At 39.2% G+C, this 60948-nt stretch overlaps 7 protein-coding genes across 23 annotated transcripts in view; 3 read left to right on the top strand and 4 right to left on the bottom strand.

Moving 5' to 3' along the window:
* Positions 1-711: 711 nt before the first annotated feature.
* On the bottom strand, positions 712-1533 carry LOC121773757 (ethylene-responsive transcription factor 12-like). Its single transcript, XM_042170677.1, has one exon. The coding sequence runs from the start codon at positions 1323-1325 to the stop codon at positions 891-893; it is 435 nt and encodes a 144-aa protein (XP_042026611.1). The 5' UTR covers positions 1326-1533; the 3' UTR covers positions 712-890.
* Positions 1534-18479: 16946 nt separating this feature from the next.
* LOC121774133 (dormancy-associated protein 1-like) lies at positions 18480-19153 on the top strand. The gene is made up of 3 exons (XM_042171050.1): positions 18480-18576; positions 18664-18880; positions 18943-19153. The coding sequence occupies exons 1-3, from the start codon at positions 18480-18482 to the stop codon at positions 18977-18979; spliced, it is 351 nt and encodes a 116-aa protein (XP_042026984.1). The 3' UTR covers positions 18980-19153.
* A 1358-nt stretch (positions 19154-20511) lies between these two features.
* On the top strand, positions 20512-25254 carry LOC121775182 (mitochondrial arginine transporter BAC1-like). Of its 10 annotated transcripts, none has more exons than XM_042172203.1 (10): positions 20512-20802; positions 21597-21686; positions 22015-22116; positions 22288-22392; positions 22465-22563; positions 22633-22821; positions 22968-23066; positions 23137-23834; positions 23949-24071; positions 25118-25254. In XM_042172203.1, the coding sequence occupies exons 3-8, from the start codon at positions 22057-22059 to the stop codon at positions 23269-23271; spliced, it is 687 nt and encodes a 228-aa protein (XP_042028137.1). In that variant the 5' UTR covers positions 20512-20802; positions 21597-21686; positions 22015-22056; the 3' UTR covers positions 23272-23834; positions 23949-24071; positions 25118-25254. The 10 variants fall into 10 exon arrangements, with proteins under 10 accessions (XP_042028137.1, XP_042028134.1, XP_042028135.1 ...); XM_042172200.1 differs by having other exon boundaries at positions 23137-23349; positions 23560-24071; positions 24934-25128; XM_042172201.1 differs by having other exon boundaries at positions 23137-23349; positions 23552-24071; positions 24934-25128.
* LOC121775183 (squamosa promoter-binding protein 1-like) lies at positions 24219-26126 on the bottom strand. Of its 7 annotated transcripts, none has more exons than XM_042172209.1 (4): positions 25928-25942; positions 25543-25597; positions 25127-25460; positions 24219-24686 (listed from the first exon to the last, which is right to left on the bottom strand). In XM_042172209.1, exons 3-4 carry the CDS (start codon positions 25426-25428, stop codon positions 24584-24586), a joined length of 405 nt encoding a protein of 134 aa, XP_042028143.1. In that variant the 5' UTR covers positions 25429-25460; positions 25543-25597; positions 25928-25942; the 3' UTR covers positions 24219-24583. The 7 variants fall into 7 exon arrangements, with proteins under 7 accessions (XP_042028143.1, XP_042028144.1, XP_042028139.1 ...); XM_042172210.1 differs by lacking the exon at positions 25928-25942 and adding an exon at positions 25701-25718; XM_042172205.1 differs by having other exon boundaries at positions 25127-25597; positions 25928-26126.
* Positions 26127-38258: 12132 nt separating this feature from the next.
* On the top strand, positions 38259-39924 carry LOC121775287 (dof zinc finger protein DOF1.4-like). Its single transcript, XM_042172343.1, has 2 exons — positions 38259-38436; positions 38587-39924. Exons 1-2 carry the CDS (start codon positions 38371-38373, stop codon positions 39364-39366), a joined length of 846 nt encoding a protein of 281 aa, XP_042028277.1. The 5' UTR covers positions 38259-38370; the 3' UTR covers positions 39367-39924.
* A 10989-nt stretch (positions 39925-50913) lies between these two features.
* LOC121773462 (dof zinc finger protein DOF1.4-like) lies at positions 50914-52186 on the bottom strand. 2 transcript variants are annotated; one of them, XM_042170329.1, is made up of 2 exons: positions 51949-52186; positions 50914-51823 (listed from the first exon to the last, which is right to left on the bottom strand). In XM_042170329.1, the coding sequence occupies exon 2, from the start codon at positions 51654-51656 to the stop codon at positions 51099-51101; it is 558 nt and encodes a 185-aa protein (XP_042026263.1). In that variant the 5' UTR covers positions 51657-51823; positions 51949-52186; the 3' UTR covers positions 50914-51098. The 2 variants fall into 2 exon arrangements, with proteins under 2 accessions (XP_042026263.1, XP_042026262.1); XM_042170328.1 differs by having other exon boundaries at positions 50914-51680; positions 51949-52185.
* Positions 52187-54891: 2705 nt separating this feature from the next.
* Positions 54892-60948, bottom strand: part of LOC121775353 (transcriptional corepressor LEUNIG_HOMOLOG-like) — a 10993-nt gene continuing 4936 nt past the window's right edge. Inside the window, exons 8-16 of the mRNA XM_042172430.1 lie at positions 58604-58650; positions 58311-58508; positions 57493-57622; positions 56838-56947; positions 56612-56758; positions 56147-56302; positions 55590-55706; positions 55311-55511; positions 54892-55241 (exon numbers count right to left, since the gene is read on the bottom strand). Of these exons, the coding sequence (XP_042028364.1) occupies positions 55095-55241; positions 55311-55511; positions 55590-55706; positions 56147-56302; positions 56612-56758; positions 56838-56947; positions 57493-57622; positions 58311-58508; positions 58604-58650 (1253 nt within the window). The 3' untranslated portion in view covers positions 54892-55094. The remainder of the gene's footprint in view (positions 55242-55310; positions 55512-55589; positions 55707-56146; positions 56303-56611; positions 56759-56837; positions 56948-57492; positions 57623-58310; positions 58509-58603; positions 58651-60948) is intronic.

The raw sequence follows: 60948 nt of genomic DNA, 5'->3' as shown, positions 1-60948 counted from the left end.
ATTGTGTACTTTTATTTTTTTAGGATTTTAATTGTGTGCTTTTTATTTTTTTAGGATTTTAATTGTGTGCTTTTTATTTTTCTAAAAGTTTAAATTTTTTTTAATGTTGTGTGTTTTTTAATAAAGTGTGTTTGTTTTTTAATAAAGTGTGTTTATTTAAATTGAATTGGGTTGGAAATAAAAAAATGAAATTGAATGAATAGTAATTTAAGGAACGGTTAAGGAACGGAGGGTTGCAGGTTTCGTTCCTTAGTTAAGGAATGGAGTAAAAAAGTACAGTGGGGCCCTCAAATAGTGGTTTAAGGAACGGTATAGGAACGATATAGGAACAGCGTGGTGGATGGCCTAATAGATAACATGAAAAAACAGAAAAGAATACGAGAAATTGAAAATTAGAAAAAAGAAAGCCCACGTGACTATAACCCTAATCTGTCCAAAGAAATCCAACCGCAAATTCGCAATGAATATACTGTTTTTTTCACATAAATCGTATGCCTCTCAATCTTGTACTACTACTTATCCTCTGAAAAGAAATTTCCCCTTATTACATACAACTCCATTATTAATTCATTTTATTTTATGCCCACACGGCTTGCTTGCCTCGTCACAGTGAATATTATTCCCACATTTGTCGGCGCGTGCGGTGCCCACCAATTACTGTAATCCACTTAATTAAATTAATTGTCCATCTTTAACTAAAACAACATGCAAGGATTCAAAAAGATTCAAATTAAGGGTGGAGAATATACACAGGCGAATGAGATAATTCATCCGAATCCGAACATAATCATGATTCTACGACCAAGCTCAGAAAAATCTCAGTTGTCGGAGGAAAAAAAACACGAGGAAAACGCTAACTAGCGCCGCCAAAATAGGAACCATGTCTGTGTCTACAGCCACAGCGGCGGCGGCTCGTTCAGGTCAATGGGCAGGCCGCGTCTCACGATGCCGAAATACTTGGCCGGAGCATCACCAACGGGAGGCGGGGCGGCGGCGGCATTGGCGTTGGCGGAGGAAACGGCGGCGGTGTGGAGGAGGTCGTTGATGATGAGGCGGCCGGTGGGCGCGATCCAGCGGTGGTGATCAGAGGGGAGATTGAGATCCAGAGAGAGGCGGGAAGAGGGCGGCGAGGGGAAGTTGGTCTTGGCCTTGGCGCCGCGGAGGGACCTAGCGGCGCCGTCATAGGCGAGGGCGGCCTCCTCGGGGGTGTCGAAGGTGCCTAGCCAGACACGTGTCTTCTTCCACGGGTCGCGGATTTCGGCGGCGTAGCGGCCCCACGGGCGCTTCCGGACGCCTCTGTAGTGTCCCTCGCGCGTGGAAGCCATGGCGAAGAAGAGAGGAGAGGTAGAGAGAGAAAGTGAGTGACGCAACTGCTGGGTTTATGAGGTGTGGGAAGCAAGAGAGGAGAGGAGAGGAGAGGAGAGGAGAGTTATTTTATGTGGTGCGTGTTTGTGTGTGTAAATGTGTTTTGGGGGTCCCACTCAGTCTCCCGTAATCGTCGGCTGGACGGCACGAACCGCTTAAATAAACAATTGCGAGTTATCGTGTGCGGCGCGGGACCATTTCTTGCCGTGCGACTTTTTTACTATCATTACTGATGTGGCGCTCCACCATTTCACTTCTATCAAATCATCAAACTAACTAACAACCCATTTTAACAGCGCAAGTCAAAATTAACAATTACTACGTCCAAATAATGGGAATAGATCCCTGTTGTGTGTCGTGGAGGGATGCAGCTCCACACACTTCTAATATTTTATTAATTTAATTAAATTTAAAAGAAATATATTTTTAATATAAAATATTAGGGGTGTGAGGAGCAGTACCCTGTTGTGCACCCCTCCACAGCAGGGGCCAGGGGATCCATTCCCCCAAATAATAGTCTATTTTTTCATTTAGTTTATCCATCGATAGGAGTCCCGACTCATTTTTACTATAAATGGTAATAATGTCACATATTACACTAACTCATTATACTTATATTTCATTTAAAATTAATACTCCCTCCGTTCCAAATTAATAGAGTCATTTTTCTATTTTGGGAAGTTCCAAGTTAATTGAGTCATTTCTATTTTTAGCAAAAAGTCATTCTTCTTTTTACTTTATTCTCTCTTCATCTCTCTTACTTTACTCTCTCTTACTTTTTTCACCATCCATTTAACACACTATTCTTAAACTCCGTGCCGAAAAGAAATGCCTCTATTAACAAGGAATGGAGAGAGTACTCATTATGTACAACCATAAGTGATCAACTTTCAAATTTGAGTTTCCACTGCAAGTTATTGATTTCCTATTTTAGCAAAAAATAGTAAAACATTTTTCCTCTCTTGCTTAGTCCATCTTTCTTACTTTATTCTCTCTTTAGCGCATCTACTATTTCTGCTCTCATACCTTATTCAATCTACTTTAACTCAATAAATATCATTTACTTAAATCTCGTGCATAAAAGAAAAATTTTCCATTCATACAAGTGAGACTCATATCTCATTGAGTTTTTTTTCCATTCATTTTTCATAACATTTTTAAAACTTGTGTCGTCAAGAAATCGGACTCCTAATGGCGGCGTAGGGAGAAAATTTCACGTAAAAGAATGACAGTTAACCATATTTATAGATATGAGAAAAAATAGAAGATTTGAGATCTATCATTAAAGTGAGTCTAATGAACATCATACTTCCACCCATAAAATAGACAAGAAAAGAGATAAGAGATTCATAATCGAAGTGAAGAGATCCAACGTTAAAGTGGACCAGAGTGAACATTAGACCTGCACGATCAAAATAGACCAGAATGAACGGTCCAGATCAACATTGGGTAATTAATCCCATGTTGCATTATTTGTCCTATTTTGTGCATTATGAGGGTACAATAGTAATCTAATAATGGCTGGAAACTGCTACGAATAATGCACCACATGGTCACGAGTAATGCATATAATTGCCTATATAATGCACAATATGTGAACTACAATGCATACGAACAAGATGTGCTGTGTTATGATGTTTGACACACGTTTCTTGTTTCCCCTGAGGGTTTAATAAGCTTAGGGGCTAGGGTATAGTACGTAGACATGTATGTAATCTTCATATGGTAACGAGTAATGCATATAATTGACTATATAATGCACAATTTGTGAACTGCAATGCATACGAACAAGATGTGCTGTGTTATTATGTTTGACACACGTTTCCTGATTCCCCTAAGGGTTTAATAAGCTTAGGGGCTAGGGTATAGTACGTACGCATTAATAACAAATTATAAAACGATACGAATAATTCACCAAATTGTCACGAGTAATGGATGTTATTAACTATATAATGCACAATATGTGAACTGCAATGCATACGAATAAGATGTACCATGTTATGATGTTTGACACACGTTTCTTGTTTCCCCTAAGGGTTTAATAAGCTTAGGGGCTAGGGTATAGTACATAGACATTACTAAATGCACGTATGTAATCTTCAATCCGTTGATTAACCCATATACACAATACCTCTAATAATGCATAATATACTGAGATAATGACAATTAACAGCTACATAATGCACTACCTAAACCAAATAATGCACATACGTATATTCCAATAACAACAATTTGTTAGTAATGTCTACGTACTATACCCTAGCCCATAAGCTTATTAAACCCTTAGGGAAACAAGAAACGTGTGTCAAACATCATAACATGGTACATCTTATTCGTATGCATTGCAGTTCACATATTGTGCATTATATAGTTAATAACATCCATTACTCGTGACAATTTGGTGAATTATTCGTATCGTTTTATAATTTGTTATTAATGCGTACGTACTATACCCTAGCCCCTAAGCTTATTAAACCCTTAGGGGAAACAAGAAACGTGTGTCAAACATCATAACACAGCACATCTTGTTCGTATGCATTGCAGTTCACAAATTGTGCATTATAAAAGGTAATTATATCCATTTCTCGTTACCATGTGAAGATTACATACGTGTCTACGTACTATACCCTAGCCCCTAAGCTTATTAAACCCTTAGAGGAAATAAGAAACATGTGTCCAAACATCATAACATGGTACATCTTATTCGTATGCATTGCAGTTCACATATTGTGCATTATATAGTCAATTATATGCTTTACTCGTGACCATGTGGTGCATTATTCGCAGATACCAAAATGTGGCAGTTACTTTTCCGTCAAATGTCAATAATAACCCTGTAATGCATACAACCACCTTCTATAATACAACACGGAACCAGTTTTATAGAATCAATCTGATCCGTTGATGCCTTAGATCTAACGCGTAATATTAAGAAGGAAAAAGGATCTAAGATGTGAAAAGGAGAATAACGCTCCCCTATATATATATATATATATATATATATTACACTTATTTAATAATTTTTTTTATATTTCTTAAAATTTATGCCCAAATTATAGTAAACTTGTATTGTTTAATGGAGGTAGTAATATATGAAAAATAATCTACATTGAACACATTATATGGCTTTAAATTTGTAGTGACGTATTATTTTAAAAACGAAATCCAATTTTCTGAATTTAATGCAAAAATCTAATCGGCAGAATTGGTCAATTATAAATGTTGGCCGTTTGTATTTATTTATTTATTTATTTATTTATTTATTTATTTATTTATTTATTTATTTATTTATTTTAGACTGAAACAAAACATCCATTCACTTTTATTTTTTTTTCCATCACCTACTTTACTCTCTTTTAAACTTTCTTATTTTTTTAATATATTCTACTTTTTCAAACTAATTGCTTAATCTCCAGTACCTAAAAATTTTGTAAGTATCGGCTTAGTTGGAAGGGAGTACTGTATAAATAAGTTTGGGAAAAGTATGAAATGATAGTAAGATATGGCAGCATCATTATGATTGCCCACATTAGTGGTACAGTAAAATAACAAAAAGACAACTACTTGTGTAAGTGTGGGTGCAATTATTACTGTGGGTGACCGGTCAAAACATTGCAACCATCCCGTGTGTAAAGATATTTGATGAAACCGCAGGGAATAAATTTGAAGAGAAAAAAATAGTGAATAACAGTGCGTGGGGTGGTGAAGGCAGAAGGAGCCGCCGCCTGATATGACGTGTCGTGGGCATTTGTCATGTGACTCAGACCAAACACATCTCTTGTCCCCATGCTGACGTATGCCCTACCCTACCACCCCCCTCGTACGGCGCTGCCCAGCACCGGCGCCTCCACCTTTTATCTTTTTTTTTTAAAGAAATTGGATTAATTGTATACTAATTCGCCCTTATTCCACGACTTTTTCGACTTAATTAAATATTCCATCCGTCCCAAACATTTTAGACCATACGAAAATTAATGTATAAATAGTAAAGTAATAGAGATAAAAAATAATAATAATTAAAATAGTGTTAATGGATACTTATACCTGTATTATTATTGTGTAAATTATAGATAAAGTGATGTATGGGTAATGAGTTTGAGATGAGTTTTCATAAATAGAAATGAGATAATTTTATGAGACTTGAAAAAAAGGAAAATGGCATTACTTTTATGGAACGGAGAAAGTATTTATGTATGACGTAGATTTGGGTTTACCTTTTGCAACGTACATTGAGTATATAATTATAATAATTATTGTTGTTTAAATTATGGGTTTTAAGTTTTTTTTGTTCAAACTACGAGAGATTTGATTCAAATTTATCCTAAACCCTATCAAAGGCCGAACCGAGATTGGATGTGTTGTATTCGTGTTGGGTTACAAACTTATCCCACATCGGATAAGTAAGGAAAGTTGGAAACTATAGATAAGTGTAGTCCAACTCCAATTAGTTCAACGTATCTTAGGTGATCTAAAAACAAATTCGTGCCACAAACTTGATTCAAAGTGAACCCATGTTCGAATTGGGCCAGTAATGTTTTAACATGTCTGACTATGTACCCGATATAGTCTTGGTGAGTTTAACCCAAAGCGGACAATATTAAATTAATATGCAGATTTTCGATCTTAACAATTCGATGATGACAATAGTTTATTTAACTGCAAATGTCGATAAAGAACTGAAATTATGAGAGCGGACAAAATTATTGACCCATTTGTTGGTGCCTTGGCAGCAGCATGGTCTGGTGCTAACAGAGCAGGGATGCCAACTACTCTTTGCCATTGGTTTAACGCCGAGAGTATTGACGAAAAAATGGACCGATTTGTAAAACTTATTCTATATTTAAAGAGTCATTTCATTAAAAAGTCATCGAGCTAGAGTTATTATTCAGTCATTAAAGTTACTGGCGGATGCAGTGTAGTACAAGGAGTATCAATCGTTTACTTAGTTTTTTTTTTATTTTAAAAAAGATTTACGTTGAAGGTGTTTTATTCATTATATAATTATTATATTTATATTTTTACATTCACAACTAACAAAATGAAAGGAAAATGAGCGATGAAATTTTCTCTATATCGAAGTAAATGTCGCACTCCGAATAAAAAATCTTGGATGAGCTGCTGATTGAAGTATACTACCTCCATCCCACAATAAGAATCATATTTGGTGTGAGTACGAGTTTTAAATAATAAGTAAAGAATAGTAGATTGGAAAAGTTAGTGGAATATGAGGTCCACTTTTTTATATTGATTTTATAATAAAATATGAGTGGAGCGTGTTAGTAGAATGTGAGACCTACTTAATATTTATGGTAAAAGTGAAATGTGACTCTTATTGTGGGACGAGGGAAGTATGAAACAAAAAAGTAATCAATATAAAAAATCTCATTTCACCATTTCAATAGTTCTATAATTAAAATTTTTATTTCTTTTTATTTTATATAAATATGGAGTACCTCACCCCCTAGTAAATCATTAAACTCATATTTTATTATAAAACTAAAAATATCGTATAATTATATAATTCAAATTTCACTGACTTTTCTCGTTCATTTTATTCTATCCTTAAATCGTCAAGCGATTGAATATAATATACTCAAGTCACAAAGGTTCTTCTACTTAATATACAAACTAGATCTAAGTTAGAAATTAAATATGAAGAATTTGAAATGTATATTTTGGCAAAAGAAAGAGATTTGTGGGTTTTGGGTCGTTGTTGTTGGGCTAGAGTGGTGGGTGACAGAGTTTTTGGTTTGTTGTGGTGGCCCCCAAACTGGAAGAGTGCAGTGTACGGGTTGGGCGGAATTGGAGTCTATTTTGGGACCATTAATTAATGCTTAAACCAGTAATACCATTACCTAGTTTTATGAGGTCAAATAATTTTGTTGTACGCCACTTAGGTAAAATATAACTTGACTAAATTCTATGTTGTGTAAAGTTGAGACAATGCAAATCTCTCTTAGAAGATGGAGTATTTTAGATGCAATCCCTCTTATATTTGGTGGAAAATATATATTCCATATTTCATTTATGTAAATGGTTCGATACAAATTATCTGGCAGAGAGAAAAAATACTCGCTTTTAAAAGTAAAGGGAAGCGAGTAGATAGGGGTGAGGTGGGCACGTGGGGTGGGGTGCAATATGTGGTGTCCCAGTTGAAGGAGACACGCTACCTATTTCTCACATCATCCATCTAAAATCAAAACCTACTTTTGCGTGCCCCTTTTTTTGACTCCACACTTTTTTTAATTTCCTCTTATTAAAATAAATCAGTGTAGCTCCAAAATGATAAAATCAGTGATAAATTTACTTCCACGACAAAGTAAAATCCAAAACAGCAGTCTGAAAATATGACGTGTGTTTGAGTGTTGTGTGGGAGTTGTGCAACTGCTACTGATGCTCTACACACTGACCGCTGCCACAACCTCGCTAGCTTATTCATTTCTATTACTAATATTTTTTCATTTTTCAGAATAATTCCGTATATATACACATTTCTGTTGAATATATTTATTATTTCCATTCTAATGATACTGTCAAAATCAGCTGTACTATAAATTTGAAAACATTTTCATTTGAATTTTACAGAGTTTTTAATTAAAGAATGAGTGGTTAATTTTAAAATATTTATATGATGAAAATAATAGAAATTGGAATCAAACGGCAGCCCTTGGTGTGGAGAGCATTTTGACTTCTTTCAAGTATTTGATTGATGGACGCGTCTGCCCTCATACGTCCCTTTCACTTATTATAATTTTACATATTAAAGTTTAAACATTTTTACCTTGTAGCGTCTCTAAGAGCATCAATAACCTCCTCCCCATTTCCGGCCCCAAGTCCCCTCCACGTCATCATTCCTCTACAGTTGCGGTCCAGGCCCTAACTGCTGTAACCCTGCAGGTTGCGGCCCGGGCCGCAACTAATAAAAGACACTATTCACAACTCCAACCTATTTAACTCGTAAACGCAATTCGTTGAACAATTGAAACCGGGAAATGCATTGTTCATTAGAAATTAACATTACATTACTAGACGAAGCAAATTTGAAATACCAGAAACCCGGGCCACGACTACTACTTCTTCATTTGGGCGCGAAGGTAAGCGATCATCTCACGGTGCAACTCGATCTCCTCGTCCGACATCTTCGATGTATCCCTCGATGTCAACTCCGTCAGCTGGCTCATCCGCCATGTAATATTCATCTCCGACAAAGTGTCGGCCATCTTATCCAGAGACGGATTGGTCGGCGGTGGCACCATAGCGGAGTTGCTCGCAGCTGCTTTCCCCTTTGCTTTCCTCTTGGCCGCCTTTGTTTCTATCGGGCGGCTCTGAATGCTAGGAGAGGATCAGAAGACATCGTCATCCGTCACGTTGAGGTCGATCGCCGGACCTCCTTCGCTCGAAGAGTAGTTTCCGGAGGCGGAAAACTTTGGTTCTCTTCGCCGCACCTGTTGCCGCCGGCTCGGCACCGCTGGTGTACTTCGGGCTCTTCTCGACGAGCTTCCAAACTTCGAAGTACTTGAAGGTCTTCTTCCCGTCAGTGAAGAACGCATCCTTCGCCTTCTCGACGAGGTCCGCCTCGATGTGCCCGCTCGGCCACATACGGACTACGTTGGCCCACTTTCCGTTCCACTTGCTCATATCCGCCTGGACCCGGCCCCAATGCTTGCGCAGCTTCACGTAGCTACGCTCGATCGACCCTTCCGGACGGCCAGCGTTATATTTCTGCGCAATCCGCTCCCAAAAAGCCTTGCCGGTCTGCTAGTTGCCGATGATAGGATCCTCGGCGACGTCGATGTAGTTCCTCGCAAGCCACAATGTCTCGTGCGGAGTGTACTTATTCGGCCCATCCTCTTCCCCAACCTTCTCCTTTCCCCGCTCTTGAGCGGGCTCCATCTCACTGAGCTCGAACTCTTCGGTGTTGACCGGCGATGTAATGTCGACGTTGCTACCCACTCCCGGACTAGGTTGTGTCTGCGATGGTTGCGACGACGGTATGTACCAATTGTTCGAGTTAACGAACTCCTCCATCTAACGTTGATCGCCGTTGAACCAATCCATTGGCGCCGAAACAAATGGTATAATAGAGTATTGAAATGGAACGCAGGATTGAAATGGATGGAACGCACGCTCGTGTTTATAGACATCGAATAAAAAAAATTTTGGATTTGCGGCCCGGCCCGAAGAGCGTGTAACGCTGGGCCGGGACGCGGGACATGCGGCCCGTCACCGTGTAACCCCGTCCCGGGCCGGGACTCGGGACGCTCCCCAGGCCGGGAACGCGGCCCCGGGACGGGCCTCAGCCGTGCCGCCCTTCCGTGTAATGCATGGGACGGGCCGGGACTCACGATTTGCGGCCCGGCCCATGGCGTTACAGATGCTCTAAGGCAACCCCCAACGCGTCTTACGGGTGACTCGTATCTCGTCCCGCCAGACGAGACGGCGGTGACTTCTACGCGGGGCACCTAGGGCTCGTCGACGCCGGGGGTACCAAACACTCCATTTTAATCTGGATGCATACGCTCATCCCTCCGCCCCGAGGTATTCGCAGGGATTATCCCAAATTCGGAAGGATTATCCGGATGAACCCAATCCAGAAGAAGGACGAGGCGGTGGAAGCTCCAGGGCATTCGACGCCGTGGAGGAAGATGCAGAGGCGGCCGAGGAAGATGAGAATGTAGGCCGACATCCAAACAGCCGCAAGGACACGATGGCGGTGTGCAACGCCTGGATCAGCGTCTCGTACGATCCCATCGTCGAGAATCAACAATACCGAAAGTGCTTCTGGGAAAAGGTCACCGAGGCCTACAACGAGATCAAGCCAAGAGTGTCCCGCCGCCGAACATTGAAGATGCTCTGCGCTCACTTTGACCGAGTCGACAAGGAGGTAAAAAAATTCTGCGGCATCTACAAGAACGAAGCGGCTCATTACTAAAGCGGAGCCACGAGAGCCGACATTCTAAGATCGGCTTTGCGAGTCTACTTCGACGACACCAACAAAGAATTCAGACATGTCGATGTCTAGGAGGCCGTCAAAGACGAGGAAAGGTGGGCCGAAGGTGTGCGGTCCAGCTCGAGCTCGACCTCGAAGCGCACGAAGCACACGGCGGGTGGCCAATACTCGTCTAGTGGGGGGGGTTCAGGCAGCGCCGCACAAGAGGCTGCCTCGAAGGAGGTTGAGGGCACGGCAGACGATGCCGGGGGTCCTCCCGTGTATGCTGTCGGCCGCAAAGGACCAAGGCGACGAAGGCGGTTAGAGGGAGGAAGTGCCGAGGCAAATCAAGCCAGGCGGGCTCGGGCTCGGGCTCTGGCTAGAACACCCTATTGTCCATGTACTTGACCGCCACGATGGCGGACACTTCCCGCATGGCGCCTCTACAATACCAAGCCCATCTTGCCTGAATTGATTATATGGCTAGACAAATTGGTATTCCGCCTCCAGGTAGCTTGAGTGCACCGCCACCGCCTTCGGGAGATGATTCGCCGGGGGTGTAGTTTTTTTAATTTCTATAAAATTATATTTTAAATTATGTTTTTTTATTTATTTTGCCACGAATTTAATTATGTATTTTTTTAAGAATTTTAATTTGTATATTTATTTTATTTAATGAAGTGTGTTTTTTATTAATTGAATTTGTTGGAAAAAAAATAAAAAATGAAATTGAATGAATAGTAAGTTAAGAGATGGTTAAGGGACGGATAAGAGATGGGGGGTTGCAGGTTCTGTCTCTTAGTTAAGAGATGGAGTGAAAAGTACAGTGGGGCCCATGAATAGTTAATGGATGAGACAGTTAAGAGACAGATATAAGACAACGTTGCAGATGGCCTAAGAGTATCCACATCCGTGCTCTTGCCAACGTTACAAATTACAAAAAAATTAAAAATTGCATAATTAAAATCCTAAAAATTAAAAATTAGATAATTAAATTCAGAAGATTAAAAAAACCCACTACTCGTGGCCGAATTTCGCCCAAATGTGTTTGATTAGGTCTTTTTGTAGCTCAATGTGGGCTCGGGTATCGCGCATTGTGTTCCTTGTTCCGATCCTCTCGCCCACCGTCGTATGCACACCTCGGCGTGGGGGAGACCTCGCGGTTGAGCTTCCGGCTTCATCCTCGTCGTAAAACCTAGCCGTCATCGGTCCTTCGTCAGGTATAATCATGTTGTGCATTATAATACACGTGTACTTGATGTCAGCGATATTTTTCATGTACCATAGCCGAGACGGGGCCTTCACAATTTTGAATCGGGCTTGAAGGACCCCATAAGCTCTTTTGTCGTCTTTCCGGGTAGACTCTTGACGCTGCACAAAAAGAACCCGTCTCGGGTCTTGCGGGTTGCTGAGCGTCTTCACGAAATTCGACCACCTTGGGTAGATACCATCGGCGAGATAGTAACCCATGTGGTATGCATTTCTGTTGACGGTAAAGTCGATCTCCGGTGCTACACCATTCAAAACTTCATTAAAGAGTGGTGAAGAATAGAGCACGTTCAAATCGTTGTTGGATCCGGCAATACCAAAATATGCATGCCAAATCCATAGCCGGTAGTCGGTGACCGCTTCAAGGATAAGTGTTGGGCCGCCGCCTTTGTGGCCGCTTAAGTGTTACCCCCTCGAAGCAGTCGGGCAATTCTTCCACCTCCAATACATGCAGTCAATGCTGCCAAGCATACCGGGAAAACCATGAACTGTTTCGTGAAGACGAAGCAACCGTTGGCAATCATCGGTGGTGGGTGCCCGAAGGAATTCCTCACCAAAACCTGAACGAACGTCGTCGCAAAAATTTTTAAGGTAAAAGATTCCAGTTGACTCACCGACATGCAAATACTCGTCGAAGAGGTCAGTCGTTTTCCCAGTAGCAAGTTGTCGGATGGCAGAAGTACACTTATGCAACGCCGAGAGACTTTGTCGACCGGTTGCGTATGTACTTGTTTGAAAGTATTCAACACGGGCGGATAATGGTTGACAATACGCATAAACAAGCGTTTTGAGATGCGAAAACGGTGCCGAAAGTAATCTTCCGGAAACCGCGGCTGGTCGGAAAAATAGTCGGCAACGAGCCTTTCGTTGGCTCCTTCCCGGTCACGATGGATGTAGCGGCGAGTTTATCTAGTTGGTCGAGGAGGAGGGGCGGGGGTATTTGCTGTGACATAGGCTTCCTAGGCGGCACGATATTATTCATAGTATTCTTTTTATTCGCGCTCTGCTTCCGCAATGAGATAGGTGAAATCCATTTGAGAGGGTTTGAGTGAGAGAGGAAGATGTAGATAAGTTGTATGAAAAAATATGAATGAGAGATGAATGTGAGATGATTTGATGTGAAAAATGGATGATAAATGTGTGTATTTATAGATGATTTTGGGAATAAAAAAATCAAAAATCAAAAAAATCCAGAAAACGTCCATATTTTTGGGAATCTAATTTTTTTTTAAAATTTTTGGTATTATTTTTTATTTAAAAAATGAATTTCCAACGGAAATGCCGTTGGCCAATCAGAACGCGCCACATCAGCTGCTCGCTGGCACGAACGTGATCGGTGCATCGAGCAGCGCCGCGCCAGCGGCAAGAGCGCAGCCGCGAGCAGGCGGTGTCCAATCACCGCTGCGGATTCTCTAAGGGCATCCACAATGGGGCGCCCTATAGTCCGCCCTATAGGGCGCCCTATGCTCCGCCACATCAACATTTCATCCTCCTACCTTCTATCTGCAGTGAGATGCCCTATAGTCCGCCCTAAGGATTTTATTTATTTGAATATTTAAAACACTACAAAAATAGAAAAAAACTTCATTTCATTAAAATTCAAACATTACACTACGAAATAAAAAACTACATATTTTCAACGGCGGTTACGGTCCCAAACTTCTTCAATCATGTCGTTCATGAGTTGAGCATGGTCTTGTTGGTTGCGCATTGAGGCCTGTCTAGATAGAACCTCATTGAAGCCAATAGGTAATACTCGAACGTGGGGCGGGGCCGCCGTGCTGGAGCTAGATCCACCTTCATCATCGCCCCAATCGGTGACTCTTCCACCTTCGTGTTCGACTATCATGTTATGCAAGATGATGCACACATACATGACATCGGCGAATAAAACTCTCTTCTCACCCATTAGGCAGCTGATCGTCTTCAAAAAAACATGCCACCTCGGGTATATTCCATCGGCCAAGTAGTACCATATATGATATTGGCGTGCGTTGGCAGTGAAGTCGATGGTCGGGCCGTTGCCATTGCATTGCTCGGTGAAGAGGTTGGATGAGTTGAGGACGTTGATGTCGTTGTTCGACCCCGCTACACCGAAGTAGGTATGCCAGATCTAGAGCCGATGGTCAGCGACGGCTTCGAGGATCATCATCGGGTGGCTGCCCTTGTATCCACTGGTAAATTGGTCTCTCCATGCCGTCGGGCAATTCTTCCACTCCCAGTGCATACAATCGATGCTCCCTAGTATTCCAGGAAAGCCGTGCGCCGTCTCGTGCATCTTCATCAGGGCCTGACAATCCTAAGCAGTCGGCTTTCACAAATAGGTGTTGCTATAAGCCTACACAACTCTCCTACAAAAATTCTTCAGGCACTCGCGGCCAGTTGTCTCTTCGACATGAAGGTACTCGTCGAACATGTCCGCCGTGGTGCCGTTGGCCAACTGCCGGAGCACAACCGTGCACTTCTACAACGGCGTAAGTCCATGTCTACAGATGTCATTTTCCCGATACTGGAAGTATTCATCATGTGCCTCCAACGTTTGGACAATGCTAAGAAAAAAATATTGCTGCATTCTAAAACGGCGGTGAAAGACCGTCGGGCCCCACAGTGGTTGCTCGTCAAAATAGTCTGCGAACAGACGTTGGTTAGCTACGTCGTGCTCGCGGCGGACAAACGTCCGACGTCGAATCGGACGTGAGATCTGCACAGCCTGGGCCTGCTCCGCCGCTTCGCGCTCCATTTCAGCCAAGCATTCCCTGCAGCCTCATGAACGCAATCCAATAAGGCCCTAGTCAAGGCCCGAGTAATGCCCTCCGAGGTACTCCAGTCGTCGTCGGGTCTCATTTTTTTCAGTGAGAAAGATTGAGAGTGAAATATTGGTGTGTGGGGGAAAGTGAGAGATGAGAGATAATTATTGGTGTGAGAAATGGAAGAGAAATGGGGGTTTAAATAGATAAAAAATGTAGAAAAAAAGGAAAACGCCTTGCATCGTCCGTGTGACCCGCAGTGGGACGGATGATACCGCGGACGATGCGTGTTCCGACGCCATCATCCGCGGACGATGTATAGGGCGGGGACGATGCACTGGGCATCGTCCGCATGGATACAGTGGCGGACTATAGCCCGCCCGATGCATCTGGCGGACTGTCGTCCGCCCCACTGTGGATGCTCTAAGGAAAAACTAAATTAAGAAGATACTCCCTCCATCCGCGAATAGTAGTCTCATTTCTTTTCGTCATGGGTTTTACGAAATGTTAAAAAAATGGGTGGAAAAAGTTAGTGGAATAAGATGCCCCTTGTATATATTAGTTTAAAATGATATGTGGGTGAAATGAGTTGATGAAATGTGAGGCCTTTTAACCATATATGGTAATTATGAACTGAGACTCTTATACAAGGACATACCAAAATGGAAAAACGGAACTCCTATTCGTGGATGGAGGGAGCATATATTTTTCATTTATCAACTCCACTAAAAAGGGTAAGTATCTTTATAAAAAGTAATGAACTCCCCCTTTAAGAGAAGAAGGTAAATTGAAAAGGAAATAAAAATAACTAATTTTATATCTTTTTTTTATCAAGAAAAAGTAAAGATACATTCTCAAAATTAAAGAATATATAATACATTCTCAAATACTTCTTGTCGTGAAAAACAAATTTTTATGAAGAAGAAGTAAGAGCATCCACGGTGGTGAGGAATTCCCGGTAGAATTCCCCGCAGAATTCCCAAAAACACCTCCTGCCACGTCATAAGAAATTCCCCCTGCACAATGGCGGAATTAAAAAAAATTCACAAATTCACAAATTAGACAATTTCCGGAAGTAAACAATTTACGGAATTAAAATTTCGACGCGAATACGGAGAAAATGCAACCACTTTATTTAAAAAAAACATACTTCATTAAAAAAAAGTACATAATTACTAAAAAAAAGTACATAAAAATAAAAACCGGATTCTCACTCCTCGGATTCCTCGTCGCCAGTCCTCTCGCCTTCCCCGCCGCCGCCGCCACCCCCATCGACGTCATCGTCCGATATCCCGTCGAGCCCCAAATCGCGACGCATACTATCGAGGAGGGGCTTAAGCTTCCGCTTGTAATGGGGGTCGGTCACTTGGCACCATTCAACCATCGCACGTAACAAGGTTTCATGTGCGGCGATGCGAGCGAATGAGGGGTTCTCGGGATCGTTTTGGGGGGTGCTGCCGATTGGGCCTCGGCGGATCCACTGGTGCTTACCCTCGACATCCGCGCCGAGGATTTTTGCCCAACTGGGCGACGGCGGCGCGCCTCCGATGTGGGTGTTGGGAACTCTGACCTAGGAGGGGGAAGTTCCGCGGAACCAGCACTGCTACTGTACTCTCCGGAGGCACTGATCTTCGTCCGCTTCGGCCAGCCGGATTCAACACATGCAGTGAACTCGGGCGAAGACTGCACCACAAGGTACACTGGCCAATACTTGAATTCCCTGAAGCCCTTCTCAGCGTCGGGGAACTGCTGATGAGACAGCAGCTTCACTTCCTCGGCAGACATGCCGCTGGTTGCCGAGTGGAGGTTATTTGTGTAAATGCCGACAAATCGGCTGAGCTGCCTCTTCAACCGCTCCCACTGTTTCCGGCATTGCTCCGAGTTGTGCGCCTTCTCCTCTTGCGGTTTGAACTGGAGGTAGCTTTGGCTAATGCGCCACCACATCCGGTCGATGTGTTGTTTCGCCCCGACGTATGGATCCTTCACTACACTAATCCACGCCTTCGCCAGCAAGACGCACTCGTCCATGTTCCAGACGGTCCTCTTGCTCCCGCTGGATCCCTCCCCCGCCTCACCTCCGTACACCGGGACTCCCCGTTCCTTGCCCTGTCCTCGCCTGGTCCTCCCTGCCCTCCCCGTCGCCGGTGGTGCGCTGGCGGGAGTATCCCGGACCGGAGAAAGCCCCAACTCCTCGAATGAGAACGTGTCGACGCCAGCGAACTGAGTCTCGAGATGAGAACTCGGCGTGTTGTCCGTCGCCAGTAAATCCATAAAGGGCCGATAGACTTTGTCGACCGGCGATTGGGAGACCCCCTGCCTACTCCCCCCCGCAACGACAGGCGACCCCTGCATCTGGGGCATCATCCCCGACATCTGCATCTGGGCATCATCCCCATACTCGCCCCGGGCATCTGGGGCATCATCCCGTACCACGGCGGGTACATGTTGTAGTACCCGGGCATCATTTCCGGTGGCATTTGAGACTGGGGCATCATCCCCGGCATTTGAGGCATCGCAACGGACATCGGCGTACTCCCGCCGATGGGAAAGTGGGGCGCCGGTGACTCGCTCGAGGCGGGTGAATCGCTGTCGTGGTGCTCCATTGTTGATTCACAAGAAATGTATTTTTAGAGAGAGAGAGAAACTTGTTAATACAAGTGGTGCGAATGAAATGGAGTTCAAGGGGATGTAATATAGGAACCGAAAAAAAATATTTAATGCATTAAACGGGAATTCCGCGAACGTAAACGCAATGGCGGACGTCCGCACGGAATTCCGCAGAACGCCGCGGAACTGCGAATTCCTTCACGGAATTCCGTATCCGTGCCTGGGACGCGCAATGGCGGACGTCCACCACGGAATTCCCGCACACCGGTGGGAATTCCGCCTGGACGTCCGCCATTGCGGATGCTCTAAATATGGTAGTTATGTCTCTTTACCTCTTCATTTACCCATTTTCTTAAAGATACTCTTATGCAATGCTCCCATAATTTTTTTTTATAACCTGCAAGGTTAATGTGGAGTGTATTTCTTAGTTAACTAAACTCGAGCTTCTAATACTTTGGCCCAGTTAACTATTTAAGCCCAAATATTAGACAAATCCTTTTACGAACAAGTGTTTTTAACTTCAAACTTTGTCGAACTATTATTTTTGATCCGTAAACCTTGAAAGTATCTTTTGAGGTCTGTCAAATTTGACTTAATATCATTTAAACTATATTTTCACTATATCGATTTTTTAGGACAAAAATACACTCAAGACTATGTCTGACAATTTAATATATTTACTCTCTTCTTCCTTAATTTAATTTCTCTTTCTTTCTCCTTACCTCTTCACCAACCTAACTAATCTCACGACTCTTGATATATTCGGCTGTAATATTTTGGGGAGTTTAAGGTCAATTTCTGGTCTTAAATCCTTGAACTATTTGGATATTTCGATCAATTATTTACCGATAATTTCTTTAGCTGATATTCTATAATTTCATTAATTTGGTGATGAGGAGTTAGAGAGGGAAAGTGAATTGGGGGTGACGAGGAGTTAGAGAGAAAAAGTGAATTTGGATTCTTGCGTTTGATGCTTTGAATTATTCAAATTGATGTGAGAATCGACTTGGACATGGACGATTGATATGACGAAGAAAAGAGATAGAGGAAGAAGGGGAAGAAAAAAAGAAAGAGGGAGAAATTAAATATTTTTAATGAAGAAGAAATAATAAATAGACTAAATTGCCCTTTATGGTCTTAAGGGTATGTTTGACGAAAAAAATAAAAGTACTAGTAGCTCAAATGATATTAAGTCAAAATAGACGGATCCCAAAAGATATTTTCAAAATTTACTGACAAAAAATGATAGTTTTGCAAAATTTGTACAGTGAAGAAAATATTCTCTCTTTTAAAAATTCAAAGTAACAATAGCAGTATGCTATTTAAGTTGTACTACTATACATATAGACGTAATATAAAATCATTATGCAATTTAAAGTAAATAATAATAATACTACTATCATGTGTACCACCCGATTATTTGCAGTGTAAGAAGGATATGCAAACCATAGAGCAAGTTTAGGAGATATTTCAGCACAACCTTAATTTAACGTTATGAATGAATATAAATAAACAAAATATGATATTCATACTGACTCCAAAAGATTATACAGTGAGAGAAAATGGTGCTTCTTGATCAACTGTGGGACGATGTGGTGGCCGGGCCGCAACCGGACCGTGGCCTCAAACACCTCAAAAAGGTGTACACCAGCCCCAAAGGTTGGTTAGAACCACAACACTAATGATCATATATGCATAATTAAATAATTTAATGAAGACATGCATGCATGTGTGTTTGATGGTTAGATGGAGGAGAGGGGAGTGGCATCGTGTACCAGAGGTCTCTGTCGATGCCGTCGAGCCCTTTGACACCGGGAACGCCGACGAATATGTCACCGACGGCTGGGAAAAAGGACAATGTGTGGCGGAGCGTCTTCAACCCGGGAAGCAACTCCGCCACCAAAAACGTGGGAGCTGACTATTTTGATAAGCCGCAGCCCAACTCCCCTACTGTCTATGATTGGTACATACCATCACAATCATGTGTTTCTTGATTACATTGTGATTATTTGTTTTGCATTGCAGGCTTTATAGTGGGGATACTAGGAGCAAGCATCGTTGAAAGAAATGGATGGTCATGGTTTTGGAGTAGTTTTATTGTAAATAAAGACACCTATAAACTTGGTGGAATATGTAGGTTTCTTGATTTTCTGTTTTTTTTTAAAAAAATACATTTTTATCTATAGATTATCATGTAGTTTTTCTTTTTTTGTCTGCTATGAAAATAATGGATGTGTAGTTGTTTGCCTCTTTCTACAACAAAAACATCTTTTAATTTAATATAAAACATACTTATAAAAATTGGCTTGAACTTTCATAAGAATAACTTGACAAGCCTAACCAGCACCTTTCTAATTCTTCTATATCCCAAGCTAGAGAGAGCCTATACTTGATATACTCAAAGTTCCTGCTGAAGACAACAGTTAAAAGGGTTCTCGTTTTGCCAAATTTATTGCTTATCGAAATGAGTTGCTGAAGACCACAGCACTACCTCGAACATTTTCTACTGACCTTATACCAAGTAGGTTCTAAACGTCGGACACCTCTTCTTCAGCATATGGAAGATGTTATACAATCCCATTGAAAGAACAAATGTTTGGTAAGTAACTCTATTTGATGTAATTTATCAAATTATAGCAAAGTTTGTCTTCAGTTGGGTTGATCATACTGTGAGATTAATACTCATATGTGGCAATGTTAGTACTTAGTAGTAAATTCCATGAGCTACTTTTACTATGTGAGGCTTCATAATTGTCAATTCAGATGAGGTACAGTTATTTCTATTGATTTTATTTATTTATTTATTTAATATACTCCAAATTCAGATGGCTTGATCCACATGTTGATTTTGTGAGAGTTGAGGATTTGTGAGAAATTTATAGTGCTCCATTTTGGATCTTATTAAAATTCGTGTCAATAAAACTGGCAACGTTATAGCAAATGGTGATGGGTATATTTTGTCGTATTTATCTCGTTAGAGCATCTCCAAGGGAGAAAGATAAATTGAGAAGACAAATAAAAATAACTAACATTTTACCCTTTTCTACCAAGAAGAAGTAAAGATACATTCTCAAAATGAAAGAAGGTATAATACCTCCCCATATATCCTTTCTATTGGAGTATGAATTTTTTAGAAGAAAAGGTAAATATGGTAGTTATTTCTCTTTACCTTTCTATTTACCCTTTCCCTTAGAGATGTTCTTATGGGTATTTTCATACTAATATAATTTCTACAATTTAATTTGCTCAAAATTGGAAAACACTAATGACTTTGTCATAGAGTCCATATATGCCCAAACAATTTATAAATAAAACTTTACAAATTAATGGTGTACAGTTTTCAAATGCCTTTGGTCCATTTGAATCTTAATTAACTTTAAATGCATTAAAAATTTGTCTTAAATCTCAAATTTACACTTATTTCATAAAATTCAAAATGACAAAATATTCACTACTAGTACTATTTTTTAAGACAAATAAAGTACTCCTACTTATTATTTTTAATTTTAAAAATAGAACAACTAATAATGCGGTTATAAAATTAAATTACTCCCTATAAACCATTTTACAAGTACTTAACTGCCCAATTTTAAAAGCAGGAGCGGCATCCTTTCTCAGCTTCCGACCTATCTTCACTGCTGCGTCCGCGTCCCCCTCCGCCGGATTAGAATTTGATCTTACAGTTAGTGCAGTCGAGAAGATGATACTGCTCAATGCTGTTTCTCATGGCCTACTCACTGGATTTTGAGTTTCTGGAGTGAGAGAGTGTTCATACAGCAATGGGGGGAGAGTGCGGGTTTTTCGTCGGGTTACAAGGAATACGTCGCCGGTATGCTGGCTGGAGTTGCCACTGTCATTGTTGGTCATCCATTCGATACTGTCAAGGTCCATCTATGACTCTCTCTCTCTCTCTCACACATACACACACCATAATTTCCTTATTAGTTATTTGATTGTGATTGTTTTCTGGATTGGATTTCGCGACTCAATTTCTTATGACTTGCTGGTTTAGAATGATCCTTTTGTAATTTTGTCCAGTCAAGAGATTGGATAAAATCTGAGCTGAAAGAAATAAGTTAGGATTAGTTTGCTTTGAACAAGTGGCCTGCTGTATTTTGCTTTGTGAATGAGTTAGCTGTTGAAATATACAGAGTATAAGTTAGTTGATCTTCGTTTTCAACCTGCATAAATACTAGTGACAACCTATTGATGATGGAGCGGAAGGTTGTCAAAGTTTAGGCACTTTACAGTATAAATGTTTGACCTATGGCTGCTCTTTTATCATTAAAATCTCTTACTAAAATTATGTGGGAGTTTGGTTATCGTCAATAGACTCAATAGTCAATACACATCATTGCTGCTGTTACTTCACATTTGTATTTATTTACTGGGCTTGTCTTCAATCATATACACACATGTAATTCAACATTCATCGTCCCAATATTGTTGGTGTTGAAATTGTGATTCCTATCAAGAATTTATAACAGTAGTATTTCCACTACCAAGCATTTTAGGCCAAAATTAATCACACTAACTCTCTTTGTTGTGAATTTAACTTGCAGTTCTGACTACCTTTTATGAGTGATTGAAGATACTTCATCAATTGCACAAGAACCACCATTTTTAAGGAAAACTTGCGGGTATCTAATTTTTTTGTCCTTGTCGATTTGTATTAGCAGGTGAAGCTGCAAAAACATAATACAGAAGCTAATGGGATTTAGTACAGGAGTGGTTTGCATTGTACTACAAGAATATTGAAGACGGAAGGAGTATGCATCTTGACTCCTTGTGAGACATTTTCATAGTTATTATTGAGTTTGCATGCTACGTGGCTGAAACTTCACTTTATTTTTCTAGTTGATTTTCTTATATTACTTTGTTTATGATGGTCATCAGGGTTATCTCAATCAGTGAAGTTTGTCCACCCAAATAAAATTCTTAGTGAACTCTGATTTTTTTATCATAATGTCACCAAGTCATTTGTCATTTCAACTTCACTGCTTAGTATATCATGGTCTTAGGTCATGTTCTAGGTTATCTAGGATAGTATTTGCTTCTTCTTCTTTTCTCCGTGGACAACTCTTGCTATTTTGGCAGGTTAAAGGACTCTATTGTGGCGCAACGTCGTCTTTTGTTGGAATGGCCTTTGAAAGCTCACTTGCCTTTGGAATCTATTCCCAGACAAAACACTTTCTTCAGGTATATGTTGAATCCCGCAGACATCGCCACCCTTTATGCTGTAGAGTTCTTTGATGCTGATGATACAAGAAAGTAGCTACGTTATAACTTTATAGATTGCTTATACGAATGACATGCGTATTTGACTACTCCTCCCATGTTTAATTTTGACCTTTTGGGGTGCCTTTGAAGGGAAACCCAGAAAGTGGAAAGCCACAGCTTCTTGCCATACTTCCTTCAGGAGCTTTTGCTGGAGGTTTTATTAGCTTTATACTTTGCCCATCTGAGCTGGTAAAGGTAAGTGAAAACCAAACCTTGGCATTTCTCTGTGAGCTGTTCACACCATTGGTGTGATTGTGGGATTTTCAGTGTAGAATGCAAGTGCAAGGTGCTGACTCTATCCTTCAAAGTTCAAGTCGATACAGAAGTCCTGTTGATTGTGCCCTTAAAACTGTTAAAAGCGAAGGGGTGAGAAACATGATAGTCCGTTGATATAATACAGTGAATTACTGTCTAGCTGAGATCATTTCACTTCAGCTTACAGGCCTTTTCCGCAGAGCAGGTGCCACGTTTTTTAGAGAATCTATTGGAAATGCTGTCTTCTTTAGCACTTATGAGTATGTGCGCTATTACATGCATAAACCACTCAGAGATGCCTCCTCTGATCTAACCCATGTGATTGATGTCGGAGTTGGAATTGTTAGTGGCGGCCTTGGTGGGATAGCCGTAAGTGTTCCAAGTAATTACAAAAGATTGACAGAATTTCTCTTTCTGACTTTTGGCTTCACTTTTATGTCTTTCTGTATTTATCTGTAGATTCTGTACCATCCTTTTCTGCTTCTAACTTCTTCAATCATTTCTGCATATGTTAGTGTTGGTCGGCTGTTCTGCCATTAGATGTTGCAAAGACCATAATTCAAACTTCAACGGAGAAGAACCATACAAGAAATCCAGTCAAGATTCTAGAATTGGTATGCAACAAGGTTCTTTTTAAGGTCTGTACAACATTAGCAATAAATTTCTGATTTTTCTCGCTGATAGATTTATAGGAGATCTGGAATCAGAGGATGCTATACGGGGCTTGGTCCTACAATAGTTAGAGCATTTCCCGCTAATGCTTCCGCTATCGTCACATGGGAACTGGCTATGAAAATTCTGGGGATCAAGCGTGATTAACCCCAGGTGTCCGTCGGAAGACATAATTGCTGATTCTGTTTCTGGTCACTCTAAATGAGATGGCGATACTTTTTAGCGGTACTCAGTTTGATATCTTCAAGATTACTCCCAATCTGGCACAATAGTGTTGAAATGATCTGATGAAATAGACATAAATTATGGTCCAGTCATACTTCACTTATCAATGATTGGAGGTGGATTTGATGTATTGGGATTGTTTTACTTACTTTGTATAATTTACAATTTGTTTCTCACATGTGCTTTATTTATCCTTGATAAGGAACTCAGTGAGCTCTTGATTCAAGTCATACACAAACCATTTGAAGCTTACTTAATGTCTATGGATAAGAACATGAGCAGATTGCAGCACAGGCCGTAAGGTTTTATGAGCATGGAATTTCTGATTTTTCAGTTTTACTTGCTAGATTCTTTTACCATAATTTTTACATTGTTAATGACAATTAATTGCTAGTATATTTTCTTTGAAAGATCTGTAGGTGTGGATGTATTTCCGAGTCTTTATCATGGTGTGATTTTGAATACTGGTTGCATCTCTTACTCAGGTTGTGCACTCATTATGAACCAGTCACTGTTCTAGAATATAGTTGCCTGTTAAATTAAATTTTTGTGTTTGCATTTCAAATTATGTCTCCGTTATAATTTTATACTTCCTATAGGCAGCCTGGTATAAATTAAAACAAGGTGTATTAGCTTGAAGTTGATATGCTTGTGGTTGCACGCTGACGCAGTTGCTGGTGACTGCTATTATTTCTTCTCTGGATATCATCCAGGATATTGAGGTATGCTTTATGATCTCTTATTTTCAGACATCACCTTTGGATGTATAAAAGCACTCAGGGAAATCTTAAAGACTTTAAGTCCTTGGTTTAATATTGAAGATCTATGTCTAAACTCAATTTCTGCAATTAAGCTTAGGAATATTTGTGATAAGATCTTGATCTTAGTAGATAATTCCTTGGTCGTAAAGTTAGGTAATTGATGGGTCTAAACGATCAAATTATAGATAAAGCCAGTCAAAGGAGGTTTAGCATTATTTTGGTAGCTTCCTTAGGTGGCATGGTACATACATTGTTAATAATACCAATCGAACCACAAGTGCAAGAAACAGTTACAAAATATTTGACTCATACAGACTGAGCCGGTTCTTTGTTTAAAGAAATCCAGCAATTGACAGAAGATAGAGAGAACACTGAATCCTCAGAAGTAGGGCTGGTTTTATGGCATCCTCATTAATGTGGATTTAGTGAATTTGCCTTCTTCTAGAGGCCAAATTATTTTGTTACATCTCTTATCAGTGAGAATCACATGAACTCTTGCGTCGCCGCTCATTGTGTCCTGCCAAACGCCTGTGACAACTTCTTTTAGCTTCATCAAACTCTGATAATTCGTGAAACCTGCACATGTGGTGAGAGAGTGAATGCTGAACAGGATGCACGTATTGTATCTTGTTGTCTTCATACATAGTATGGCTAAATTAGGCAACAGACCCTCCATGGCTAAATTGTCTTGGACTTGGGGAGTAAAGGGTTCCATGGCCCTAGAGGAACATTTATGTATCATAAAATTTTCTTTAATACGTCCGTGTTAGATTTCATGGCTAACACGGGATGTATTTCAAATAATTTTAACTATTCTCTGCAGAGCTGTGGTCTTACTACCTAGGTCCTTCTTCATATATTCTCCTCGTGACCTGCTTTCAAATGTATGATTGAGCAATACGTGATTTTCCATGATCCATACCAGGAAAACTGAAACAAAAGCTCCCATTTCCCTATCTTTATGGTAAGTAAATATACATTGAACTCAACTTAATTGCAAATTTTAGGAACCAAACCTGCTACACTGCTGGCAGAAACGTTGTCTCAAGCCGGAGAGAAGAACCACTGCAGCCTTTGCTTGTAACTCGCAAACTTTATGTCGATGATGGTAAGGCTTGGCGTCAGCCATATCAGCAGTGCAGTCTTCTGCCTGACAAGAACGCTGTGTTGATCCTCCTGCGGTAGATACTCTTCTTTTGGAGGGGGTCAGTGCTCCTTTTTTCTTGTTATCTTCTCCGGTATCTTCGTCACATTCACCTTCCTCATCGAGTTCAGGTTCCTGGAGGATCCGTTTCCCTTCTTCCTTGCTGGTTTCCATTCCTTTGCCGTAGAATCTTGGAGAGTGAATACCTGAAGAATAGTAACCAAGTGAAGAAAGGTGAATAAGTCGAGCTTGACTGGTGGAAAAGAAGAGCAGAAATAGGCCAAGGACCACAGGTACTGATGCCATCTTTTCTTTCTTTTTTCCTTGAATGCGTAGTCTGATTCTGTACAAAACAATATTTGGTGTTAAAGCATGCTAAAATATGTGAGGGTAGAGGTCATTTGCAACTCTGTTTATGTAAAACATATATTTGAGTCCACTCTTACTATTCCAATAAAACTCTAAACTTCTTTCTTTGTGACCCTACATCAATTTCTTGATATAAAGCTTGGAATGTCCTACTCATCTGCCTACACATGCATTTATTATGTTTTGCTGTACTTTTATATCTTTTCTCTGCCAACCAAGAAACGGTTCAGACTCCAGAGATTGGTTTCTAAAGTATTTTCGTGCCAAAGCTTTTGCTGAACTGAGACGGTTAAATTTTGTGTACCTCACACGGCGGTTAATCCCATGTCACTGTGTTGATCAATTTCTAGCTTCCTCCCTAGGTTGGTTAGTAAACATAGAAAATGAAGATGTAATTGAGAAACAGCTTTAGCCTTAAATCATTATCATATGCTGTTTTAGAAGTAATGATTTTATTACTTGTTTTGGTGGTCATTGTCCAAGAGGGTCGGTTCCCACAATGTGGAGTAGTATATTATTTAGATACTTGGCTGGAAAATGAGAAGTTCAATAATTGAAAATTTTACTCTCTGCTCATGTCCAGACACGTCTTATTCATCCAACTATTTCATTGAATTGTCACAGTAATATTTTTTTTCCCACATGAAATTTTTCATACGGGGCCGCCAATAAATTTGAAGCTAAGTGGGCACTCACTTACTAGGCTATTTTTGTGGGGAGTTTGTATTTAGTGTCGTGGTAAAAATACAAGTATGAAAATTTTTTAGGTCGTATAGTTGTGGGTAAACAGTGAAGAGTGTTTTATTTGGGTTGGTCCACGTCTGTACGAGGACAGCTGTTTAGTGTTTGGCTTGTGGTACATCCAAATGCTTTGATTTTTCTTTATAATCTGTGTGGGAGTTAGTTAATACTAATGAATTGCTTTAATTTAATTGATTACCATGTTTCATTGAAATCATTGATACGACCGTCTTATCCTAAGATCTGGTAAATATTCTGATCCAAATCCCATTGAAAGACTCACATAAGTTTTTGTTTTTTTTCCATGTTTCCTTTTTGGTTATTTAGTAGTGTGTTTTGAGCTTGTTTGCTTAAATATTTGTGCTCTGGTGGATAAATAGTTTTTTAGTTACTAAGCTGTATATGATAAACTAACAAGTATATCCTGTTCTATGCATACTTTTGATGCATAAAGAAATGGATTATATGAATAAATTGTATCCTTGATTCTATACGTTAATACTCGAGGGTCTTTGAGTTGGGGTTGTTTTTCCTTGTAGTCTACAGTCTACACAAAATTCAAACGATTTAGCCCATCTTTATAGTAAATAGGATTTCATAAATTCTGTCTATTGTCTATAGGCCCAAATTGGATTTGGACTAGTTCACCAGATTCGTTTTATGATGGCATTCATTGGGCTGCTCTGTCTCTCTCTCTCTCTCTCTCTCTCTCTCTCTCTCTCTCTCTCTCTCTCTCTCTCTCTCTCTCTCTCTCTCTCTCTCTCTCTCACACACACACACACACACACACACACACACATTAGATTCGGAGGACCACAAATCCAGGATAGAGACTAGTGGTCCCTGTAGTTTGGCAACCAAATGGGTATATTTATTAATTTTGTAGAAATACCTTGAAATAAAAAAGATTATTCCATGTTGCGTCGAGTTAGGTCTAAATATAGCTGGATTAGTGCTTAATCCCTACCATTAATTGCCTATTCTATTCCAAAAAACATTCGCATTACTAAATTTTTACGCATGGTTAGCTCCGAATATTTTTACTCTACTTGTTTATATAAAAAAACATTCTCTGTCTAGGATGGTGATTTCTTTTCATGGTTAACTTCAACAAACAATCTAACCGACTGGTCAATTTTGGCTGTTTCTTGCTTTCCTGTCGTAACTACCTCGTCCTCTTCTTTAATGCCAGAGTTGTTAGTTATAAATTAATTGATTATCTCTTCTTTAACTCCGTTGTATTAATAATAACTTAATTACAAAATTAGTGAACGAATATTAAGATGACAACTTGGGAGATAATGTTTGTTGGCGACTGCCACTATCATAGCTATTTAGTGTGTTTTTTTGTCTACTTCCAGTCTAAGTTAAAAGTATTATTGCAGAAAATCTTAATATGAAGTGCGCTGCAACTATGCATGCGTGTGACCCCACATGAAAAATTCCCCATCTTTTCATTCAAATATATATATTCTCCTCTTTTATTAGACCGCTGTTTGAGTTTGACATTTTGCCAATTTTCGAATGTTTTAGACTTTATAGCCGTGAATAAAGAAATTGTGTACTAGTCAAAATAAAGATACACTAATCGACTAGAGAATAAAATAAACAATTAGCATGGTAAAACTGTGATTGGTTGGATTATAATCTAATAAATTTGGATTTACTTTTCCATTTGCTAGGATATGAAGTTCACTCCACTTAAATAGTAAAAAGATGAGTGGGATGAAAAAGAACTTAAGATCTATATATACTATAGTGCATGTCACTCGATGATAACCAAATTCGGATGTAAGTATTTGTTGAAGAAGACAGAATAGCAGATAGTTTGATTTGATCTCTCTACCATTCTATTTGCGGATTATTTGCCAAATAGTTTTTGTACTTATTATCTTTTCTTTCTTTTTTTTGTTTTTTCCTCCTGACATTGAAATGAAGGCACTTCTTGTGTGCTAATCATTTCGAAAGGAAAAACAAGATGATAAATTGATGACATTCTTCTGTTTAAATGATCATAAATTAATATTATAATCTGTATGTTTTGTCTCTCACGTTTGTTCAAGGCTTACACATCTCTTATGGTTTAAGGTTTAATGAAGTCATATGCATTATAATGTTGTCTTCTTTTTTTTTTTTTGGCGATTATGTTGTCTGTAAGTATATCTTAATTTTTGGTAATATAAATGGCCAAGAAGAGACATCCAAATATAGTACTTATTTAATTCTAGTAAAAATCAATATTCATGGAAGTAGTTGAGTTGGAATATAGGAGTGGAGGGAGGGGCCTTTCTCTACATGCCAATGCTTAATATGGTCGAAGCATGTGGACTGCCTTTGACCAATGCACTAATTCAAATTTGAGGTGTTAGGTAGTGGTGGGTGTGAGTTGTGAGTCAGCCAACGTGCCACATTACTTTTCATTTTATTCTACTAGCTAGACCAGAATTAAGTATTCGAATTGTGTTTTAATTAGTACTCCTACTTGTGATTTAATTTATGAGGGACTCACTAAAATTCTGGAGGCAAAACCGATTCTATCGAAAGATGCATGAAATATGAGAGTAATTAAGTGATGTATGCAAGAGAAAATAGAAATGATTGGGGAGCACATGGGCGTGGGAGAGAGTTTGGTCCCGCAAATGAGTGTTGGCCATTTTGGGGGAATCTATCTTGTCACTTTGCCAGCCATGGTGGCTGATGCTGTTGGGTTGCGTTGCCGCTGATCTCACACACGTAATTGAGAAAATAAAGCACGCAAACGATATAACGTGGTTCGGTGATAAACCACCTACGTCCACGGAGAAGATGACCGGAATCTTATTGATGAACTCTTTACAATTACAACGAACTCACACTCACACTCTACCGCTCACAACCGCTCGCTATCTTGAGAATTAATCTCTCTAGGTGTGTGTGTATATGGTGTAATTCTGCTACTTCACTACTGAGCTCTATCGAGCTATTTATACAAGATGCAATCAAGAAATAAAGTCCAACTAACTCTATTTCCCAAAGTTAGTTATAACCGCTACTCGGCTCAAAACCGAACTCTTCCTTCTCGGCTAGTTCCAGCTCAAAGCCGAGCTTCCTTCTTCTGCCTTCTTCTTCTCGGCTAGTTCCAGGCTAGTTCCAGCTCGGTAAGCCGAGCTTACCGAACTCCTTTCACCGAACTCCTTTCTAGCCGAACTCCTTTCTAGCCGAACTCCTTTCTGGCCGAACTCCTTTCTAGCCGAGCTAGCTCAAAACCGAGCTTCATTTCTTGATCTCTTCTTTGAGCTGCAGCTCGGCTCCAACACTCGATCAAATCAGTAGTTTGCACGGACACACTTTCACAAATCTCCACCTTGTCCTTGCAAAACTCCATCAATATCTAGATTCCCTTCTCAATCCTGTTCCATACTTCAACATTCCACAATTTCCACCAACTTCAAGCAATGCTTGAACTTCAAAGTTGGTAGTGACTTGGTTAACATGTCTGAGGCATTTTCTTCAGTGGGAACCTTCACCACATTGATCTTCCCACTCTGAATTTCGTCTCTGATGAAGTGCCTCCTTACATCGATATGTTTAGATCTCTCATGGAACATTTGGTGCTTGGCTAAGCATATGGCTGAATTGCTGTCACAATTAATCATTACTGCTCCCAGCTCTATCCCCAGATCTTGTAAGATTCCTTGCAGCCATTTTCCCTCCTTTGCGGCCTCTGTCAGTGCAATATATTCTGCCTCAGTTGTGGACAATGCGACCACCGGTTGTAGATTCGACTTCCAACTTATGGCTGTACCAAACAAAGTGAATATGTAGCCGCTTTGGGACTTCCTATTATCCAAGTTGGCCGCATAATCAGAATCACAGTAGCCTACAAGAATCTCATCTTTCTCAGACCATGCTTTTCCACCAAATCTCAAACCAATCATAACAGATCCTCCCAAATATTTCAAGATCCATTTCAGAGCCATCCAGTGTTCTCTACCCGGATCAGCCATGTACCTGCTAGCCACGCTTATAGCATGGGCCACATCCGGCCTTGTGCATATCATCAAGTACATTATGCTTCCCACTATATTCGCATATGGTATCGCACTCATTTCCCTTCTGATTTCATCGGTTTTAGGCGCCTGTTCTTTGCTCAACTTAAAATGGCCTGCTAATGGAGTAGAGACTGCCTTTGCATTTGTCACCTGATATTTCCTTATCACTTTCTTGATGTACTCAGCTTGCACAAGCCTCAGTTCCTTCTTCTTCCTATTTCTGACAATGTCCATGCCTAGGATTCGTTTTGCCTCCCCAAGATCCTTCATCTCAAACTTTTGTTTAAGCTCATCTTTTACAATCTGCAATTCACTCAAGCTTGATCCAGCTAGTAGAATATCATCTACATACAGTAACAGGTAGGCTATTATCAAATCTCCACTTCTCTTGACATATACACAGCTATCAAAGCTGGATCTCTCAAACTCCATCAGCTCCATTTGCTCATGGAACTTCTTGTTCCACTGCCTACTGCTCTGCTTGAGCCCGTATAGGCTTTTCTTAAGTAAGCAAACCTTCTTTTCTTCTCCAGGCCTTTCAAAACCCTTAGGCTGCATCATATAGATCGTCTCCTCTAGATCCCCATGTAAAAAAAGCTGTTTTTACATCGAGTTGATGCAGCTCCCAATCAAAATGAGCTGTCAAGGCCAATAAGATCCGAATGGAGGTGTGTTTTACCACTGGAGAGAACACCTCAGTGTAGTCAATACCTTCTACTTGTGTGAATCCTCTAGCTACCAACCTTGCCTTAAAACGTATGCTTTCAACTTCCCCAACTTCAACCTTCTTCTTAAATAGCCACTTGCAACTTATGAGTTTCTGAGTCCCTGGGTCATTCACCAGAATCCAAGTCCCATTTCTCAACAAGGACTCTATTTCTTCTTCCATGGCTCTGATCCACTTCTGACTTTCTTTGCATTTTATGGCTTCTTCATAGGTTGAAGGCTCTGAGAACATGAGCACCTCTGCTATACAAAGAGCAAAGAAGCTCATATCATAATCTGAAAACCTGCTGGGCAAGCCTGCATTCCTTCTTGGATTTCTTCTGTTTCCTTGATTTGATGGATCTCCACCTCTTGTGTTTTCATCTGACTGAGAACTGGAAGCTCCACCTTCTTCTTGGTGTTCAGAGATTTCAACACCCTCATCAGCATCAGACCAAGCAGATTTCTCATCAAACTCAAACTCTTGAATGCTAGAGCTACTGTCACCACCAGGGGGTGCTTTAGTTATCTTGAATGGCATTTCTCCTTCATTGAACACTACATCTCTACTCACAATGATATTCTGACCCCCTTCATCCATATTCCATAACCTATATCCCTTCACTCCATCTTGGTATCCCAACATCACACATTTTCTTGCTCTTGGTTCCAACTTATTCTGCTTGATATGTGCATAAGCCGCACACCCAAAAATCTTCAAGCCTGAGTAGTCTCCCAAAGTTCCATACCATCTCTGATCAGGAGTCTCATTAGAAATTGATGAAGAGGGGCATTTGTTAATCAGATCAGCTGCAGTAGAAACAGCCTCTGCCCAAAATTTCTTTGGCATTCCAGAGTAGAACAACATGCATCTCACTCTTTCTAGCAACGTCCTGTTCATCCTCTCTGCCAGCCCGTTCTGTTGAGGGTTCCTTGGCACGGTCCTATGCCTTCTTATCCCTTTCATTTTACAGAAGCTATCAAACTCAGTAGATAAGAACTCCATCCCATTATCAGTTCTTAAGTACTTCAGCACCGACCCTTTCTCATTTTCATATCTAGTATGCCATTCTCTAAACCTCTCAAATGCTTGAGACTTCTCTTTGAGGATGTAAACCCATACCTTTCTTGAATAGTCATCTATAATAGATATGAAATACTTACCTCCACCTATGGATTCTGCTGGAGAAGGCCCCCATAAGTCACTGTGAGCATATACAAAGGGAGCTGTTGTAGTGTGCTTTCCACCAGAGAATGGTAGCCTTTTTGCCTTTCCAAGAATACAAGACTCACATTTGTTGAGCCTCTCTGATGTCCTCAGCCTCATTGCACCCAGCCTAGCAAGCTCCTTGATGCCTTTTTCCCCCACATGCCCAAGTCTAGCATGCCACAGATCCAGGCTCTCTGACTGAGTAACATTTGCTGCATTGATCACGGTTTCACCCACCAAGTAATACAGGCTATTCTTTCTTTTGGCCTCCATGACTATTCTGGGACCCTTTGTCACCCTGAGTACTCCGTTACTGGACTCAAACTTGTAGCCCTTGGACTCCAGCAGCCCTAAAGAAATCAAGTTTCTCTTGATCTGAGGTATGAACCTCACTTCTGTGAGAGTTTTTACACTACCATCACTCACCTTCAGCTTGATTTCTCCAATCCCTCTAACATCACATGTCTGATCATTCCCCAACATTACTGATCCTGTGTGTGCTGTCAACTTTTGAAACCAGGATCTGTGGGAGCATATATGAAAGGAGCAACCCGAGTCCATGATCCAACATTCTTCAATTCTTGCCCCTGAGAGTATATTCAAGGCCTCATTGGCCTCACTTCCTGAGCAAGATCTGCAGTATTTGAACCTGCATTGATCGCTTGTTCTTGCTTCCTTTTCCAAGCAAAACATGCCTTCTTCAAGTGACCCGGCTTTCTGCAATAGTAGCAGCTTCTAGTCTCCCTCTCTCCCTCAGCCTTATCTTTGTTTTGTTTCTTCTTGTTGAAAACTTTCTTGTTCTGACCCTTCTTCAAGAAAAGACTCTCAGCCACTGGATCATTTTGTCTAGTAGAAGTGGAATAATCATTCTTATGCGATTCCTTCATTTTCAGAGCAGAATGAATTTCTTCATATGTAACCTTGGACTCTCTTCCAAGTAACACCGCATCCTTGAAGTGTTCAAAACTCTTAGGAAGCGAATTCAGCAGCATCAAGGCTTTATCTTCATCCTTGATCATTTCATCGATATTTTCCAAATCATCTACACACTTACCAAATTCTTCAAGTTGCTCTGTAATTCCTCTCGCATCTGAGAATCTGAATGCAAGGAGCTTCTGCTTCAGGTGTAAACGATTTGTAATGGACTTGGTCATGTACAATGACTCAAGTTTTGTCCATACTCCCGCAGCTGTCTCCTCTTTGGAGACTTCCCTCAGAACCTTATCTGACAAATTCAAGATTAGGGTGCTGTAGGCTCTATACTGCATATCCTGAAGCTTCCCTTTCTCTTTTTCATCGACCTCCGCTTCTTTCTCGGCATCGACTTCATTCTTCAAGATATTCCATAGGCCCTGCTGCATCAAGATGGCCTTTATCTTCAACCTCCACAGCCCAAAGTCATTTTTCCCGGTGAACTTCTCCACCTCAAACTTAGCTGTAGACATTTCTCAAACAGACGGTGGGCAATCGCCAAGATCAGCTCAAGTACCGGAATTCTTGGACCCTAACTATCCCAGAAAGCAATCAAGAACTCCTTTGGGAAATTCCCACAGACGGCGCCACCTGTTGGGTTGCGTTGCCGCTGATCTCACACACGTAATTGAGAAAATAAAGCACGCAAACGATATAACGTGGTTCGGTGATAAACCACCTACGTCCACGGAGAAGATGACCGGAATCTTATTGATGAACTCTTTACAATTACAACGAACTCACACTCACACTCTACCGCTCACAACCGCTCGCTATCTTGAGAATTAATCTCTCTAGGTGTGTGTGTATATGGTGTAATTCTGCTACTTCACTACTGAGCTCTATCGAGCTATTTATACAAGATGCAATCAAGAAATAAAGTCCAACTAACTCTATTTCCCAAAGTTAGTTATAACCGCTACTCGGCTCAAAACCGAACTCTTCCTTCTCGGCTAGTTCCAGCTCAAAGCCGAGCTTCCTTCTTCTGCCTTCTTCTTCTCGGCTAGTTCCAGGCTAGTTCCAGCTCGGTAAGCCGAGCTTACCGAACTCCTTTCACCGAACTCCTTTCTAGCCGAACTCCTTTCTAGCCGAACTCCTTTCTGGCCGAACTCCTTTCTAGCCGAGCTAGCTCAAAACCGAGCTTCATTTCTTGATCTCTTCTTTGAGCTGCAGCTCGGCTCCAACACTCGATCAAATCAGTAGTTTGCACGGACACACTTTCACAGATGCCCTCCCTACCTTTCTAATCACTGCATTTGGCCCCTCTTCCCATCTCTCATTACCAACACTCTTTCTCTATCTCCACATGTCTACCCTCTTTATCTCATAAAAATATCTCTATCAACAAATATATTCAACTAATTAACAAAAGATCCATGTTTAGTTAAGATTTGATCATGTGTTTTAAAAAGAATTGTTATTCAAAATTGCCAGTTGCCTTGAAGCCTATTCAATTTTGATCAATGTTAACTTTTCGAAAATTGAGATAAAATAAATAAATCCTGGCCTATAGAAGATTAGCAGCAGCATTTTGTAACATTGAGCAAGAATCGAGGATGAAAGTGTGAGGAACAACTCGAGTCTGGAACTACTTTAGCAGCGAAGATTCTTCATTGGGAATTGGAAGTCCAGAATAACTCCATGCAAAAAATATTCAAGTTTTTCACTAATGGAATATACTACTACTAATTATAATTAAATACAATTGGCCATATTGAACAGAAAGAATTCAATTATAAATAATCAGAGTCCAATTTTCCTAAACAAATGGGTACAAATATTTTTTTATCATGCATGTACTGGATAACAATTTGGCTAGCTAGAAAAATACTCTGAAGTCATAGTAATAATATGTAATCCAGTGCTGGATTTGGCTAGCTAGAAAAATACCTAAAGTCATAATAAGACATACTAGAAAAACACTCTTTCAATTTGGCTAGCTAGAAAAATACCTAAAGTCATAATAAGACATGGAAGGAAAAGGACTACATTGCCCATGTGCTGGATTTAATTGCCTCATTAAATCATAGGCTAATTAATAGTACTCCATGGAACAAAAAGTTGCACACAAAACAGAATAGAACCTTTTATTTATATAAGATCCAAAAAAAAAACAAAAAAAATGTTCAACCCGTCAATTGTAAAGTATGGGTGGATTAATTTATACTACTGGATTACATATTATTAATATTACTTTTATTTAATCAACCAAAGTAAATGCTCCTTTGTAATTTATGGTCATTAAGAAATTATGTACTACTACCATTTATCTTATACGGTACAAGCCACATTGATCTTCATGAAGGGTGGGTGTCATATTATTGCATATAAATAACACAAGATTAACCCATTGTTTAATAATTATATGCATATATGCTCTAGAGAAGTTAACAAAAAAATCCCATGATCAACATGTAAATATGGATGAGTAATTAAAAAGTGTTAATCTGTAAACCAGAAACATATTAAAAGAAAGAATAATGCTATGCGGTCACATTATGGCCAGCCATAAATTAATTAAATAACAAAAAAAATTGATTTTTTTTCAAATTTTTGGTTTAATACTACTTGATTTTACTTTTATATCATCTTCATTATATGTTGCTCAACATGTTAGTGTTGCTCTTTCGTAGTTTTTGCTCAACTTATTACTACTGTCATTTCTTGATTGTTGCTCAACGTATACTAATTCGTGATATTAATGTGTTTTACGTAATGGAATTCAAAGATAAGTATCAACTCACAAGTCCATTCACACACATATAAGTTTATATCGATAATTATAATTTTTTTATACATGTAAATGGATTAAATTAACTATTTATGGCCGGCCACATTATGACCATTTAGCATCACTCTAAAAGAAAAGCCATTGTACTTAGGTATTACTCCTATGATGGAATAGTTAGGAGAATGAGAAAATCTCTAGGGGTACTACAAAATCTGTTGGTTGAATTCTCACAGCTTTTGGTTTTTAATTGAAGATGAGCTGCCACCACATGGGACCTCGTGCTTATTTATACAGTATATGCTCTTCTTCATAATCTAAAGCCCCCATATCCTTAATTTTTCTTTACCCTATAACGAGAGAGAGAGAAAAAGAGATGTCTTGTAACACATACTATACCAGTTGGATTGAATTAATAAAAGCATCAACATCAAGTGAAATAACATTATCTTTGGTAAATATGACTAATTAGTTTTGGCTTTTTATTGTGAGAAAATAGGGTTGACGACGATGCAGTGAATAATAAAGCATAGTCAATGTACATATATATGGGTACGAATTAGATGTAGACATCCACCACTCACATGTGGTCCATTTCTCTCTTTGGATTTTGGTGTCCGATTTCCTAATAGTTTTTTAATTATTAAATATATGAGAGACAAGTCTCTGCAAAGTTGGATCAATTCTTCCTTTATTATTTCCTGTCACACTCGGCTTTATTTAAAGACGTGAAAGACTCACTTAATTTGCAATAGGGAAATTACAACTTCCCCCTTAATTTTGTAGCACATGCGATCAAATCAACTCATAATGTTTTTTTTTTCAAACAACACTTACTTGTATTTTCTTTTTAATTATTGCATGTCGTACAAATTGAAATAAAATCCCCCTAAGCCAGCTTTTTTAAGAGATTAACAATACAAACCAACCTAGTCGAAAAACCAAGTTATACATATGTAACTTATAACATTGTTCAATAATAAATTTATTCGCAGTAATTTTGTATATATGACTAGAATTTGATTAATTAACCTCGAAATTCTACATATTATTTTTTATTTTTGGTTATAATGAGCTCTTCTTCAACAGAATATCTGAACCATATCCCCATTAAAGTTTCCATAAAAAATACTAGAAAAATATTATGTAGCATTAATTTAGTAAGTAAGATTAAGAGTATTGTTATAATAGTAATAGGAAGGAATAAGTGGGATTTGCTGGTTCCAGCATGGTGTTTGGAGCCCTGGGATTCCCTATCTCTGTGTCTTATCTGTATCACCAACTGTGGGAATGTGAGTGACTAACATAGCTATGTCTACTATGCATACTACTATATTCTAGATTTAGGGAGAGAGATGCATTGGATATTTGGCATTGCGTTGGGTTTTGCAAATTCCATGGAAATTGTTCTCTAGTTTAATTAACATTCTTGAACTTCTCGAGATTTATGCCTTTATTTCTCTGTCCTCTTCCTCGCTAAGAATGTCCCCCTACACTCCTACTTGCACCTACATTCCCTATCTTACTACTAGTATTTTAAATTATTTTATTCTTCAATCAAATATTGCAAATTTCAAGTTTCTTTACATTTTTTTAGTTTGTAATGAATCAATTAATAGCAATAAGATAAGAAAATTATCTAATTTCTCGATAAGATGCAGATACATATGCTATATTGGTCTTTTAACATTAAAAAGATCTGAAAAATAATTACTCTTGCAGTTTTACTCCTTAGTCATCCAATAATATACCCCGTATTTATTTGTGAATTGTTCTTTAAATAAATAGGTCAATTCATGGCCTATTATTAGCCTTGAGTTTTTCATTTAAAAGCAATTAATACAGTACTTTAACCCAAACAAAATAGCTATTGTGTTTATATTCTCACCTTTATAACTATTTTTTTAAAAACTTTTTATAGTATAATAATAGCCATTTTGATATATTAACACCATATACTATGAGAGAGGGAGTCAGGGAGAGAGACATTACAAAAAAAACATACACTGGCAAGAATGAAATTTCGAAAAGGCTAATTTTGAAATATATAAGGGCGACTAATAAATTCAAATATGATGAGAGCTAGGGTCTTCCAAAAGGATTAATTTGTAATAATTGTGGTTCAGTGCAGAAAAGTGTTAAGGTAATGGAAGTGATGGTCTCATTCACGTGAAACTAATTAATTAAGTATTCAATGAAGGGAATTAAATTAAAATGTTGTTGAACAGCATTTCCACCCTCGTCAACTCAACGAGCTAGCTGAGGTCTTGACACTCTTTGGTTTCACTTTCACCTGCTCTTTGTCTTGATACTCTTTGGCTTCTAAGGATTCTACTTTGTGTGAAATTGAAGACCAAAAAATGCTAGGAAACTGTGACAACAACAACAACAACATCATCTCTTCCACCACTAACCAATGGCCACAGGTTCCCTCTCTCTCTCTCACATTGTCTCAATTATTACACTAGCAAAGATGACCCCATCTTTTGTTTTATAGCTTTTGTCCAAGAATATCCCAATTGTGTTGTTAATTTTTACCCTAAAAGCACCACATCTCCAACTCTTTGTTTCCTTAGAATCAGATAATACTGGATGATCACAAAACCTTGATGGCTTCATCATCAGCTAATAAAGTCATGGACGCCGACAAGCCTAATCCAGGTGATCATCACCCCCACCCTCCTCTCAAGTGCCCTCGCTGCGATTCCTCCAATACCAAATTCTGTTACTACAACAACTACAGCTTGTCTCAGCCTCGCCACTTCTGCAAAGCCTGCAAACGCTACTGGACCAGAGGCGGCACCCTCCGCAACGTCCCCGTTGGTGGCGGCTGCCGCAAGAACAAGCGCCCCAAGCGCCACTCCTCCTCCTCCGCTACCACCTCCTCCACCTCCCACCCCCAGATAGATCTTCCTCCACCTCCTTCCAACCATATCCAAAACCCTTTGTTTTACGGCCTTAATAACCCTAATCCACTCGAGCTCAACTTCCCCTTTTCCACTTTTAGGGTTTCCCCGCAAATCAACAGCCTCGGCTTAGGGTTTTCACCCGAACCTCCCACCAACGGCTTCAAGCCTATCCAAAACAACTCTATCTTCTTCGGGTCTTCCTCAACAATGGCGTCTTTGATCCAATATGACGACCCGGGTATAATGGATAAGCAAATGAAAGCGGAAGGAGAGAATAGAATGGTTTGGAACCCAAACCCCAACCCGAACCAGAATCCGAACCTCAACACAAACCCTATCGATCAGATTAACTCATCTGATCCTTCTTCACTAGTTTGGAATACAAGCAGCTTGGGAGCTTGGTTCGACCCTTCAACCATCGGCTCCTCCGTTCAATCTCTGATCTAGAACCTTCCATTCATCTTCATTTAATCTCTCTCTTTAATCATTCATTAACTGATTGGGTGGTCTTTCATTTTTAGGAATAGCCTTCTTCTTCTTCTTCTTCTTCTTCTTTTTTTAAATTTTTTTTTTCTTAAATTCCGCTATTGATGAAGAAGGAGGGTATTAGGATCGGAGCGATCATGTCAGCAGCAAGAAAATTCAGCCTGCTTTATTTTTTTTACATGGAAGGCTATATTGCGCTGAGAGGAACCTCGGATCCTCTTCTTCTTGTCGGAAAAGGTTTCTTATTCCAACACATTGTTATCACTTTGATTTGATGGGATTATGAATAGGTAAACCTTAATTTATATATGTATACATATTATCGTCACATTGGTTTTCTTCTTTTTTATTGGTGTATTTGTTTAGTTTGTGTAACAGGTTTTTGGAATTGGGGTTTACTTTGGATTAATACATTTACATGTTGGAAAATTGTTTGTATTTCTTCAAGAATTTGTTGATTTTCGGTTTTGGGAACTGGTATACAAGAGACAGAGAGAGATTAATATTGTTGTTATTTCATTTTCAGCTCTAACGTATATAACATATCTGCATTCTGTTAATTCACACAATAATCTTTCTTTTTTCCTGGTAATTTGCATTTAATTGTTGTGATGTTATCTTTGTTTAAATAGCTAATAAAATTACTTAATTAGTTCGTCATATTGGTAAAGAGATTTACAAACATTTTAGTATGCCTATTTGAAATCGGATGCAACTTTTTACCTCATATCCTAGCATCCATAAGATGCTCAAGTAAAGGTGACAATGAGATTCACTACTGTTTAACTTTCATGTTAATTTTGATTCACTTTGTTAATAAATGTAATGTAATATACTTTCAGTATTACTTTATCTCATGCGAACGCAATCCTTAAACACCACTTTTATTTGGTCCAAATTAACATTTTATTTTATTTTTATTGTACATTTATTTTTACGCTTAAAAAATTATTGAATGAATGAATGATAGTAATTGGGTGTGGGTTACTCAATCTCCCTATTCATTTGTATTTTGGTATGTAAGAAGCACACTATTAATGCAAACTGGATGAAGTTTTCAATACTACCATTAATATCAAATGTAAAGTCTCATGTTTTTTTCTGAGTGGAGATGTTTCATGTTCAAATCCTGGATTTCCATTTTCATCTTTTTTGCCCATCAATGCTATTGCAGTCCTATCTACATTATTTGTCAAATTAAACGAAAGTCCTATATATGCTACCCATTGAGGTAGTCCCTCCATATATGCATTGAATATTTTGGGTAATTATGGACAAATACGTAAAAAGAAAGTGATATGTCGAAAAACATAATAAAAGTCTTGCCCATATATCTATATCTAGAAAAAAAATACGCATGCAAAAATATATTTTTTGTGTTCTACACCTATTATGCTCAAATGCACATGGGAGTACTACTGCGACGTGTAGCAGATAATTTCTCAAATATTATTGGGCTGCGCCGCTGCACCTGTTTATTAGACTGGGCCGCTTCAAAATTTACTGGTATAGAATGATTAGAACAACTTTATTGGGCCTTCGTTTGGTTAGTTTGGGCCCATATTTATTTTGAGGCAAATAGTTTTTACGTAAGCATAGTACTACTACAAAGCTTTTTTTAGGAATTTATATACAGTATAAACAAATAGTATAAGTTACAACCCCAGTATATTATTGATTCAGATTATTTAAATTAATGTAAAAGTTATATTTAGAACATTACTTCGATAACATGTCTTACTAACTACAAATATGGCCATCTTTTCGCATTAATCAGAAATTCAAAGTGAAAAAAAAAATACTAAAAAGGGACACTGGCTTTATTGTCTGATTCTTTAATAATTAATCTCGCTCTATTAATATCATCTCCTACACAAAATACTACTACTTTTCTCGTCCCACTAGAATAATCTATTAGGAGTAACTTTTACATGCACCATACGTAAAAGTGTTTAATATAGTTGAAAATGTAAGATTCACACATAGTCCCTCTGGCTCATGTATATAAGTACTGAGCCACCCTTAACAAATGGAGTACTTATATGTTAATTACTTATTAAATAACATTATCACAAAACAAATTAAGATATATACACATTGCTAGATGCGAGACACTTTTTCCCTTTACTTTTTCAATGCCAATGCATGTTTAATCACTTTTGGAAGGTAAGACTACAAGATTGTGAGCTAATTCTTTGGCTTTGCTGATCCTCGTAACATGGCCCCTACATATCCTAATTCACTCCATCTCTCTAATAATTCAACAAAAAATTGTTTATTAGTACCTTTTTTAAATATTAATATTAGTGTAGTAACGTTCTGAGAAATTAACCCGCACATTTCAAGAACCCTATTACTAATCAGCTCAGCAATAAAAAACAAATTAATGAATTAGTTGTCCTAATTAGTTTATATAGAATTGTTGAGTACACAATGAGCTTGACTGATGATCTTTATTATGATGAGGGCTGAAGACTTAAAGTTCAAGAGAAATCGAAAACCGTGACACGTGGGGGTGATATATATATAGTGCATGATTCAGACGATTAAATTAATTTCTATGTAAATTAGTGTGGATATACACAAATGGATTAAAATCATATCGATTGGCATCACACATGACCAAAAAGTACCAAACAGTGTGTCTTCAAAGGCTTTTAAAATTGGTGTAAATGGTTTTATTTGATTGGCTAAATAAAAAGGTATATAATCATATAACAGAATCAAATTGACCAAAGACCGACGACCAAATTATGCCCTCTTCATCATATATTTGAATTGCCTTTTCATGTGAAAAATGGCTTTTGAATTGAAGTTTCATTACAGTGAACTTAAATCGGACAAATGGAAGATGTAGATTAAAATGCACTCAATGCAATATTTTTTTTTCTCATGTTTTTCCAAGGGAAAATCTAATTAATGATGACATATATAGAACGAGATTATATACCTCTATCTACGAAGAGAATATGAATACTTTTGTTTCGATTTTATTCAATTGCATGTGCATATTTCAAAAATGATAAAGGATTTTTTTCTCATGTTTTTTCAAGGGTAAATCTAATTAATGATGACATATACAGAAGGAGATTATATATGCTCAACGAGAATTAATTAGCCTCTATCTACAAAAAAATGAATACTTTTGTTTCGATTTTATTCAATTGCATGTGCATTATTTCCAAAAAAAATATAAAGGATTTCTCTCTCATGTTTTTACAAGGGAAAATCGAATTAAAAAAATGGACCTTTTGTTTCGATTTATTTAATTGCTTGTGCATTATTTTAAAAAATGATAAATGGTTTTTTTCCTCATGTTTTTTTCCAAGGGAAAATCTAATTAATGATGGCATATATAGAAGGAGATTATATACGGTCAATGAGAACTAATTAACCTCTATCTACACAAAAATATAAATATTTTTGTTTTGATTTAATTCAATTGCATATGCGTTATTTTCAAAAAATGAGAAAGGTTTTTTTTTCTTATGTTTTTCCAAGGGAAAATCTAATTAATGATGACATATTTAGAAGGAGATTATATATGGTCAATGAGAAGTAATTGACCTCTATCTACAAAAAAAATGGAATACTTTTGTTTCGATTTTATTTAATTGCATATGCGTTATTTTCACAAAATGATAAAGGATTTTTTTTTCTTATGTTTTTTCAAGGGAAAATCTAATTAATGATGACATATATAGAAGGAGATTATATATATATAGTCAATGAGAATTAATATATTAACCTCTATCTACAAAATAAATGAATATTTTTGTTTCGATTTTATTCAATTGGATGTGCATTTTTCTCGAAAAATGATGAAGGAAGAGAGAATGCGAAATATAGAATGATATTTCAAACAATATCATTGCTCCACGTGTATGATTCAATAAACAAAGTATAGGTAGATTAAATTAAACTATCTGGTTGAAATCATCATAAGAAGTTGAAAAATAAGATCAACTCTTTTGCAAGTGTGTCAATTACGGTGGCGAAAATCACATTTTAATTACTGCATGGAAAGTTAAAATGATGAAAGTCATCTTGAATTAATTAACTAGATGATGTATATATATATATATATATATTTAGTTAAAGATTTTGAAAAAAATCCTCCAGACAGTTGGGTCCCTTCAATTGTGCATGCCATATGAATTAATGGAAAAAAAATATTTAATAATAACAGAGAAGAAAGAAAAATTTTTTTTAATAATAACAGAGAAGAAAGAAAGAGATGAAAAATATGGACCTAGAATCCAATGTGAAGTAGTAATGTACATGAAATTGTAGTGGTAAAGGTTTGATGAAATAGATCGAATTTGGTAAAGAAGGGATAATCATTTTCATTGATTTAATATCATACATTAGGTACTATTATATAAGGCTAGGATGAGCTATACAAGGAAAACTAATTGATTTACATTAATTGATATCTTCTATCTTTGGCAGAGTATAATCTTGAATATCTCCGTAATCTTCGGTAATTGGGAGCATATTCATCGTGATCCTCCGAGATCTTCTCCAACACCCCCCCTCAAGTTAAGTGACGGGATTCTCGATACTTAACTTGCACAACACTTCTCAAAATGACTTCGAGTTCACTGCCTTAGTCAATATATCCGCCAACTGGTCCTCGGATTTGAAATAAGGCATCTCGACTATCTTTGCTTCAATATTATCCTTTATAAAATGCCTATCAACTTCCACGTGTTTAGTACGATCATGTTGAACCGGGTTCTCTGAAATACTTATGACCGCCTTATTATCACAGAACAACTTGCATGTTTGAGACGAAAACATCTCTAATTCCCTCATAAGCTTCTGTAGCCACAGTAATTCAGTTAGTCCACTCTTAATACCTCGAAACTCGGCTTCTGCACTGGACAGTGCAACTACCTTTTGTTTCTTGCTTCTCCATGTTACAAGGTTTCCTCCTACAAAAGTAAGGTACCCCGCGGTGGACTTCCTATCATTTGGGTTTCCGGCCCAATCAGCATCAGTAAATCCATGTATCTGCAAGTGTCCATGTTTCTCAAATAGAAGCCTGTGTTCGGCAGTCCCCTTCAAGTAACGAACAATCCGCAGAACTGCCTCCCAGTGCTCTTCTTGGGGTGCGTGCATAAACTGACTTACCACCCCTTCAGCATAGGCAATGTTTGGTCTTGTATGCGATAGGTAAATCAACCTCCCAACCAATCCTTGGTACTTCCCTCTGTCAGTCTGCTTTGCTCATTCCTTTATCTGCAGTCCATGATTTTGGATCATTGGAGTGTCGGCTGGCTTGCAATCTACCATCCCAACTTTGGCTAGCAGATCCAACACATATTTCTTCTGATTAATAAAAATTCCCTTCTTCGACCTGAGAACTTCTATCCCCAAGAAATACTTCAACGGTCCCAAATCTTTCATCTCGAACTCGCTAAACAGATTTCTCCTTAGTTCAGTCATCTCGTCTGTGTCATCTCCGGTAAGAATCATGTCATCTACATATATGATTAAGCATGTAATTTTATCTCCCCTCTTCTTGATAAACAGTGTGTGGTCAGAGTTACTCTGCTTATATCCATACTTTTTCATCACTTCTGTGAACCTCCCACACCACGCCCTTGGGGACTGTTTCAGCCCATATAACGTCTTCTGCAGCTTACATAAACACTGGCTTTGGCAGTTCTCCATGTAGGAAGGCATTCGTCACATCAAACTGATGAAGTGGCCAATCTCTGTTGGCAGCAATCAAGAACAATACTCTTACAGTATTAATTTTTGCCACGGGTGAAAACGTCTCAGCATAGTCGACGCCGTACGTCTGAGTGTACCCTTTTGCCACAAGTCTGGCTTTATACCTCTCAATTGTGTCGTCTGGTCTTCTTTTGATTGTGAACACCCATCGGCATCTAACAGTTCTCCCTCCTTCTGGTAGCTTATCCTTGGTCCAGGTATTGTTCCTCATCAGCGCCTTCATTTCAGTGAGCATAGCCTCCCTCCAGTGCTTATGCTTCATTGCTTCCTCGGCCGACTGCGGAATGTCTTCTTCTTCGTATAGGGCAGCCTCAAATGCTCTTGCCATTTTTGCTAGATTCCCTTGCACGAAATTCGCCACTCCGTACCTACTTTTCTTCCCAATCTTCTCGGGTGAATATCTCTTTGGTGGAACTCCTCTTGTGCTTCCGGGAGGAAGAATATATCTCCCAGTGTCACTGTCGACTGTATTATTTTCTTCTGACGGTTCTGCACTCATTGGATCAGTAGAAACCATATGGAGATTCGATTCAGTAGTTACCTCGGATATCGGTGAAGGAGGATCGAGGGGCGGATGTGATGACTCACTTTCCGAAGGCAAGACATGCTCGGCGGTAGTGACAACTGGTTCTGGTGGATCCTCAATCGAAGAGTTTGGAAGTGGCAAATCCCAACTTAGATAGTCTACGGAACTACCTGGATCACTCCCCCCTGACTACTAAGGTGGGTGTGATAGAAGAACTCAGTTTGTAGGATGTTACAGTTCACGGTGGTGGTGATTTTCTTGGTCTGAGAGTCAAAACATCGGTAGGCCTTTTGGTTTACCCCGTACCCCACAAAAATACATTTGGTAGCACAGGGGGATAATTTGGTTCTTTCGTGTTTGGTGAAATGAATACTGATAGTGCAGCCAAACACTTTGGGTTGAAGGTTCAGATGTTGGGGAATTTTGGTTAGAGAGGATAGAATATCAAGGGAGGTCTTTTTGTTGAGGACTTTAGTGGGTAAGCGGTTCATAAGGTAGACAGAGGTGGCTATGGCTTCGGGCCAGAAATGCTGTGGGACTTTAGATTCAATCATTAGGGCTCGGGCAATTTCTAGGATTTTCCTATTTTTCCGTTCAGCTACCCCATTCTGTTCTGGTGTATAAACACAAGAAGTTTGATGAACCATTCCATGGTTTTGGAAAAAATGGGTCATGGGGCTATTAATGAATTCCCTCCCATCGTCAGATTGAAGAGTTTTGATCGAGGTATGAAATTGGGTTTGAACCATTTTAAAAAACAAAACAAACTTATCCATAACCTCAGACTTATGCTTCATAAAATAAATCCAAGTCATTCGTGTGCAATCATCAACAAATATAACAAAGTATCGAAAACCATTCCCCCCGGCAAAAGGTGCGGGACCCCACACATCAGAGTGAACCAACGAAAACATAGATTGCATACGAGTGTTCGATAGTTTAAATGATTGTCGGTGGCTTTTTGCCAAAACACAAGTCTCACAAAAGAAATCAGCAGGAATAGAAAGGTTCGGAAAAAGTAGTTTAAAGTAACCAGGGGAAGGATGTCCTAGTCTTCGGTGCCACAGCCAAATTTCTTGTCTCATGGATCCGTGAGCCAGCATCGCACTACCATGTTGAGCTATCTCGTCCACGTAGTAAAGTCCACAGTGCTCATTGCCACGCCCAAGTATCCTCTTCGTCCGAATATCCTGTAAAATGCAGAAGGTATGATGCATTAGAAGAGTGCAATTCAATTCCTTTGTCACATGACTGATTGACATCAAACGCTGAGATAAGGTCGGGACATATAAGCAGTTTTGGAGATGGAGTGTGGGAGAAATTTCTACAGTTCCCGACCCTTCAACTGTAATTAGTTCCCCACTGGCGGTCTTAATATAGGTTTTAGTGATTTTACTCATGCTAATAAAATCATCTCTGTTTGGGGTCATAGTATCAGTGGCCCCCACAGTAAAAAAATCATCCCTTAGTCATATTTGTTCTCTTATTTACATGGAATGCGGTGGGTAATTTTTCTAATGCAGCAAAAGGGTTTTTTTGTCACATAATCACATATATTGGGGCTAATTTTTGAGTTTTCAGTAAGTTAGGGGTCAAAACATGATTTCAAGTAATCTGGAGGTCTGCCTAGCAAAAAATGGGGTCTAATTTCAAATTTTCGAGAGTTCATGGGGGAATTATTTAATTTACGGAAATTTCTAGGGTTTGGTTTAAAACCAAACCCAATACCTCCTTTCCCGATCGACGCCGTCTTCTCTGGTCCGGTGAAATTGCCGGCTCCCCTGATGCTGCCGCCGCCGGTTGAGACTTCTGGATTCACCGTCGGTCAATGGCCGGCTGTTCCCCCACGACCTCCGTTCTGATTTCGGGGTTGTTCTTCTTCGGTTATTCCGACGGCTATCTTCGCCACACTTGTTCGCTGCCTCTCCTCCCACCATTTGGGGTATCCTAGCCGTTTGAAGCACGTTTCGTACGTGTGTTTGGGTTTCTGGCAGTGGGTACACCAAAGCCCCGATTTATCCGGGTAGTTTCCCGATCGGCCGGTAGCTACAGCGGGACGCGACGGTCCTCCACTCCGATATGCCAATCGTTGACTCTGTACAACCAGTCCGCTCCCGATTCCATCCCCAGATGATGTATCTTCTGTATTCAAGCCGACGGTTTCAGGGGTGGTGGAGGACGATGCCGGTGGCATGTGTGTCGTCGAGCCGCCTCCGTTTTCACCCACCCATATGCCGACTCTACTGATGGGTAGGGGTCCTCCTTGAGAATATCCCTCTTGATCGAGTCATACTCCGGGTTCAGCCCGGCTAGGAACTTGAATAGCCGTTTTTCATTCGAATGAGTTCGGTATTGTTCAGCTCCTTTGTCACAGCATGTGATTGGTTGCTTCTGGCAGCGGTCAACATTGATCCATAGCCCATGGATCCTCCGGTAATACGTCTCCAAGTCCATGTTTCCCTGTTTAATTGTGATGATTTTCTCCTCCAGATTGTAGATAAGATATTTGTCCGCCTTGTTCTCGAACGTCACAACAAGGCTATCCCACAGTGCCTTGGACGTTTGATGGTGAGCAAAATCGGTGATGATTTCATCTTCGATGTTGTCGACGATCCACGAGAATACCACCAAATCGTCTTCTTCCCATTCATCGTACCTCTTGCTCCCTGGTTCTGGGGGTTCTTTCCGGATGTGTGAGTATGCACCTCGGCCGCCTCTCTTGACTTTCATAAGTCTCGACCATATCGGATAGTTTTTTCCGTTGAGTTTGAATGCCACTGTGACATTCTTGCAATTCTTCAATTTTGATGGTTCTGGATCAATTTTCAGTTTCGGTTCCTCCGTATCTGACATTTTCTTGCAGGATTGGTTATTCTGGTTCTTGGCTCGGGATTGGTATTTTCTTTGGCTATGATGAGATTTCTCTGAGCCGACATATAGCCTGCTCTGATGCCATGATGAAATAGATCGAATTTGGGTAGAGAAGGGATAATTGTTTTCATTGATTTAATATCATACATTAGGTACTATTATATAGGGCTAGGATGAGCTATACAAGGAAAACTAATTGATTTACATTGATTGATATCTTCTATCTTTGGCAGAGTATGATCTTGAATATCTCAGTGGTCTTCGGTAATTGGGAGCATATTCATCGTGATCCTCCGAGATCTTCTCCAACAAGGTCGACAGTGGATTGTTCCTTTGGTGCATGTGTCACCAATCTCTTGGAAAGTAGAGAAAAGAAAAAGAAAATGAAGAATTTTAAAGTTGTAAATAATGAAAAAGGAAGATTGTGCCACACAATCATATCTATACATATCATGCTTTAATATGTCTTTTAATTGTTATAGTTTCTTGGCTACCTATGGGCTAAATTTTGATCTCTCCACCACTCTTTTTCACCTCTCTATGTATAGGGATTTTATGGAGCCTAGCTTATTACTTTACTCTATCTCTATCTATATATGTCAACTCATCATATATATGTAAATCTTCTTGACTAATTTATAATTTTTGGTATTAATATTACGCATAGTCGCATAGATATACATACAACATTCCAACATCAGCTTAAATTATTTCAGTAGTGGACTGATGCAACATGTTCCAATTTAATACTACTATATTTGAAGTCGTGTAAGATGGCAAATGCTTGCTTATTAATAAAGTGCAAATGGTTTAGGTGTCTGCCCACCGCAACATTCTTGTTTTAACTGAAGAATTTTTGCATATCTGTTGTCAGTGAATTATAGTGTATTACGTGGGATTGAGAAGGCATGTAATATGTGAAGTCGGACTTAGTCCTGTATTGCTAAATTATTGATTAATTATGATAGATATAGACTATAGTCCGTGGTACTATTAAGATGTAGGAGCATGTTAAATATATAGATTATGTTAGGGAGATTTATAAAATGTGAACAATTGGATATCTTGAAAGGCGTGAAACACTTTCAGATCAAATCAATTTGGTGGTTCTACCAATATTTGATCGGATACAATTCAGGTTTGTTGAAGATTCGTATGTTGATTTTTCAATATGCTTTGAACCAGAAGATGATCAATAAGAAGAGGCTGAAAATGAAACGTCGCGTCTCTTCGTTTTCATAACTGTTTGTAACAGTTTTTGGCGGGTTTCGAAAATTGTAAATTAGTCCTTCAATTATCGAAAATTATATTTCCGGATGAATTTTCTGTACAACTCGACCCCAGCCAGGGGCTGCCGCCCCTTGGACCCCGCTACTCGGGGGCGCTGCCCTGTCTAATCATGATGAATTCAAACAAGCGTGCACTCCGCACTTCCAAACTTATATGATGTCTCATTATAATAATATTGATCAATCAAGTTAATCCAATTACACTAAAATAACCAATAGACTATCTTCACTTCAATTGTATAAAACGAGTATCTTAGATGTTAAAGTGTAGTTAGTAGTATTAATTATCGTCAGTATCATTACTGCCATCATTTGAATAGCCGTGTTTATTGTATAGTACTCCGCTTAATGTTACCAATGGTTAATTGTGACGCCTACGTCCCTTTAGAATGAGGGATGCTACCAAAAAAATTGTTTGTATATACTATTTTTTCAATTTATAATTTAAAAACTTAATGAGATTCAAAAGGAAGTAAAAAAGTTAGGAAACGAAAATGGTTTAATTAGTTATAGTAGAAAAATAAAATAATTACTTAAACTTAGTTCTTAAATAAAATTTCAAAACATTAGCAAAAATAACTTTAACAGAATAGTGCATGTATAGATAAAAGAAATTAGTACTCCATTTAGTAGAGTGTTAGGAGTATATATTTTTAGTAGTGTTCGTGGTTCGCTAGAGATGTAGGAGTTACATTTATTAGGTTAGGAAGTTTATTTAACTTTATTTTAGTGATACTAACATCCGAAGCATGCACAATCTTAGTAACCAGCAGTGGTAATTCAAAGTGTAATTAAGTTGATTGGGAAGTAATAAGCTGGGGCATACGAAATTACATATTAATGATCGATCTTATCCATCAGCTTTAGGCGTTAGCTTTAGCTTTAGCTTTAGCTTTAGTCTGACATTGAGTTCATCCATTATTCTCTTATCTTGGTTTAAATGAGTCTCTTTTTAGACTTTGCACACTCTACCAAAACCCCTACTTAAATTATAAACCATCGATCTAAACTCTCTCTCTCAAATTCTATATTGTCAAAATGAAGTGAATTAAAGCAACGAAAAAGCGAAAGGCAAATTAATAACATAAAAACCGATTTACTTTTGATGAAAAAGTTGAACAAGCAAACCTAACACAACTTAAATTGAATCACTATAAGATGGTTAATTACAACAATGTTTATACACATAAAACACCGAACCCATCTATTTTTTTTGGGAATAATCCAAAGGAAAGCTAATAAAGAAGGAGATAGATTTGTAAAATTTAGTGAGAATATGATGGATGAAAGGCATCCTGCCAATGATCCGGGTTGAATGAAGAGGCGGCGTGGTTATCGGTGGTGGGGGCAGCGGTGGCGGAGGGAGGTGTATTGATGAAGGTTTGAGTCCAAGAAGGACGCGGTGGGAAGTAGTGATCATGAGATTGGGCGGTGGATAAAGATTGCATGGCGGCCAAGGAAGAGAGAAAGGAACCGCCGTCGCTGTAGATCGGATGCGGAGGGAAGGGCCTGATTGGGTGTTGAGAGGGGGGAAGCGGCTGAGACCTGGCCATCTCGGATGAGGAGGAGGAGGAAGGGGAGGGTTTGAGGCGCTTGGCCTTGCGACAGCCGCCGCCCACGGGGACGTTTCTTAGGGTTCCGCCGTGGGTCCAGTATCTCCGGCAGGCCTTGCAGAAGTAGCGCGGCTGCGAAAGGCTGTAGTTGTTGTAGTAGCAGAACTTGGTGTTGGCGGAGTCACACCGCGGGCACTTCTGCGGCGGCGCAGGCTGATTCTCCGCTGGCTTCACGCGGTGGAGATCATTTCTGCGCTGCTGCTCCTCCATATTCTTCTTCTCTTCTCTTATGTTCTGTAAAGAGAGAGAGAGAGAGAGACAGTGAGGATGATTATTCAATTTCAATCGGGATGAGGAGAATTGTTGAAAATAGGAATGATGAATGTAGAAAAGGCAAACCCAAAGAGAGCCAACTGCCCCTTTTTTGTTCTTCAGCTCTACAAAAAAAGATTAACATGAAAATCAAATTTGTTCTCACCACAAACAGGCTGAGGGCTGAGCCAGATCAATCAAATTAATAAACCCTAGCTAAATTATTAAATACACCACGAAATAAACCAACCTGAGATGGAAAATTGTTAGCAGGTGGTGTAGCTACCAAGGCTCCACCCAACTGCAGAGATGGCGGCCGGTGGCGCAGTACTGGCAAAAGGGGTGGCGGAGTGGTGGCTGTGTCAGCTTTATTGTCTTGTCTCTCTCTTCTTCTCTCTCATTCGCTTTTTGTTGAAGAGAAGAGAGGATTCTATTCTACTGACATCACTCGGGGGGGCCAAGTCCAACCAACCAAACTAAATCCTCTTCTCATCCTTTTAATTTTCCTATTTATACTTTTATTACAAACTAAGATGAACATGTATAAATACTCATTATATTATGAAAATTGATTTATTCTCACGATATAGTACTTCTATTAAATACTAAACCGTTTTACAAGTTCAAGATGTTTTCACTTAATAAAATTTTATAGGCAAGAAATTATTTTACAGCCCATAAAACACCTTAAATAAGCTACAAAATTGGGGTGATTCATACTAATACACACTCGATTCTTTGTAATGTGTATTCTTGTGCGCTCTACTTTTATTATTGATCAACTACAGAAATTATTAAGGAGTTAATAAGGCCACCCGCAACGCGTCACGCGGGCCGCCCGTATCCCGTCACTCAGGGACGGGACGGCGGCGTGACGCGTTGCCGCGTCCCGTCTCGTCCCCAGCCCGTCACCCGTCCCGTTCCGCCGTGACGAAACGCGAGATGGCTCGCCACGCGCCGAGGCGACGTGGCGCGCTCCCAGGCCATGCGTGACGCCCACGCGCCGTCCCACGAGTGGGCATCGTCACGCTGACGCATTAATTCATTTTTTTAAAAATTCGAATTAAATAAAAAAATAAAAAATGTGAAACGGTAATATTACCGTTAATAGCCGTTTTTCATTTTTTTATATTTTTTATATTTTTTTACTCTATAAATACTCCTAATTTATCCTCATTTCACACACAACTACACATCTATTCTTCCCAAATCATCTTCATTTCCTCTCCAATTTTCGTCTAACATCTCATCACAAAATGTCCGGCGACGGAAACTCCGGCGGTGGCGGCTCCGGCGGGTGGGATCTCAACGCGTTCGGCGACTGGGGGAGCATGTACAACACATTGGGTGGTTCCGGTTCGTCGACGCCGTGCACCCAGGGTTCGTCGACGCCGGGGGGTACCAACCACCCAATTTTGATGTTGATGCATACGCTCGTCCCTCCGCCCCGCGGTATTCGCAGGGATTATCGCAGATTCAGGAGGATTATCCGGTTCAACCCACTCCGGAAGAAGGCCGAGGCGGGGGAAGCTCCAGGGCGAAGGCCGAGGCGGACGAGGAGGATCAGCATCTCGTACGATCCCATCGTCGGGAATCAACAACCCCGGAAGTGCACTGGGAAAAGGTCACCGAGGCCTACCACGAAATTAAGCCGAAAAAGACCCGCCGTCGCACATATAAGATGCTCCGCGCTCACTTTGACCAAGTCGATAGAGAGGTCAAACGATTCTGCGCCATCCACAAGAATGAAACGGCTCATTACCAAAGCGGAGCCATGGGAGTTGACATTCTGAGGTCAGCTTTGCGGGTCTACTTCGATGACACCGGCAAACAATTCAAATATGTCGATGTTTGGGAGGTCGTCAAGGACGAGGAAAGGTGGGCCGACGGTGTGCGGTTAAGCACAGGCTTGACGTTGAAGCTTAGGAAGCACACGACGAGTGGCCAATACTCGTCTGGTGAGGGCGGTTCGGGCAGCGGGCCACAAGAGTTTGCCTCGCAGGAGGTTGAGACCTCGGCAGACGATGCCGGGGGATCCTCCCGTGGGCGCTGTCGGCCGCAAGGGAGATATGCGGCGAAGGCGGCTAGAGGGAGGAGGGGCAGAGCCGAATCAAGCCAGGTGGGCTCTGGCTCGGGGGGACCCCCCAACTCCCTTATGGCCATGTGCATGACTGCCACAATGACGGACACTTCCCGCTTTACGCCCGCCCAATACCAAGCCTGGCTTAACGGAGTTGCGTTTATGGCGGCACAACTTGGCATTCCGCCTCCTCACGGCTTTAGTGCACCTCCACCGCCTCCGGGGGATGATTCGCCGGCGGTGTAGTTTCTTTTTTATTTTCTGTAAAATTGTATTTTAATGAAGTGTGTTTTTTTTAATTGAATTTGGTTGGAAATAAAAATAAAAAATAAAATTGAATGAATAGTAATTTAAGGGACGGTTAAGGGACGAAAGGTTGCAGGTTCCGTCCTTTAGTTAAGGGATGGGGTAAAAAAGTATAATGAGGCCCGCAAATAGTAATTTAACTGACGGTTTAGTGATAGCGTTGTGAATCGCCTAATAGTGATTCGTTAATAATGACTATACGGCTAATCCCTTAGATTATTTACTTCTGATTTGACGTGCTATAAAAGCATAGTTATTTCATAGTAATTTGTTTTTTTCTTAAATACTCCTACTATTTTATTGCGGATTATATTTATCAGTGTAAATACACGAGTAGGTGTAATTATTATCAAAATCATGCTTTTCCCTATAGTTGTACTTGTACCTAGGTCTTCGTTTTCATTTCTCTCTCTCATTTATATTGCATATCCACTTTATTTATGTTCTCATTTTTCTCTCTCACGTTTTAATTTTTTTATTCGACTATATTTATATATGATGTGAGTCACGTTGCAGTGAATGGGTAGTTTTAATTTAAAGCCCAACGCTGACACTAAATTCCAATTGCTCCATCTTGATTTTCTCTTCGCTACGAGCTAGCCCAAATTTTCTAATTTGACTAGACAATGAATGGCCCAAGAAGCTCATAATATTGGGCTGAGCATGTAAAATTCAATTGGGCCTCTTCTCATCCATTTTTCTTATCATGTTATCAATATGAAGGTTAATTATAGAGTAGTATATTTTAGCCTTTTATCTAAAATAATGACAAAAAAAGATAGTGGTATTATTTAGTAGAGCGAGTAGTTAAATTTTAGGAAATGAATCATGTAAGCATGCATAATTCCAAATTTCCAATACGACCACACAGTTAACAAACAATAAAAAAAACATGCATAATGTAAGTAAGTAGCAGTAACTTGTTCAAAGTTGACAAACAGGGAGGCACAATCTCTGCATACATAATGCATGTTAACCTTAGCTTTTAACTTGAGATATGTTTTGTATGGCTACTTCCACACCTTGACCCACTGGTCATGGCTCACGGAGGCGATCATGTTAGTCTCCGGTGCATTCGCCATCGCAGATACAATACCTTGATGACCATCGAACTTCCAAGTCTTGTTTCCCATCGTCGGGTTCCAGATATAAATGGACTGCACCGTACAAAACAATTAATTCCAATCACGAGCTTAGATAACGCAGTAGCAACAACAACAACGTACCTCGTAGGAACCCACAGCCACTACTTGAGAGTAAGCAGGGTGGAAGGTGCACGATGAGAACTCCCTACCACAAGCGGGTAACTCGTGTATGCACTTTCCACCTGATACAATCGACCATATGCGCGTGCTGTCCTGACTCGTCGAGACGAGATATTCTCCACATACGTCCCAGCATATTGTACGGACGTCTTTTTCATGTCCCTGCTGGTAATTGAAGTAAGCACACATGCTGCTGATACGAATTCATGTGTGATCAACTTATATATGGTCTGAGTCTACCTCAAAGCGGTATCGGATCATGCCTGTTTCCACATCGATCATATTGATGACATTACCCGTAGCAGCTGCCAAGAGGTTCCCTTGTCGAGGCTGGAATCTCACCTGCCTATTAGCTCCCTGACATTCAACCATCAAAACTTGATATCAGAACCATATTAACATGTAGCGTACACACTTACACATTTTCCGTCAGAATGATCCGACACAAAAACCTATTTTATGGCTCTTTATTGATGGCAGAATCTCAAAATTCGGCAGAATATATGCTGAAGAAAATGACAAAGTTAAAACCCTATACTTGTTCTTTTCTGAAAAAAGCTCATATGGTTCTAATTTTTTATTTTGAGAGGAAATGAAGGTTTGTTTTGCAAAGTTGTCAAACACTTTAAGAAACCTGTAATTTGTTTCAAAGATTTTATAAACTCAGCCAAACACTCTAATCATATCAACAAAAGATTATAGCAGAAAAACTGAATAAACTGATTACAGAAAGATGAAACATAAAGCTAACAAAATCACACATGCAAAAGACGTTCAACAAAACTACACAAGCTGACCTTGAAAAAGCGAAAGCAAGCAGATTCTTTGAAATTCCATAGTCTGATCTCATCACTGCAATCACAAGAGCATACCAGATTGGACTTTCTTGGGTGGAAATCCACCGACATTACTTGATCCGCATGCCCAACAAGATTGTAAAGTATCTTTCTTGACTAAAACAGCAGAGGGTTAAACAGGTGAGCATATGTACTATCTGCTTTTAGTAAATCATGTATAGCTAAGTTTCCTTCAGAGGAACAACAGAGCGCATAGCTCAAAATTTCCAAATGTATGATGGCTATTGCCTAGGAAAACTTATACCATTGATGAAATGTCATGCTTGTGGATTCCAAATACAAGTTAAAGAAAGTAGACATTTAGTAGCATTCATTACATGCAAAGCATGTGATCCCTCATCCAGTAAAAAAATATTAGCAACGGTGAAAAGAAACATTTAAAAGTTACAAGGGAAGAGTTATTACATTGGCTGCATCCCATATCTTCACAATTTTGTCAAAGGACGAAGTTGCAAACATATGGGAATTTGGCTTAAATCGAATATCCGTAATGAGCTGAGTATGCCCTTGGACAGCATGTCTGGTAGATTGCTTTAAGTTCCAGATGAAAACCTGTAACAATACAATAACTTCAGTCACATACGAATTTTCACTCGTCAGCAGAATTTCATGATGAGCTAAACTGCAGAACCTTTTTCTCATGCCCAGCAGTAGCTAAGAATTTCCCTTGGGTTGAGAAATCGCAGCATAATAGCTTATTATTGCTTGGGTGGAGACTTCTGATTGGCATGAAAGGAAAGTCTGCCAAAACATAAATTTTTTGAATAAGAAGTTAAAAATTAAACTGTATGAATCTTACTGCAACTGTGTAATAGCATCTGTTGACATATGAACACCCTGTTCAGTACTCTGACTACACAATGACCTCTAACTTAAGTTTGATGAATTATAATATTGCCAAAAAGTTCTATGCCATGATATAAATCCTGATAAACACCTTGTCAGTTGTATACTGCACTAAATCATCAATACATTTAGGGTACACATATACATGAATAACCTTACATGCAAGTATTATGCTGACCTGACTTCCATAGCAGAGAACACTTACAGAATGCCAAATAATTCCTCAACAAACAGCTGATCAAATCATTAAGCAGGAGTTCAACAACATAAATATCCCTTGCATAATGAGGGGGAAAAGATTAATAGCCAGCAGCTATTGCAACTTTCTGGTGGTTTATTTAATTTCTAGGCATTACGCTCCCTTCAACCCAATGCAGATACATCCACACAGAGAAAGAGATCATGGTAGCAGCAAATCATTACATGAAAATGAAACTTACCTTGCTGGTCCTTTTGTTTTTGTGCTGAAGTGTGGGTGGAGGAAATGTTCATATTGTTAGCAGCTTCATCATTTGAGAAAAAAGATGCTATTTCCTCTTCTACTGGTCCCTCTGATTCAGTCATTTCAATCTACAGGAAAAGAGCAAATTGTTACAAGAACCAAAACTCTGGACACTGTTGGAGAGACTCGGTTTAGATTCAATCAAACCATTGTACCAAAATAAAATATTTCTTCCTATACTATTAGATTATCTTATAAAAGGCTTGTAACAAGAAGAAAAAAGAAATACAGAAAATCAGTTTGAGCCCAGTTTTCTCTATTTAAATGGCATCTATATCATCATCAGGCACAACAAAATGTTCACCTCTCTCCAAGAAGCATGGAGTATTTGAAAGACTATAATTCTTAAAAACCCACTTTTCTGTAAAGAGATAGCAGCACATGGCTGACACGAGATACCAACTCCACGATTCTTCATCTTAGACTTGATCTGGTGACTACAAAAATGCAAGCATGTATATGTGTATGGAATATAAAATGCATGTGCATGATTCAACAAGAAACTAATTAGTCTTCATAATTAATAAACCAACGGTGATGAATGAACTTAAGCAATTACGTACATCTAAAACATTTCCATCTGCCACAAATGATACTACCAAATACAGCAACATGATACTAATTCAAGAGATTCTGCTATAGTGTTAAAGCTGAAAAAGCTGTCATGGTAGGTACCCCTTGATCATGAAGAACGGTTTCTTAGAAAAAGAAGCTAACAAATTGAGTACTTCAAAATTGAATGACATTCTAACTTACTTGTATGCCTTTCCCCTTTGATCCATCATTAGAGAGAGCAGGACTTGTCATCATATTCGAATTTTCAGGTTCACTTATTATAAGCTTTTTTGATGCTTGTGCTTCCAAGTCAGATGAACTTTTTTGACAGATTTCTGTTGTAGACGAATTTTTCCTCTGTTGATCTGACACTGGGGTGTTAGCAGCATAACCGCATACCTGACATGAAGTCATCAATAATTAATAGTTGAACTTCGGAAAGAAAAAACAGTTAGGAGCAGTCACGCAGCACATGCTAAATTGCATGGTCTTACTTGTGAAGATTGCCCCTGCAATGATACATCCTCTAATATCTCCCTTCCTGAAAGATTGGATTGAAAATGAACAATAAAAAAGGAGCAATCCAGAAGAAATAGGAAATCTAAGACAACAATCACATCTTATAATAGAAATCTAAGATATTAAACAACAATCACATCTTATAAATGACACAAACTATATCACCAAAAATGTGTGGCTATGGCTATGCCAGGATGATACAATATTCATGCAAACTATTGCAGACTGGTAAAATTTGGTAAGTAAGCTCATCCGTTAAATAAGTTCCATTGCCATAACAATGCATATCTGAGCAATTTTTCCCAAGCACCAATAAAACAAAGGTGAATTTTAGCATATATAAGATAATAAGATCAGCAACATTCGCTAGTCAGCGAACTAGTGAATTCCTATTTCCGACTAGAGGGAGACTAAACCGCCTTAGATAAGACTTATCCCTCAAGCTTTAGATAGTGTCAGAAATCAAGGCTCAATCTAAGAATTGAAAATCGTTAAGATCTACATGATAGTCAAACCATGAGAGGTCCATGACAGAGGGGAGAAGTTTTGAAGATCAGAAGAGAGGTGTTGAAAAATGAGATGCTTGCAATAAAAACTTTTCTAATACTAGCCCCCCAAAATACATGATTCAATGCAAGTTAAAAATATCTTATTCAATTGCAAATTAAGGCAGAAGATATTTTCTGCTACATGTCTTCTCAGCAAAACATGATACCATGTACGTAGAGATTACATAAATCCAAATGATGCCACATGCGCATGCATAATGTAAGCTGAAATTCATTGCACTGCCTGATGTAATGGAGCTTGGAACCAAAGAAACCAGTGCACTACAAGATCCAAACTGAGATAACTGCCCATGACGTTTTACATTAAAAACAATATCTATATTGATAAATGGAAAATAATGTTAAATTGGCAACTCGATTATTTAGTTTACACTTATTTGAATGCATAAAATGATACAAGTATAACCCACCAAAATAAAGAGTAACTTCATTAATGCCTTACCTAACATCTACTCTAGGAAATACCTATCAAATATAGCAGTAAAAATCTCTTCAATAACCACTTTCCTTCATAGTCCCTGATAATCTTACGAACAATCGACTCTAGTCAAACTATTTTGGTCTAACCAACCTTTATTTCACTTATGCTTCTCGTGGCAATATGTCTACTGATAGTTCTCACTAACCAAAAAAATAAAAACTAGCCGCTTCTGCCTAAAATCTATATATAATAAATATACAAATTGTTATTGTCAAAAAGACTAGAAGACCCCTTATGTAGGTCTTGCTTTGGCAACACTTGTCTGAAGCCTCAAGTCTAGAACTTCAAGTATTATAGACAAACACGCTGATAAGGAGCGCTCAAAGAATAGTGACCTTTAAGACACACCTGTCACGTGGAAAAATGCCTCGAACATGAATTTACCCTAACGTTAGGTAAGGGTAGACACGTCATTTCATATATCTTTATTGTTGTTTTGGCAACACTTGTCTGAAGCCTCAGTTCTAGAACCTCAAGCATTATTGGCAAACACACTTATAAGAAGTGCTCAAAGAACAGTGACCTTTAAGACACACCTGCCCCGTCGAAAAGTGTATCGAACATAAATTCATCCTAACGTTAGGTAAGAGTAGACATGTCATTTCATATATCTTTATTGATGTTATAATAAATATTGGACTATCCTTTTAGTGTTATGTCAGATTTGAACTCATTTAAGTGATTCTATTGGTATAAATTTGGGCCAATATAGTTGATAACTATGAGAAACACTTCTCCAATTATAACTGAAAAAGATTGAGTTCATTTTGCTACCAAAGGAAAGTAGCCATTGAGTGTATCGAGTTTAGTTGCAAAAGCTTCCCTGAAGTTGGAAAAATGTTTGATATAAGAGATTAGGTGGTGGTGAGCAAAAGATATAGTATCCTAATAAACTACAACTAAGATCTCTATTAAGGAAAATGATTGATGACTTCCCTAAGAGCTAGCATAGACGATCGTCACATGAGCAATCATGGGAAAAGATCTTCTACTTCCTAACAAAGGAAGTTAGCCTTTGAACACAAAGACATAGAAGAGTTCGCTTGCAAAAGCATCCGCAAATTGGAGCATTTATGTAGAGTTTGAGATTCTATCGATGACCTATTATCGCAAGTTACAAAATCGTGCTTTAACTTTGGACTGGTTAAGTCGACACCTTTGAGTAGAAAAATCCTAATGATAAATTGAAAAGGATCTTTATTGCTCTTGCTACTTACATTATCCCTTACATTAAAAGATAAGAAAGAATTTCAGTGCAAAAGCATTCATT

This window comes from Salvia splendens, chromosome 17 (assembly GCF_004379255.2).
Source record: "Salvia splendens isolate huo1 chromosome 17, SspV2, whole genome shotgun sequence".
NCBI lineage: Eukaryota > Viridiplantae > Streptophyta > Magnoliopsida > Lamiales > Lamiaceae > Salvia > Salvia splendens.
This window is presented reverse-complemented; position numbering and strand designations above follow the sequence as displayed.

Bases quoted from the DNA above. Each gene is read 5' to 3' on its own strand.
- LOC121775182 (XM_042172203.1), top strand. From the start codon at position 22,057: ATGGCCTTTGAAAGCTCACTTGCCTTTGGAATCTATTCCCAGACAAAA. The intron at 22,117-22,287 runs GTATATGTTGAA...GTGCCTTTGAAG, and splicing joins AGACAAAACACTTTCTTCAG to GGAAACCCAGAAAGTGGAAA. The intron at 22,564-22,632 runs GTGAGAAACATG...ATTTCACTTCAG, and splicing joins AAACTGTTAAAAGCGAAGGG to CTTACAGGCCTTTTCCGCAG.
- LOC121773462 (XM_042170329.1), bottom strand. From the start codon at position 51,656: ATGGAGGAGCAGCAGCGCAGAAATGATCTCCACCGCGTGAAGCCAGCG.
- LOC121775287 (XM_042172343.1), top strand. From the start codon at position 38,371: ATGCTAGGAAACTGTGACAACAACAACAACAACATCATCTCTTCCACC. The intron at 38,437-38,586 runs GTTCCCTCTCTC...TTGTTTCCTTAG, and splicing joins CCACTAACCAATGGCCACAG to AATCAGATAATACTGGATGA.
- LOC121775183 (XM_042172205.1), bottom strand. From the start codon at position 25,560: ATGGCATCAGTACCTGTGGTCCTTGGCCTATTTCTGCTCTTCTTTTCC. The intron at 24,687-25,126 runs GTTTGGTTCCTA...CCACATGTGCAG, and splicing joins TTCTGCCAGCAGTGTAGCAG to GTTTCACGAATTATCAGAGT.
- LOC121773757 (XM_042170677.1), bottom strand. From the start codon at position 1,325: ATGGCTTCCACGCGCGAGGGACACTACAGAGGCGTCCGGAAGCGCCCG.
- LOC121774133 (XM_042171050.1), top strand. From the start codon at position 18,480: ATGGTGCTTCTTGATCAACTGTGGGACGATGTGGTGGCCGGGCCGCAA. The intron at 18,577-18,663 runs GTTGGTTAGAAC...TTTGATGGTTAG, and splicing joins GGTGTACACCAGCCCCAAAG to ATGGAGGAGAGGGGAGTGGC. The intron at 18,881-18,942 runs GTACATACCATC...TTTGCATTGCAG, and splicing joins TCCCCTACTGTCTATGATTG to GCTTTATAGTGGGGATACTA.